The sequence below is a fragment of the Nuphar pumila genome, chromosome 17 (genome assembly GCF_984573655.1).
Source record: "Nuphar pumila chromosome 17, dmNupPumi1.hap1.1, whole genome shotgun sequence".
Taxonomy (NCBI): domain Eukaryota; kingdom Viridiplantae; phylum Streptophyta; class Magnoliopsida; order Nymphaeales; family Nymphaeaceae; genus Nuphar; species Nuphar pumila.
In genome coordinates, this window is record NC_143265.1 from 73,983,325 (window position 1) to 74,055,413 (window position 72,089).

Genomic DNA, 72,089 nt, shown 5'->3' on the forward strand with positions numbered 1-72,089 from the left:
TATATATATATATATATATATATATATATATATATATATATATATATATATATATATATATATATATATATATATATATATATATATATATTGAAAAGTCATATATGTTCAAATAGTCTATGCTAAATATTGTCGGTTAGATTAAGAAAACTGACGATAAATATTGTTGCTAGTAACTAAGATAAAGCCAATGATAAATATAGTCAACAAAAGTCTCTTTTTTTAAAATATATATATTTTATTAGCATAAATTTTGCATAAAATAATATGAATTTTTATAGAACTTTTGCATAGTTTGATGAAAATTCCCTCAATTAGAAGTACAATTGCATGAAATTGTGCAAATATACATAAAACTTCTGTATAGTCTGATGAAAATTTGTTTAATTAAAAGGAAAATTGCAAAGAATCATGCAAATTTGCAAAGAATTTTTGTATAGTTTGATGAAAATTCATTCAACTAAAAGGAAATGTGCATGGAATCATGCAAATTTTCATAGAACTTCTGCATAGTATGATGAAAATTTGCAAAATTCTTGAGTAAAACCATGCAAATTTTTTTGTTCTTACAGAAACTGCTCTTCGATTATTACAGAACACTTCAATTATTATATAACACTTAAATTATTACAGAAAAATATAACACTTCAAACTCTGCTATTATAGAATGCTTCAAACACAATTCAAACTTCAATTCAAATTTTAGATTTTCCTGTTATTATAAAAACTCCTCTTCAATTCAAATCACTAGGCATATACAATTGAAAACAATCTATAACATCAATAATTTTAATAATGCACAATAAGTAGTTTCATCCATAATCGGTATGTATGTTTTGTTTTTATATTCCGGTTATCATTTTGATGAACTCCAACATCTTCTCCCTTCATTTTTTTCCAAGGAAAAGAGGGTTAGAAAATGGTTATAATTTCTTTGTTAACTAGTTCAACTCTCACTCTCTATTTGAATGAGTGAGAACAGAACTCATTGTGCTATTATTTTTGTCTAATAGAAATTCTTTTGTATTTACCTATTAAAAATTATTCATAGACTTTTGCAAAATTCTAGTGTTCAGAAAATGGGATGTCACTGGATCACATTTAGATGTGAATATTTTTTTTATCTTAGATAGCTAATCAGATCTTGGTTTGGTAAGCATTTTTCATATCCAACTCCAATTAGGCCCGATAAGGTTCTTAGGAAGCGGTGGGGAACTCGTTCATATGAGAAATGAAGTCTAAAGCCAAGCAGAAATGATTAACTAGACTGAGCTGCCAGCTTGGCAACTTTCATTGCCACGTGCAAACTTTTGAGAAATTTTCATTTTGGGACCTTTCTTTTGATATAATTCTAAAAGAATGTCGTTTTTTTTTAATTTTCGGATACATGGCCAAGTTTTCACAACAACTATCAAATAAAGAGATTATATAGACAACAACCTCTTGAACATGGTGTTTACCTTAGTTCAGATGTATTGGTGTTGATAAGAATAATAACCAGATGACTGGTGATCTTGCCTGCATGACCTTTTTGACAGAGGACCATATTTTGAAGGATAAACCTAGGGATGTCAATAGGTCAGGGTTGGTTTGGACCTAGGGTACTAGACTTGGACCCAATTTTTGGGTATGGTATCAGGTCTGGACCATGGTCTAATTGATCCACTATAAGAAAATCATACCTGGACCAGATAAGAACTACATGAACCAAACCCGGTAAAATCATAAAAAAAAAATTTATCATTTTTACATTGAAGAATTATGAGTCTTAATCAAAACTCATCTGGGTCTGGTATAAAATTTCACAAACTATACCTAGGTCCATATATTAATCAGACCTTTAGGTTGGGAGACAGGTCTTATTATTTATCACCATACCTGGACCCTATAGGGTTTGGTTTGGGTCCGGATAAACCTGACCCATTGACACTCCTAGATAAACCCCAAGACTGGGTCCCACTTTTGAATCATCTGTAATCCCTTATATATATTTTGTTGTAATCTCTGGTCGGGATCTGCCTAACCCCAGCTTGTCAATAAAAAAAATGGACTAGATTTATCCTATCATTACCTTTAACCAGTGAACCACAATTAAACTTTCTAAATCAATGAAAATGCCCTTAACCCCTTCTTTTTCAACTGTCCTCATGTTATTTTGTACAAAAAAAATGGACTGTTTTTACACAAGCAAGCTTGTGTTTGATTATATGTCATAATCATATAATCCAAAACCCATTTGCTACTAAATAAACAATATAAATCACATCTATAGGTCCAATCACTAAAAAATTTTAAAAACTTGTAACAAAAAGTTTTTGTCATCCGCTATTAGGAATGAGAAAAGTTTTTGTCATCCGCTATGGGACGATAAAAGTATTTGTCGTTCATTACCCCGAATATAGGGATAGGCCCTAGGTCTTATCCTGATCCTCATCTTAATTTCTTATGCATATTTTGAGCACAAATCTCTCAAAAGGATACCTCTATCTCTTCTTTGTGGATGATCATGAGTCCATTTGGTTTAAATTTGAATCCAAAAATTCCTATATTCCATATCCCATCTTTGACATCTTTAAATATGGGCTGACCCCTTGAACCTAACTCATCTAAGAGCTCATTGTTTGAGTGCTGGCCCTAGAAAGAACGAACACTCCAATGTTGCCCTCACTATGTCTCTTTGTCGTCTCGATCTCAGATCCTTGTGCAGAGGTGCGGCTAGATCTTTTTCCTAAACTATCATACGTACATGGAGGTGTTGTTGGACCGAGATGGAGATGCTCTTGGATTGTCATACATGCTTCAGGAGAGAGCTTTGGCTAAAAAATTCTGTCAGTTGGTGCCTAAAAGACTAACAAACCTAGAGTCCAAAAAAAGTAGTTTTTGAATTCATTCAATTGTTTATTCTTTTATTTTAGGTTTATATTTATTTTTTATTATTTCTTGCATAAGTATTTATACATTCTCTTGGACTAAATTTCATATATCGTTTCATTGGGAGATTGGACTCCGAATCCAGATTTTTTTAATAGCAGATTTTGAGCTACAAAAGTTTGAACATGCTTCTGCTTCACATTCTCATAGAGATGGATGATCGAGACTTGAAATTGACATCCTACATCTTCTAAGTAGTTTCGAAAATGGATTTTGTGAAATCAAGGTGGGTGCATTTCATTTGTCATAAAACTTTTGTTAACAATTTTTAGCGATCACAGTGGGACACTGTATTTTTTATACTTAATAGAAGTTCATTGACAGGAGGTTTTGGATTCTAACGATCCCAACATCTCGTATATAGTTTTAGAGATTCAAACAATTTTGGTTTGGACGATAATGTTTTTTACTGTCTGCTCCATTTTTTCCTTCTGCAGACTTTGTCGTTTGTAAACCCCCCATTTGCAGACTTTTACATACCTTGAACTCTCTCTCTTGTCTGTAGACTTTGCCGTTTGTAGACATTGTATCTACCGACTTTTCCATATGCAGAATTTATCATTTGCAGACTTTGTCGTTTGTAGACATTTGCCATCTGTAGGCTTTTTCACCTGCAGGCTTTTTTCCGTCCACCGTGAAATAATAAAAAACTTATTTTTTAAAACCTCACGTTACTTGTTTGGGTCTCTATTTGAACCATTGTTTGGGATATCATGAATAACCGATGTCAAACCTAAAAATCTAAATTCTAATTCATTCCTAATTAAAGGGTAACCTTTAGAAAATCTCACCTATGGGATGTCATCTCACATGGTGCTTAACCTCCTCTTCGATGAAGAACCCAAAGATAGGACCCATACTGATATCCTTGATGAACCTAAGAATATTCACAGAGAAGGAAAAACACAAGTAGTCTTGAAATCTAGCTCACATAAGCACTCTTGTCATGCTTACAGGGATTCACCCATAGAATATGAGACAGACAGTTCAAGAACTAAAGGATCTGCAAGGAGACGAGTCCCTCAGACCCAACCTGTCAAAACTCCATCCAAAGAAAGAGATCTATTGGCAAAAATGAAACAGCGTCTGAAAGAGGTAGATGATAGGATAAGGGAACTTCAAAGGAAGGATGAATATAAACGAGTTCATGCAGTAGAGACAAAAAGAAAGGCCAAACGAGACTAGGAACAAGAATATAAGGGAGAGTAAAACCCATAAAAGGTATCTCAAATGTTTGAGTAGGAAAGAAAAGTTCATAGATCCTTATTGACCCATCCAATGCAAACTACATTATTAGAATAAGATAAAAAAATAGTTCCTGAAGGACATGGTCTAAAACCTCAATACCAGAATGAGATATATGGATATGAACAAGAGAAAATACTTCATAGAGAACCTTTTATCTAAAGGATGGGAGCATGATGCAAAAGATACCCCTCCCAAAATTCTCAAGTTTGGTGGAAAGGGAGACCCAAAAAGTCATATGGTTCTTTTCTTGGGAAGTGCAATCAAATATCACAAAAATGATAGGAGGTTGAACAATTAGTTTCTCAAAAATTTGGAGAGAGATACATTAAAATGATTAGCTACTATAAACATTCAACAGGTCAAAAAGTTCAAGTAGATTATCAACCTTTTCATGAACCAGTTTCAGTTCAATCTTGAAGCCATGCCCAACATAAGTTGGTTATATAACTTAAAACAAAAGAAAGATGAGAGTTCTCATGAGGTCATCAGTAAATGGTAGTCCATGACCAATAGAATAAAGGAGTCAATTTCATACCCTCATGCCATGACCATCATTATAGACAATTTTTTGTCAACCTTTAAGGAGTGTAATAGGATAGCTTAGGTTGAAACCTATGTTAAGCTCTTAAAAAAAGTTATTTCCTTTAAGGTTGATATCAACATAGGTGTATAATGGGTTCATATAAAATAACAAAGGCAACAATATCTATAAGAAATCAAACTTATCCAAAGGTCAAGTAAATGTAGTTCAAGCCTTGAGATAGAGCTATCATAAGTAGAGTAACCAAGTCCAGAAGGTAGGTAACTAGATAGACGCTCCCAATAAATCAAACTCAAATGAAAATGGGTATGGCAGAAACCCAAGAAGGATCAAGGACTGAAGGTTTACAAGGTTCAAGCAAGTTCGATCACAAGTCCTGGATCTATTGGTGCAAGGCAGTCTGGCAAAGTTGCTTAAAGTATCAGATCCACCACAGATGAAGAGTAAAGACCAGTCTAAATATTATAGATATCATAGAGTTGTGGACTACGATATAGAAGTGCATTGTTCTCAAGTACATCATACAAGATAACCTTGATAGTGGCAAACAACTTGTTGATGAAGAACAACAAAGTCAAGGTAATAAAAACACGGTCATCTTTAAAGACCTCATTGGATGAATGGGGCGGCAGCCCCATGGCATTTCCGTTATTTTTACGAGGATTTTTGAATCCTCCAAGGTGTATGGTGGAGCTGGGCGGCAGTGGGAATTCGTGACCCACTCCCAGCCCCACATCCTGGAAGGTGAATCTCCACCCTCCATCTTAACCCAACCCTCTTTATGACCCTCTTTGAAAAATTGAGAACCCCAAAGAGGGGGCGATTTTTCAAGGCTCATTCTCACTCTCTCATTCTCTCTCTCTCTCCCATACTCTCTCTTCTCCTTCCTTTTCCTCCCAACCGTGGAGTGCATCTCCACCATTTTTTTTGTTGTTGGAGGACGCCATTGTAGCTGTGCTCACCTTCTTCATCCGAGCTCCGAAGGTGAAGGTTCAACACGCTTTATACATTGTTTCAGTACATCGTGAAACCGAAGAGCCAATGCATCCATGCATGCATGCTCCATCGGTGGATTAGTTTGAATAAGCTTTTCTTTTTAACATTGATTCACCATCGTTTTGCATATGTTTGTTAGCTGCATTCAAATATATTCTGTTTTTTTTTTATTAAAAGCATTCTCTTTTTTTTTTTTTAAGCTTCGTTCTTGTTGATGCCTTTCGCTCTCGTTGCTGGGCATTTTAGCGGGTCCATGAGCTTGGTGGCCTTGATGGGTATGCTCTGGACCGAGTTGGGCTCGTCCAGATGCACCCAACCCTTTTCGACATAGCTTTTGTCAACATCTAGATTAACTTTGTCCGATTCAAGTTTCTCAAGTGAATGGAGTCTTTAATGATCCAGCTGTTTCCAAGCGGATGTTCTGGTTGGAGAGACATCCAGGATCGAGCTTCTGCAAATTTTGGTTGTTCGGACTAGATCCAACTCCCCAGTGTATTTAGCTGTTCTGGATCCAAACTATTGCAACCCTGAGTCCAAGTATGGAATCAGGCTGACCTGATAATTGATCTTCAAGTTTTAACATTGGGAAATGTTGACATGATCTTGGATGTGCATGGCTTCCATGATCTTTGTAATTGATGATCCGAATTTGTGGAAAGATATACAAAGGACGTTCCATTGTCTGTTGAAATGTCGTGGCTGGATGTTTTTTTTTTGTCAGAGATAGATGGGGTTAGTCCGACCCCTACCAGTTATACAACCATACCATGGGATTCGAACTTGCAACATCCCAACACAAGGTGACGTGCACTAACTGCTCCTGCTCCTGCTCCTGCTCCTGCCAGACAAGCGTCGCCCCCGATGGTGTTTGGGCTAGATGTTAGTATGAAGCATTGATTCCAAAAATCTGAATGATGGGACTCATCTGACCATGTATGGGTCTGTTGCCCCAGCCATTCTCTAGAAGAGTTCTTTTTTTTTAGAACTCAAACAGTGAATATTTCCATTAAAATGTTTAAAGCCCAACCAATAAATTTTCATGCAATTATATTTCTAGTGCTAGATGTTTGTATGCTGATACTGAATGAAAGCTCTGGGGTCGGGTGGAGGTCTCAAATTGTTTTTAGTTTGAAACTCTATTATTACATATAAAGAATCATAGGTCCATAGGTAACTGCTTCGAACAGACCCCATAAAAATAGGAAACACCCAATGGCATAACGTGGGTCTATCCCCATCTTCTTTTGCTTTCCACATACACTTCTTAAAACTGCTCCCACATATCCTAAAACCGCTCTCCCTTTTTTTCCATGACAGAGCTGATGGAGAAGGCCCCTCCTTACAAGAGCAACTCTAATCAACCCAGTCTGGGGGACGACCCACCTTAACAAACACTGGAATAACAGAGAGCAGACATACAGGCACGGACGGAGCACTATCCAGAATGACAAACTGATGTACCTTCATGCGAGTCTTCGTCAGGTGAGAATTTAACCTCCTGTCGTCCTTCAGAAGCACCCTTCATCAAAGATTTCCAAACGGAATTGCTACTCGAAATGGAGACCAACTGATCCGCCGGATCAATATAATCTAGAATTCCTTCACAAAGAGAGTCGGTCCCACTCATCTGAGCGCCAGCAAACAACACAAAATTTGACCCGTTTTCATGAATTAATTGCATAGGAGATCTTCCAATCCGAAGAAGAACGTGAAGAAGAAATCTGGATATGAAAGGGACAGACACCAGCTAGAACAGATGATACCAAACTTGAACCAAGGCGTGACTCCCCATGTCTGAACACTCAAGTTTACGAAAGTTGACGCAGCATAAGCTCCAGAATTCCCTCTTCATTTGACCAATGGACACTGAAGCGTTGCGATAATACCAAATGAAAAACTTGACGCCAACATGCATGTAACCACCTTAATTTGAAGGATTTGGAAAGCCACCACCACCGAATTTCCTGCTGCAAAGTGCCACTTTGCAATGAAACTTGCTGGCGATGAAAGAGCAAATAGAATTGCAGTAACAGAGCAGGACACAAACAAGTGGTGACACGTCTCCTCCTCCTCGCGATCACAGAGAGAACACTTGATTTACCCAAGGGATTCCCATATGCGGAAGTCGATCTTGGGTTGGTAGTCGGTTTAGGAATACAGTCCAACACGCACGAGGAATTTGATGCTCATCCCGCAAGAAACAATGAACCTTTTAAACGAACCTGGTTCCATAAGGACCAACGAGATAAAACCAAGGATGGCTGGTTGTGTAGGATTTTGAACAGCAAAAGCTTACCTGAGTCCATGTCAATTGATCACAACCTTGAATGTTGTCGATGATAATCCACACAGCACCATCAATAAATCCCTCAAGTAGTTTTTGAGAGCTCAGACGAACTAAGACTCCTCCAATTATATATAGGGTCTACTCATCAAGACTCTATTGAAAAATCTAACTCCTACCTAAATTGAATTACTCATCAAGACTCTATTGGAAAATCTAACTCCTACCTAAATTGAATTATAAATATTATATAAATTGATGGGCTACTATAAAAATAAATAATTTCAAGTTTTTATTTTATTTAGGCCACCTTACGGAAAATTCTAACATTCTCCCACTTGGCCTAATACAAAATAACAATAAGTGTACATACAAAATATATGAACCTTGAATTATAATTGAAAACCAAGTTGAGTGCACTCTGTTTTAAAAATAGATGCCCACTTAAGTAAGTTCCTTATGGTGGAGCATACAAATAGTCTCACTTTAATGTCATTCAGACAAATTCTTCCATTTCATGCACAAATATTAACAAATAAAATAGAAAAAAATAGTCAATCAAGATCTCAAATGTATCAATTGCATCATCAATTATCTTATGAAATAACACTCATACTCATTACATGTCCTAAGAAAATTTTGGGTGCTAAGGCTTTAGTCATGGGGTCAGCAATCATGTCAGAGGGACAAAACTAATTGATACAAGATGATTATTAATCTTTTCTTGCACAGAAAGGTACTTGATGTCAATGCGCTTGTTAGCACTAGTCGACTTATTATAATTGGAGAAAATACTGCAGAGGAATTGTTACAATGTAATGTTAATGGTCTCGAGATAAAATCCACAACTTTAAGTGCGGTGATCAATTTTCTTGACCATAATACATGTGAGGATGCTTCACGACAACCAATGAACTCGGTTTCCATAGTAGAAGTAGCCACAATATGTTGTTTAGCACTTTTTCATGAATTTGCCCCACCTGCAAGCAAGAAAACATATCCTGATGTAGACTTCCTACTATCCAAACAACATGCAAAGTTTGCATATGTATAACCAATCACTTTCAAGTGATCAGTTTTGCCATATGTGAGCTTGAAATCTTTAGTTCCTTGAAGATATCTCATTATTTTCTTCACTACTTTTCAATGTTTCATTCCTGAATTGCTTTAATATCACGAAAGTAATCCCATAGGAAAACTAATATCAGGACGAGTGCAAACTTGAGCATACATTATGCTCTCAAGGGCAGCAACATATGAAATAGTCTTCATTTTCTGCTTCTCAATATCATTCAGTGGACACTGATGAGAACTATATTTATGACCTTTAAAGATTGACACTTTACATGATGAGCAGTTCAACGTATTAAACCTTTTTAAGATTTTAGTAATATAAGCTTTTTGGGATAAACCAAGCAATCTTTTAGTTCTATCACGATGGATTTCAATACCAATAACACATAATATATTACCCATATCTTTCATATCAAAATGATTGGAAAGAAAAAATTTTCTCACTTAAAAGACTCAAATCATTAGCAACAAGCAATATATCATCCACGTATAAAATCAAAAATATAAATTTGCTCTCACTGACCTTTAGGTGTATATATTGATCAGTAATGTTCTCAATAAACCCAAAAAGACATAATAATTTTATTAAATTTTAAGTACCACTGACGGGAAGCTTGTTTAAGTTCATATATGGATTTCTTTAATTTACATACTAGATTTTCATTTCCTTTTATTTCAAAACTTTCAGGCTGCATCATGTATACCTCTTCATCTAGAGCTCGATTCAAGAAGACTGTTTTTACATCCATCTGATGGTCATGCAACTTTTGCCCACAGCTGTATTTCATGTTCATACAACAACTCTCAATCAACTAGAGATTTATCTGGTGATATTTGTCACCATTGGGGGAGGGGAGCATGAAACCCTCTCTTATTGGAAGTGGGGTGCTAAAGTGGCATCCAGTGATATAGGTGTTGCCCGACCACTGGATCTGCTCACGGATGGGTGATGATTTGCCAGATCACCGCATCTGTTTGTTTCCATTCAACCTCGTGCCAAAGAAAACAGGTCTCATCTCTATCGATCTTTATACCTCTCATTGGGATTTCAGTGATGATCAAATAGACTCTACAAATGTGATCTATATCATTAATTTAAATCACTAAAATCCGACTTGTGTGGAGGATTTTTGGCTATTCAAAAATCAAACGGTTGACAAAACACTAAATTTTGTTATTTAAAAAAATAAATTTTTTTATTAAAAAGTTACTATTCAACAGTTGATTCTTACTAAATTGACCATGCTGAATCCAACTATATATAGAGATCAAAACAACTTGCATCATAAAATTTAAGGGTAAAAGATGGGGGATATTGACATAAGGGATGAGTGAAACTGAATCAAAATGCAAAACTATACCAAAGTGCTGCCTTTGCAAGCTAAAATTTGAGGGATAAAGTACAAATTTTAATTGGTATTGTTGTATCAGCGACAAAGAAGAAACAGGGAATAAAGCATCTATAATTAAAAAAAAAAAAACTCTAACTCCAACACAAACTAAATTCGGATACGTGAACTGATGCAGTTGGCGCACTCAAAGATCAATGACACGGGACAGCTTTTGAATACGGTTCAATAAGAAATCCCCTTGCTTTATAGTTGCCTGATACAGAGCATTTTTTGCATCTGGCCTGTTGGTTTCAAGTACTCCAGCAACTTTGTCAATCTTGCAGTGAAGCTTCCCTGCTGCAATAAAGTGAGAAAGTTCCCTGAAAACAGCCAAATGAACATGTTAAGCACTACAGGCTTTAACACCAGCAAATAAACACCAAAACACTAATTAGCAGAAGGAAAAAAATGAAAATCCTGATCCCACTCAACACCAACAAAGAGGACAGAGGTCAGTACTTACATGTCGATGAAATCAACATTTACTCCAAAAGCTCTTGCCATGGCTTCCATGGTAACACTCTTATAGGACTCCAAAAACTGTGAATAAACCACTGTTCGGACCTCTCTCATATAATATCTGAAGTGACGATGCAAATATCTGTCCAGCTTAATTTGATCTGCCAAACCAGCTGCAAAAATCCAAGGCATTGAAATAAATTGTCAAAAGATCGAACACACATGTAAGTTTGGCTGACACATCACACAGTAAAACAACAGCAGAAGCACCATAAACTTTGCGACACAACCCCCAAAATATGGGTTATGCAACACAGGCTAGACAGCATGGTTTCTTAATGCTATACTTTTCAAAATAATTTACCAACCAGTCTGATAATGGCAATCAGACACATCTCCCTTACACGGACATAATTAGTTAATGCATATCTTCCGTCTATTTCAGTTTTTAATAAAAAAATCCAACTAACCAACATCACAAGCTACAATGAGTTGCAACTAAGCCAAAATTCATGAACTTAACTGAATCAACCACAACAGGGTTTCCAAACCTTATTTTCAAAACATGCCCCTTCGAGCTAATAACAACTTAATAAGGGGATCTTGTCTAATTGAATCTACAATGACACATCAGATTTGCAGTTACAGGACAGTATGCTATTTCTCATCAAGATAGAGTTTGTTAAACCAAATATATCAGAGATCCCCAAGCGATGCATGATGATGGCAGTAGGCATCAATCCTGTCGGCCGGTTGCAAGGGCTGTCAAATTTTCCCAGTTGCCAAGCAAGTTGAAAAAAGAAAAAGAAAAACTTTCAAATGCATGTCCATATTTCCAAAAAATATGTCCAACCAATAAGGATTTTTCAGGTGCCCCATAGTTTCAAGTTGGCTAACCCAGCATAAAATGCACTCTCACAAGGACATGGTTATTTTCTCCTATATAATGTTGACACAAATGGACAAGCACAGGACACTATCGTACAGAGGAAAATGGTCATGGTATTGAAATAAACTCATAAAAGGTATTGTTAACAAATCATCAATATGATGATGATGACACCAACAAACATAATAGAAACAAATAACAGCAGGCCACATACCAAATGCAGAAAAGAATGATTTGTACTGGCATCCATAGAGTGAGTTTAGGAACTCTGAAAGATGTGGTATTTTGCCAATAACCGTCAGGATTTCCGGTGCATCCACCACCTGTCACGTTCTACAATAAGAAATCTAAACTACTGCAAAGAATGTGAATAAAATTTCATGTATACCTTCTGCTTCAAAGAAACTCTATCCAAGGATATAACACTGGTTAGGACAGTGTAAAAGATGAATGTATCATAAGGGAAGAGCTCATATGTTGTGAAAGTTGATATTGAATCAAGAAAAAGACTTGTGGCTTTTTTGAAATTTCTGGTTGACAGGCAGTATAAGCCTTCATAGACCTTCAAACGATTTTTCCTTTCCCAGTCACCTCCCTCTTCAAAAAGGCTACATCAAAAAGGAAGAATAAGACCCTCAATTATTCATCATAATCATATACGTGAAACAAGTGTGACTAAGGAGAAGAGCAGCAAATCATGATCTTACTTCTTTGCCTTGTCAATACTTTTGGAGATCAGATCAAAATCCATATAGAAAAATCCCAGCTGTAGTGTGTAAAATACTAAATCCATCTTTTGACCTACAGCAACAGTTTTTCCTTCGGTTACTTTCAGCTGCTCTAGCGCCTTTTCCTGCAGCACATACCAAGTTAGATAAATTTTAAAAATAAAAGAATGACATCGAATACGAAGGAAGCAAGTACTTCACCCAAGTTTGATGGTACCTGGTCACCAGTTTTGATGTAAAACAAAGATTTTGCTAAATGAGCTTCTCGCACTTCACTTTCACCCAAGTTTTCTTCAGCATCTGCTATTCTGAATTGTTGAGAGCAAAAACCAAGTAGATAAATAGTTAATGAAAGCTAAAAAATAAATGTACACCGACTGCCACATGTATAACCCTATTGGGATGTACTATGAACCAAAATGGGAGTTACCCACATAGAACCATGGGAGAGCAGTTTATAAGTGTCTCCATAGTGGACTTGATTTTAACAAGGATGGTGAGAATGCAAACTCTTAAATGGATTCTACACTTGTACAATTCTCATCCAAAATAGAAAGATATATGCAACAAAAGGTTATCTAGAGCATCTAATATGTAAAATGAGGACTACATTCTCACTTCATCTAAGGAAAGAACAGGTTTTTTTGAGGTACTCAAACCTATGTCACAAAGTCATGAGAACTAAGACCATATTCAACTAATCAGATGTTGGCTAAACTCTAGGTTGAGTCCTTAATAGTGCTTATACAACAAAGATGAAATCACTCAATGGCATCAACCAAACAATGCATCTAAGATTTTCATTTCTACTCTCTTCACATGTTCAACTCCCATATTGTAAAACCCGTGAATTTTCGATATTTTTGTGAATAAAGGCGAAATTAGTGTCAAAATATTATTGAAACTAAGATGATATTTAATTGCAATTCAAGCTTCAATTTGGATCCAGAATAAATTTCAGCCAGAAGAATTTATTCTGAATTAGGGTTTTGATTTTTAATCAGATTTAATATGAATTTAAGTTGAACTTAATTGGGAGTTAATTTAAGTATCAATATTAGTCATGATTCGAATTAAGTGTGCATGTTTGTGTTCGTGAGAATCCAACATTGCACGAACATCACACTTTTTATGATGAAGATTTCTTGTTCCTTCTCCTGACTATCCATTAGACCTGGAAATGAAACCATGAAGTTTGGAACCAATCGAGAACATGGGAAAGAGGACAGTTAGCTGCAATAGGGAAAACAAAGTTGACTACAAGCTCTGGTCCCAATAAAGAATTTTGCTCCTCAAATTCCTCTCAACCCTCTCTTTTTGGATACAAAAGAAAAAGAAGGGCATGAACAAGAGAGCAGCCCACTAATGGGCCGCCAATTCAGGACAATCCTGTTTTAACCAAGGATTGGGCTTGAATCGGCTAACTTGGTGAGACATTGATTCAGTCCTGAATCATTCGATTTGGTCCTGATTCGCCGAGTCGAATCGAGTTTCGTACTGGTTCATTTCATTATGAACCGATTTTAACCTTTTAAAAGATTTTTTTTCGAGTCAACCCTTCTCAAACCGTAAGCGACTGTCAACGACCATCGTCTGCTCTCAGCAACAAAGTTCTCTCTCTCTCTCTCTCTCTCTCTCTCTCTCTCTCTCTCTCTCTCTCTCTCTCTCTCTCTCTCTCTCTCTCTCTCTCTCCGGGGCGAGCTGAGGAGGCCCTCTCTCTGCCTTGTCTATGTTGTAGCCTTGGGGGACCCCTTATTTCTTTTTTTTTTGTCCAACTGATGGGGGTTTCCACTTTCCTTATATCGCAAAGTATAATTAAAAAACACAAAAAAATAGGTCCTAACTCGTTCGAGTTACCGAGTCGACCCATTGACCCGCGAGTTAAGGGTCCGACAATCCGAGTTTGAGTCACGGGTTTGTCAACTATGACGTTAGATTGGTTGTCATGTCATTAAGAATAAATAACACAAAAATTGTATTAGTATTCTAGTACTTTCACCAGAATACCCTTCCTAAGGATACAATATATCAAGAGAGACATAAGTTAGAAATTACATACACCCTCACTTTGAAAAGGGTTGAGTGGTGAGAGCGATAGAGGGGTATTGGATGAATGGGTTTAAGAAGAAACAAATATTTTGAATGAAGAGAGCATTCAGTGGATCAACGTGGAAGGAGCATAGGAGGTAGATGATGAAGAGCCCACGTATATTGGAGACGATGTGTGTTAAAATGTAAATTGTAATACATATATATTATTCAATATTATTATTATATTTTCCCTTTTATTATTTTTTTAATATTTTTCTTTATTTTCTTTTTTAGCATCTAGTTCAATAGGAACTAGATATTTAATCTAGTCAAGTTCCTGTTGGAACTTGATTGTGCAAATAGTTGTTGGACTGCAGTCAAACAACTATAATAAGAGTCGTTGGACTAGAGTCCAACGTCTCTTTTGGAGAGCTCATTGAGTCCAACGTCTCTTTTGGAGAGCTCAAAATGAGCTCTCCTATCTCTTCCACTTTTTTGTATATATAGGGGTGAACCCCGTCAATGTAAATCACAATGCTTCTTAAGCATTTTGTGCATGAATAAAGTATTATTTATTTTTCACGTGTTCTTCCTTTTATACCCTTTCAAGGGTCATGCTTGTAGTGTCTCCAATAGACACTTGTTTGTGAGTTATTCGTGCATTTGTTGAAGACCACAATTTCATTTCATGGTATCAAAGCTACAGAATCCTTAGATCTTGAAGTGCTTTTGCCTCGACTTTCGTGCCACATTTACAAAAGGTGTTTCATCACCTTGTTTTTAGCTTAAGAAGATTTGTTTGAAGAAAAGTGGACTTGTGCTACAAAAAAATTGATTTTGTATCCTCTCTCTTATTCCCTTGTCTACTCTTTTTTTTATTTTCTTTTTTTTTTCTCCTCCTATCTATTCCTCTCTTACCCTTGTAAAAGATGGATGACAATGATAAGATCACCATCATTCCTATGAAGCTAAATGATACTAACTATGTAATGTGGGCTTCGATTATGAAGCACCACATTTGGGGAAAAGGTTTATGGGGGTATAGTGGATGGTTCTGATTCGAAACCTAAACTATCTCTTACCAAGAAAGAGGGTGATAAAGATTTTCCTCTAACGGAGGAAGAGAAGAGTAAGGCGTTAGCCACTTATGAAAAAAAATGGAAAGAGTGAAGGATAGGGCATGCAAAATTTATCATGGCTCATCAATAGCGTAGACATTAAAAAATGTTTTAGTTTAGCTAAGTTTGAGCATGCTGATAAGGCTTGAGAATACCTCAAAAAACATGTATTCCCTTAAAGATATTGCACATGTGTGTAATTTACAAGACAAAGTTCGGACAATGATTCAAAAAGATAAAACTATTCGAGAATAATCCAATGAGTTGTCCAAACTTTAGAAAGAGTTGGCTCTTCTTGAGCCCAAATGGCATTGTGCATAAGATATCGAGTTTCGTCAAAAGCAACTCGATATGGAACATTTCTATCAATTTGTGAATGGTCTAAGACCGGAGTTTGAATCCACCAAATCGGTCTTTTTACATCGTGGAAAAATTTCTTCTATTGTTGATACTATAGAAGAGCTCACTATGGAGGAAAATAGATTTAGAAAAAGTACTCCAAAAGTTGATGATGACTCAATTTTAGCTATGTCTAGACCGATGAATCATACTCGTACTTACAAGTCACCTCATTTTGCAAGGCAAAACGGTGACTTTGATAAAAGAAAAGTCATTTGTCATCATTGTCATGAACCGGGGCACTATAGGCCTCAATGTCCAAAGTTAAAAAGAAGAGAAGAAAAAAGAGTTGCATATGTTGAATCCGAGTCAAAAGATCAAGATACACATGTATATATGGCTCAACTGATGAAAATCCTTCAACCTCTTCTCAAAGGGGTATCCTCCTCAACTGAAGCCTCAACTGGAGCGACAATTGCATTTTTCTCCGATCCAGGTAACTTTCCTTGGCTTTTAGATTCTGATGCTTCTTTTCACATGACCCAAAATGTTAATAGTCTATCCGAATGTCGTAAAAATAACTCAAGTGTGTCAAAGGTTTTTACAGCCGATAGCACTATCTCTTGTAGTAAAAGGAATAGGATGTTTTAAAAATCTTCAAAAATCCAAAAAAAAATTATCTCAAAAGTTAGATATATCTCTAAACTTAATTTGAATCTCTTATCTGTCTCGCAAATATCTGACTATGGATGTAATATCTCATTCTCTTCTCATGGTTGTTGGGTACAAGATCGCCAGTCAGGGAAGCTGATTGGGGAAGACCATAGAAAATGAGGATTCTATTACATGGACTTTTTGAAATTACCCAAGAATGCATTTTGTTATAATGTTCAGAAATCAGAATTGGATTTATGGCACAAAAGACTTGGTCATCCTCATATGTCTAAAATTCAATATTTTTCAAGTTTAGGAAAATTTTGTAATTCTGCAAATTTTTCTTGTGAAGACTACATTCTTGGCAAAATGAAAAGGTTATCATTTCTTAGTAGAACTTTTGTTTCTTCACGACCACTTGAGTTAATACATTCGGATGTTTGGGGCCCCGCACCAATTATTTTCAAAGGTGGTTATACATATTATGTCATTTTTGTTGATGACTTTTCTAGACATACTTGGATTTATTTTCTTAAACATAAATCCGAAGTCTTTGCTAACTTCCAAATATTTCATAAAATGGTTAAAAATAAGTGTTAAAATGATATTTCTGTTTTTCGCACTGATTCAGGGAGAGAGTTTGGAGAGTTTATGTCCAAAGAATTCAAAGACTATCTCAATTTACATGGTATTACGTATCAAAGATCATGCCCACACACTCCACAGCAGAATGACCTAGCCGAATGCAAACATCGGCACATTATGGAAACTACTAGGACCTTGCTTATTGCAAATCAGGTTCCAAAAAGTTTTTGGGCTGAAACGGTCCTAACTACCACCTACCTCATCAATAAGATGCCATCTTCCTCATTAAAGAATACAACTCCAATAGAAAAACTTGTTAATTTAACTCCAGATTATTCTAGATTAAGAGTCTTTGGATGCAAATGTTTTGTTTTCACCAACAAAAACGACAAACTCTCTCCTCGTGCAATCTCATGTACCTTTTTAGGATATGTTGATAATAAAAAAAGGCTACAGGTGTTTCGATTTTCAAAATGACAAATTATATGTGTCAAGAAATGTATCCTTTTTGGAAAAAGAAAGCTTCTTTGAATTTGAAAAATCCAAGGATGTCGTTGAATACTCGTTTTTAATTAATCCAACTTCAAAATCCAATGAATGTGATTTTGGATGTGACATTGACAATGATGAAAGTCCTATTGATGTTGAAAATGATGATAATGAAGAGCAAGTCCATAGGGATGTTAATCTACAATATTCAAGACGTAGAGAGCAAAATCTTCCATGTGCATTACAAAAATACTCTGAAGTTTCACCCAGAAGAACGTCTAGAATCTCTAGACCTCCTAAAAATTTTGTGTCTTAGGAATCTTTTTCACCCACATATAGGGCAGCCATTACATTAATACAATCATATGTTGAACCATCATCCTATTCTCAAACCAAAAATCATATAGAATGGATAGAAGCCATGAAAATAGAATTTAATGCACTAGAAAAGGCTAACACTTGGACGATCCAAGATATCCCTCCAGGTAAGAAACTTATAGGCTACAGGTGGGTATACAAAGTCAAAACCAAAAGTGATAGGACCCCGAAAAGGTATAAGGCTCGTTTAGTGGCAAAAGAATATGTCTAAGAGTATGACATCGATTATGAAGAAACATTTGCTCATGTGGCCCGTATAACTACTGTTAGAACTTTAATAGCCTTGGCCTCCATTAGAACATGACCTATCTTTCAATTAGATGTCAAAAATGCTTTCCTGAATGGGAATCTCGTTGAAGAAGTATTCAGGCTCCAAAAACCTGGTATGACCGATTCAGTCATGCTATGCTTGATATTGGTTTTCAATCTTGTTTAACTGACACTACTTTGATTGTTAAGAAATCTAATGCAGGCATCATTATTCTTCTTCTCTATGTAGATGATATGATTATCACCAAAGGCGACAAACAGGGATTGCAAATATCAAATCTCTTCTTAAAACTTACTTTGAAATGATTGACTTAGGTTTATCAAGATATTTTTTGATGCAGTCCACGTTGGAGGAGGAGAGAAAATAATGGCCCACCGTGAATCGGTGTGGCTGAACTTCTTTATTAAACTCAAAAATATTCAATAAGCAATAGGAAAATGCAATAAACAGGGAAAAATGTAAAGGAAAACAGCAAGCAAGTAAAAGAATAGGAAAACTGCAAGAAAGAAAGACGGCTGGAGCTTTTCAATAATCTCTCCTTCACGCAACCCTAGGCAGGGCCTTTTAAAGGTTGTTTACTGGACCGGGTCGTGGGTCCAGATTTGGATCCGACCCACGATCCGGGTCAGTCTCTCTTTGCAGCTGGTTCTGGGGCGTGCGAGCTCCACCACGCCTGACGTAGGTGCGCAGGGGTACCTCCCTGCGTCGTGGCTCCGTCCCTGCAAGTGAGTCATATGCGCGGGGTCCTTCATCTGCCCTTTGTGGCGGATCGGGTGGCACGATGGACCCAATCGGGTCCTGCCCTGCATCATTTTTTAAGCATTGAAGTCGCTTATTCCTCAGGGGTATTTGATATCTCAATCGAAATTTGCTCTTGATATTGTTTTCAGGTCTGGAACTACAGATGATAAGAAAGAGAACACTCCAGAAGTTGTCAATGTTAAAATAAAAATTGATGATGAAAAACTTCTTGATGATCCAATTTCTTACAGATAGCTTATTGGAGCTCTTTCTTATCTTTTCATTACTAGGTCAGATATAGCTCATGTGGTTTATGCAGCCAGTCAGTTTCAGCATGCTCCCACCTCTGTGCATATGGGAACAGTTTTGCGTATTATTAGATACTTAAATTCTTCTCTTTCACGAGGACTTTTCTTGCATGCTTCATCTTCATTACATTTAATTGCATATACTGATGTTGACTGGGGAGGTGCTCCTAATAATAGGCACTTAACTACCGGTTTTTTTGTGTTTCTAGGTGAAGCCTTAATTTCGTGGAGGTGCAAGAAGCAACAGAAGGTCTCTCTTTCCTCCACCGAAGTTGAATACATAACCATGACAACCAACAGAAGTACCAGATCGGTTCCCTCCTCAAGAGCCATACCGCTGATGAAGGTGGAACGCCCGCTCTGATACCACTTTGATGCAGTCCACGTTGGAGGAGGAGAGAAAATAATGGCCCATCGTGAATCGGTGTGGCTGAACTTCTTTATTAAACTCAAAAATATTCAATAAGCAATAGGAAAATGCAATAAACAGGGAAAAATGTAAAGGAAAACAGCAAGCAAGTAAAAGAATAGGAAAACTGTAGGAAAGAAAGACGGCTGGAGCTTTTCAATAATCTCTCCTTCACGCAACCCTAGGCAGGGCCTTTTAAAGGCTGTTTACTGGACCGGGTCGTGGGTCCAGATTTGGATCCGACCCATGATCCGGGTCAGTCTCTCTTTGCAGCTGGTTCTGGGGCGTGCGAGCTCCACCACGCCTGACGTAGGTGCGCAGGGGTACCTCCCTGCGTCGTGGCTCCGTCCCTGCAAGTGAGTCATATTCACGGGGTCCTTCATCTGCCCTGTGTGGTGGATCGAGTGGCACGATGGGCCCAATTGGGTCCTGCCCTGCATCATTCTCCCCTAGTTGGGAAAAAGTCGGCTCTATCGACTTGTTGTTGCCACAGTAAGCATATAGATCAGCCACGTTGAAAATAGGGGAAATATGTCAATCATCGGGCAGCTCAAGGAGGTAAGCATTCGAACCCAATCGCTGAAGGATCCTAAAAGGGCCATACTTCTTAGGACTTAATTTGCTATAGGTGCCTACAGGAAAACGCTCTGGACGCAGATACACCCAGACAAGTTGACCGACCTCGAAATGGACATCACGACGACCCTGATCTACGAAAGCTTTGTAGGTCTCATAGCTTTCAACAAGTTTGGCCCGGACTTGTCTGTGAACGTCACGCATATATTCAACGGCATCAAAGGCATCCGGAGCTGGAGCTGAGAGATCTGACACAGGGGCTAGGTCAACGACATGGGTGGGAGACCGACCATACACTAGTTGGAACGAAGATTTACCAGTAGAACGGTTAATGGAGTTGTTATAGGCGAACTCGGCTTGGGGCAATACGAGATCCCAAGTTTTGACATTTTCGCCCACTAGGCTCCGTAACAAATTTCCTAAGGTGCGGTTCACAACTTTGGTTTGGCCACCAGTCTGGGGGTGATACGCACTATTGAACTGAAGCTTAGTTTTGAACAGGGCCCATAACGATTTCCAAAAGTGGCTCATAAAACGCGTGTCGCGATCGGAAGTGATTGTGTGAGGTAGACCGTGGAAACAGGCAACATCCTTGAAATAATATGAGGCGACTAAAGAGGCATCGGTGGTGCGCTTGCACGGAACAAAGATAGCCATTTTGGAGAACCGGTCAACAACTACTAAAATTGAATCAAAACGACGTGGTGTGCGGGGAAGGCCTACGATAAAATCCATGGATACATGCTCCCACGGCCGTTCAGGAATGGGTAACGGGGTGTACAGACCACTATTCTGACGATGACTCTTGGACACTTGACACACATGACAGCCTTGGATAAACTTGACAACATCTTTGCGCATTTTGGGCCAAAAGTATCGTTCATCTAAGAGAGCGAACGTCTTATCATGCCCGAAATGCCCTGCTAACCCTCCTTCATGTAATTCAGAAATTAACTAAAGTCTAAGGGAGAAATTGGGCACACATAATTGGTTACCACGGAAGAGGTAACCATTATGAATACAAAAACGGGGGTCGAGGTTGCGATCTGAAGAGGTGCACCCTTCCCAGACTTTGTGAAAATCAGGGTCCGTAGGGTATAACTCTTTGCATTGCTCAAAACCAATGACCTGCACTGACATAGTCATCAGAAGGTTGTTCTTCCTACTAAGAGCGTTCCTACTAAGAGCGTCAGCCACCTTGTTCAGGGTACCCAATTGATGCCTAAGCGAAAAGGTGTACTCTTGCAAGAAGCTGACCCACTTGGCATGATGAGCACTCAACTTCTTTTGACTGTTCAGATACTTCAATGCCTCATGGTCCGTGTACAAGACAAATTCCTTATAAATGAGATAATGTCTCCAATAACGAAAGGCTTGTACAACGGCATAGAACACAACATCGTAAGTGGAGTATTGGCACCTGGCCTGAGTCAGCTTCTCGCTAAAGAAGGCAACGGGCCTACGATTCTGACTCAAGACGGCACCAATCCCCACTTTAGAGGCATCACATTCAACCTCAAAGACTGCACTAAAATCTGGGAGGGCTAAGACAGGAGCACTGGTCATTTTGTCCTTGATGATCGTAAAGGCTTTGCTAGCCGCTGGCGTCCAATGAAAACTAGTACCTTTTAGGCACTCCGTGATGGGGGCCATAAGGGTACTAAAATTTCTCACGAAACGTCGGTAAAAAGTGGCTAACCCGTGGAAACTACGGATCTCTCCTATAGTCTTTGGGGTAGGCCAATCGACAATCGCGCGGACTTTTGCGGGGTCGGCCTTGACGCCATCAGATGACACAATAAACCCTAAGAACACGACACTGGATGTCATAAACTCACACTTCTTGGCATTGGCATACAATTTTTCCTTTCTCAAAATATCTAAGACTTGACGCAGGTGACTCAAATGCTCGGACAATGAGGAACTATAGATCAAAATGTCGTCAAAGTAGACAACAACAAACTTCCCAATACACGGACGCAAGACCTGGGTCATCATGTTCATAAAGGTACTTGGGGCATTAGATAACCCAAACGGCATGACTAACCATTCGTACAATCCATCACGCGTCTTGAATATTGTTTTCCACTCGTCGCCTTCGCGTATACGAATCTGGTGATACCCGTTTTTTAGATCTATTTTAGAGAAAATGGAGGCACCAGATAGCATATCAAACATAGCGTCCAAACGAGGAATGGGAAAACGGTATTTGACTGTGATGCGATTGATCGCACGACTATCGACACACATGCGCATGGACCCATCTTTCTTAGGAGTAAGTAAGGCGGGAACGGCACAAGGACTAACACTCTCGCGAATGAAACCCTTTTGCAGCAATTGCTGAACCTGTCTCAATAACTCAGTATGCTCAGTGGGGTTCATGCGATATGCGGGAAGGTTGGGTAGACTCGACCCTGGCACAAAGTCAATGGCATGCTGAACTACCCTTGCCGAAGGTAATCCATCAGGTAGTTCATCCGGCATAATGTCGCAGAACTCCTCTAGAAGAGGGGCAACGTCCGCGGGAATGGACACGGACGAACTCATCACTGGCTTTGCCACTAGGGCATAACAATAGCCATCTTCCAGACAGTGGTCCAGGAAGAGCCGGTACGAGAGGCCTGCGATTCGGGGAACTCGCTCAGGTTTGTCTACAGTGGGGAAACCAGTCTCCTTGATAGGTAGAAGGACTATTCTATGGCCATTAAAGACAAAGGAGTATGTGTTCTTGCGGCCATCGTGAGTTGTCTGGCGATCGAACTGCCAGGGACGTCCCAAGAGAATGTGACACGCGTGCATAGGGGCTACATCACACCACACCTCATCGTGGTAGTGTTTCCCCATGGAAAACCGGACTAGGCATCGCTGAGTGATGGGAACCTCATTTCCTTTCTTGAACCAGGCTATCTTATAGGGTTGGGACAACTTTTCGGTGTTAAGTTTCAAGGTAGACACCACACTCTAGCTCCGGTATCAATGATGACATCACAAGCGTGCCCCTCACAGTTGCACCGGGTCCTAAAAATGTTATTCCTTAGTCATTTCGATGGGGCCGATTCTCGGGGTGTGGTCAACACATGACGGATAGACAACAAACTTTCGACGTTGCCGTCGAACTCTATAACTCCCCTCTCATCCTCAACCTCAACTAAGGAATTGTCATCACTATCACTTTCACTTGCGGACTCGACAATTCCTTCAACAAGATGGGTGTTCCTGCTCACGGTGGAACACTTGGACGCGACATGTCCTAACTCTTGACACCTAAAACAACGAAGGGTCGACTCACTAGGTTTGGCTTTGGACCGGGTGTGGAAAGCTGGGCCTGACTGGTCAGGTTTGCTAAGGTCTGTTCTAGGTTTTGAATCACTAGGGGAGCTTGCTCCCCTGGTTGGGAAACTCGGCTTGGGTCAGCTGGTGGGCTCACTACGGGTCGTCCGATATTCCTGCCGCCGCTTCAGCTTGTCCTCGATGTTCATGGCATAACTGCTGGCTTGATCTAATGTCTCCACTGTGACACAACTAAAATCATCAGAGATAGCAGGGCGGAGACCCGAAATGTACCTCGTGACCTGCTGACGAGCTGTTTCCTCGATCTGCACAAGCAGGGAAAGATGATGGAACTCCGCGGTGTACTCTGCTACAGTTCGGGAACCTTGGCACAGGGTCAGGTATTCCTTGTAGGCTCGCTCGACGTGATCCGAAGGCACGAACTTTGACTGCATCAGTCTTTGCATTTCCTCCCACGACTGTACGCGCTCTAATCCCTGCCGCTCCCTTGATCGTTGTAGCTCCACCCACCATGTCTGTGCTAGGCCTCTCAATCGCGTAGAAGCTAACGAGACACGACGATGTTCAGCAACTGTGTGATAATCGAAGAAGAACTGCACTGCATAAGACCAGTCGAAAAACTGCTCCGCGTCGAATCGTCTCGCAAACTCCGGAAGATCCAGTTTCACGCCATAAGTGGAGGAGTGGTCTGGTGCTCTCTGTTGTCGCGGCTCCACCATTCCGGCAGGATGCTCTTTCCAGAAAAGGTCGTCGTCCCATGCTGCCTCATTGTCCGTAGGGCGGTATTGCTCGCCGGGATGTTGGTGCTGTCGAACTCTCCCTATGGGGGGTCGACGGTCAGGGCGCGCCGGTTCCTGCTGACATTGCCTCGGTCTGGTTTGCCCGGGGGCGGGCACCATCTGCGGTCGGTATTGTGGTACTGGAATGACGGGAAGGCCAATGTATGGGAGAGGGTTCGGGTGAGTTTCTGGTTCCTGGCGGGTAGAATTGGTATAATATGGTTGTGGGTTAGGAGTATGGTGTTGGGTTGGAGGTTGAGTTGGGTTCTGGGTCAGGGTTGGGTAAACAGGTGGGTTTGGGTTTGGGTATGGGTATGGGTATGGGGCCTGGTAGTTATATGGATGGGTTGATTCGCCCGATGGGATATGGATCGGGCCCGCTCCTACACTACTCGTCGGACCCAGATATGAGTGGGTTGGATCGAGGTTCGAGTTGTGGGGATAAGAAGCTTGGTTTGAACTCGATTCCCGATCCATAGCATTATGGGTCTGGTTTTGACCCGGCTCAAATCCAAACTGGAGCACCGTCCGGGTCCGATATGGGTTAGGGTCGGTCTGGGGTATATGTTGAGGGTCGGAACTAATGGGTTGGTTCTGGCTCGGAACTACCCGCGAACCGGAACCAACTAGGTAGGCTGGGTAAGGGGTGTCTAGACCCAAACCCGTTCCCTGAGACCCAATGGTTGGTCCCAGCGAAACAGGCCTGGGTCCCGTTGCATTACAAACTGGATTGGGTCCTCTTGGATCTGGCCCAATCAACAAAGGTTCGCCAACTCCAGCTCGCAGGAATGCAGCTACAGAGCCTCCCCGTGTGGGGTCGGGGAAGAAATGTACGTCTCTCCCAAGCTGGGCTGATAGGACCGGGCCAGCAGCAGGGTCCAGCGTGACGCTGGGCCCCTGCCGACTCAGCTCACTCTGTAACACAGCCCGAGTGAGGCCCTGCCACGATCCCGGGCCCGCAGGTGGACCCAGCGCAACACTGGGGCCCTGCAAGCTCGGGCTGACCCTCAACGCACTTGTTGTTGCGCCTGGCCACGCACCCTGGCCTGCAGGTGGACCCAGCGTACCGCTGGGGCCCTGCAGGATCGGGTCCACCTGTGAAACAGGCGCAGTCACCCGTTGTCGGGAGTGGGGTGCTCTTACCAGGGCATTGTTGTTCGCCGGGATCCCCTGGTACTGTCGAGAGACGTCCGGACCATACATGGATGCTGGAACTGCTGGGAAGGCCGGTCCTCGTTGTAGGGGTATCGGCTGGGATGATCCAGCCCCTTGGGGGTTCAGATTTGTAGACACGCCATCAGCGAAGTCTGCATCTGGTACTGCGCACGGCCCCTTGCGCGACTCGAGTGCTGTCAAACGATTATCCATCCCATCCAGCCTTTTCGATAGGCCTGCAACATCCCGGGTCACGCGCAACACATTCTCCTGTATCTTCGTCAACACCTCCATGACACGCAGCATTGGATCTTCGTTGCTCGCCTCCTCACGCACTTCGCCTTGTACCAGATCGGTTCCCTCCTCAAGAGCCATACCGCTGATGAAGGTGGAACGCCCGCTCTGATACCACTTTGATGCAGTCCACGTTGGAGGAGGAGAGAAAATAATGGCCCACCGTGAATCGGTGTGGCTGAACTTCTTTATTAAACTCAAAAATATTCAATAAGCAATAGGAAAATGCGATAAACAGGGAAAAATGTAAAGGAAAACAGCAAGCAAGTAAAAGAATAGGAAAACTGTAGGAAAGAAAGACGGCTGGAGCTTTTCAATAATCTCTCCTTCACGCAACCCTAGGCAGGGCCTTTTAAAGGCTGTTTACTGGACCGGGTCGTGGGTCCAGATTTGGATCCGACCCATGATCCGGGTCAGTCTCTCTTTGCAGCTGGTTCTGGGGCGTGCGAGCTCCACCACGCCTGACGTAGGTGCGCAGGGGTACCTCCCTGCGTCGTGGCTCCGTCCCTGCAAGTGAGTCATATGCGCGGGGTCCTTCATCTGCCCTTTGTGGCGGATCGGGTGGCACGATGGACCCAATCGGGTCCTGCCCTGCATCATTTTTTAAGCATTGAAGTCGCTTATTCCTCAGGGGTATTTGATATCTCAATCGAAATTTGCTCTTGATATTGTTTTCAGGTCTGGAACTACAGATGATAAGAAAGAGAACACTCCAGAAGTTGTCAATGTTAAAATAAAAATTGATGATGAAAAACTTCTTGATGATCCAATTTCTTACAGATAGCTTATTGGAGCTCTTTCTTATCTTTTCATTACTAGGTCAGATATAGCTCATATGGTTTATACAGCCAGTCAGTTTCAGCATGCTCCCACCTCTGTGCATATGGGAACAGTTTTGCGTATTATTAGATACTTAAATTCTTCTCTTTCACGAGGACTTTTCTTGCATGCTTCATCTTCATTACATTTAATTGCATATACTGATGTTGACTGGGGAGGTGCTCCTAATAATAGGCACTTAACTACCGGTTTTTTTGTGTTTCTAGGTGAAGCCTTAATTTCGTGGAGGTGCAAGAAGCAACAGAAGGTCTCTCTTTCCTCCACCGAAGTTGAATACATAACCATGACAACCACCACTATGGAGGTTGTTTGGCTTGGACGATTGCTAGCGGATATGGGAGCTGAAGCAACGCAAGCTTCAAAGATGTGTTGTGACAACAAAAGTGCGATCTACATTTCAAGCAATCGGACATTCCATGAACGTACTAAACAAGTGAGATGGAATGTCACTATTAGGGGTGGCAATTTCTGACCCGACCCGCCAACCCGCCTCTTAGGCGGGTTCGGGTTGGGCTTAAGCCAACCCGTTTAATAAACGGGTCGACCCGCGTAACCCGTTTATTAAACAGGTCGGGTTCGGGTTGGGGGTATGCCAACCCGCCAACCCGACCTGCCAACCCGCCAACCCGTCTGCCCGAGCCGTCAACCCGTCAACCCGACCTGCCTACCTGCCAACCCGATCCGTCGACCCGCCAACCTGACCCGCGAACCTGAAAACCCGTTTACCCAACCCAACCCATTTATTAAATGGGTTGGCGGGTCGTGTCGGGTTACCCGTTTATTAAACGGGTCGGATTCGTGTTTGCCACAGTCGACCCGTTTAATAAACGGGTCGGGTTCGGGTTGAGGTATGCTGACACGCCAACCCGCCAACCCGACCCGATTGCCACCCCTAGTCACTATGTCAGAAAGGAATACTTACATGGAACCATTGATCTGCCATATGTTACATCAGAATATCAATTACTAGACTTCTTCACCAAGCCTCTCGCAGCTCCCAGATTTCACTTCCTCTTAGACAAACTTTCGTTCATTGTACCATAAGTTTGAGGGGGAGTGTTAAAATGTAAATTGTAATACATATATATTATTTAATATTATTATTATATTTTTCCTTTTATTATTTTCTTTTTCTATTTTTCTTTATTTTCTTTTTTAGCATCTAGTTCAATAGAAACTAGATATTTAATAACTTGACTGTGCAAATAGTTGTTAGACTAAACTAGATATTTAATCTGTGCAAATCGTTGTTCCAACCGCTATTATAAGAGTTGCTGGACTCTAGTCCATCAGCTATAATAAGAGTCGTTGGACTAGAGTCCAACGACTCTTTTGGAGAGCTCAAAATGAGCTCTCCTCTCTCTTCCACTTTTTTGTATATACAGGGGTGAACCCCTTCAATGTAAATCACAATGCTTCTTAAGCATTTTGTGCATGAATAAAGTATTATTTATTTTTCAAGTGTTCTTCCTTTTATACCCTTTCAAAGGTCATGCTTGTAGTGTCTTCTTGTTTGAGTTATTCGTGCATTTGTTGAAGACCACCATTTCATTTAAATGTGAATGTCGAAAAAGGAGAAGAAGAAGATAATGATAATGTTGATGATTAAGGTTATATTTAAAAATAATAATTGGTTCTTTAATAACACTCAATGTTGTGAATAGCATTGAGGCGTAGCGAGGCGTAAGACCTGCTCATGAGGCAAGGCGTAAAGCGTAAGCTTCACAAAAATATTAAAAAATCAATCAAATAGAAAAAACAAAAATAAAGATGCAACATTTATGTATCATTAATGAATAACTGGATAATGTGAAGAATCTACACTAAATCATAGTTGACTTTTCTTTACACAAATTGAAGAAGAAGCAAACTATTGCAATATGTAAACTATATCAGGGAAGTACATCATGATTAAGATGAAATTATATTCAATCCTGCACATTGTCAGAAGAATGTTTCCCCATCTATCAAATCCAACATCAATGTGTCATAAACAATGCATACAAACAAAGCACACACACACACACCGCATGTTCACCTATACACATCTTAAAGCACACATACATGTATATGCATGGAATTCATTAAACATAGTGACAAAAAATAGGAAGAAGAAAGATAGATGACAGGAACAGAGAAGAAGAAAAAGAAGAAAGAAAGATTAAAAATGAAAAGAAAAGAAAAAAGAAAACGAAAAAGGGAAAAAAAGAAAAGAAGAAAGAAATAAAAGATGAAAAAAACAGAAAAAGAAAAATGAAATAAAGAAAAGAAGAGCAGAAGACACTTAAGTATTCATAAACTTAGTTATTTTGTTTATGTAATATGAAAGTATGAGTCTTGTGGCATGTTCTTAATTGCAAGATATTTAATATTTTGCATTGTTCTTGTGAGATAGTTGATGTTTGTTGATGTCTTATGCAACTCATAGAGACATAAATGCTTCATATGCGATTTTAAGGTTGTATTTTATGCAAATCATCATTGTTTCATGTGTTATAATTTTTTTTAAATACTTGTTAATTTTCCTGATTTTTTTTTAAATTTTTTTATTAGAAAAGTATAATTGTTTATGATATGATATGATACTTATCTTATTTTGGGCCTTGCTGATCTTCCAAAAAAGTGTGAAACGAATATACTACATCAACTCTTTGACTAAGGAGGCATTCAACCCATCATGTAAACCACAATGACAAATATCTGCAATATTTTCAAAATATAGCAAAAAATGTGATATTTTGGTTGTTGTTTTAAACAACCAAAATATCGTGATAATAATTTTTTAATGCAAATATCATAGTTTTATTATGTTATTTATGTTTTTAACTACTATTTTGTGAGAAAAAAACATTCTCTTGCTTTTTGCATATATTTATTTCTAATCTTTAAATTTATTATTTTTGTCAACATTTTGCTGACAAAATGGGGGATAATAAAATTTTCAATTTCTCATGAGATTTTCATTATTGTGATTTTCCGATTTTAAGTTTTTGCCATACAACTAATACAATGATAGGAGGTAGCCTCCAACATGGAAGGCTTCATGAGGATGAGGATGGAGTCTCACATGACTGTGTCGCTCGCCACTAGTGCTCTTTTTTTATGAGAAATGAATTATTCAAGTTTCTTAATTTAGAAAATAAAACAATCCATCCATCTTGCAAAAAAGTACTCAGAGGAATTGGAAAAATCTCTTTTTCATTTCCGTGATTCATATCTTTGTTAGTACAAAAGCATTAGTCGAAAAGTCCATCCTGCGCTGGATGTTCAAAATTAGATGTTTCACATAGACAACATTAGATGGGCAATCTTGCCCAACAACCAAGAGTCCAAACAGTTACATCTGCCCAGATTCAGTATCATAAGCAGTGTTGTTAAAAGCGTACCTCGAGCCGCAAAAGGTGTGCCTCGATGCGAGATGTTGCCTTTGGTGCCTCGAAGTGCACTAAAAAAACACATGCTATGAGGTGCACGCTTCATGGTGCCTCATTGAGTTTGGGTCAAATGAGGGTCAAAGACCCCATTTGACCCAAATTAGGGGAGACCCCGACTGATTAGGGTCTCTCTCTCTCTCTCTCTCTCTCTCTCTCTCTCTCTCTCTCTCTCTCTGCCTCTCCCTCTCAGTGTCTCTCTCTTTCTCTCTGCTGAAAGGATGAAAAAGAAGGTATTCCCGTCTCTCTCTCTCTCTCACTATGTTCTTGAACAATCGGGCATGTTAATCAAAAAATTACTTTGTTCTTGTTAATTAATTATATATATTGATTTAGTAATTCATTGATATGTTGCTTATCTATACTTTATACAAGCAGTATGCTATTTGTATTATGTAATTGTATTTACTATGTATAACTATATGTGGTGTATAACTTTTATTGGAGTTTTTGGTTTTTTAGTTTTGTTTCTCATATGGATATTGAATGTATATCACCAGTAACTTAAACCTTGTGAATTTTGTTGCACTTTTAATTTGTAAAAATACACTAGTTATTATGTTTAATAACTCTAGTTGTTGATATCTTATTAGTTTTTACTTCACAATTCACATATTTATTTCTTTATATTGTATTTATATTAATTGTCTCTTGTTCCTTGGTTAAATAATTACATCTTTGTTGAATCAGCTAAATTATAAAGTTGTAATCATTGCTTGGAATTCGTTTTATAATTTAGTTTAGATTCTTCACTTAATATCCAATTATTCATTAATAGTACATCATCGCTAGGAAGACTTGGATGGAGATGATAGGAAAGGATATGAATGCTTTGAACCTCACCGAGGACATGGCGTTGGATAGAAATGATTGGAGGAAAAGGATTCATGTGGAAGACCCAAAATGAATTTCTTTTTGGTTCATATCGCTGACCCCAATTGTTTTGGGATGAAGGCGTAGTTGTTGTTGTTGTTGTTGTTGTTGGTCAATTTTTTAATATTTTTTGTGAAGCTTACGCCATACGCCTCACTTCATGAGCGGGTCTTACGCTTTGCGCAATTCACAACATTGATCATAAGTCATTGTATCAATTTTTGGGAGAACCAAACTTCGGGTAGAAACATGGTTTATGCCATGAATAATATAGGTGTTCCTAGATCTCCTCTTTGGGCTCATCTATCTATAGTCATGGTGATTCTGAGTATGTGTTCTTATTAACAATGTAAATAAATCTAGTGTTTGTTCTCATAATTGGATCTATTGATAAATCATTACAAATGTCAAACTAAAGAACAAAAATTTGGAGGTGGAAGAAAATAGATTAGATGAAAAATTTGAGATGGAAGAAAATAGTAGATGAATATCTAGCAAAAGCATTGGGGATAGGTGGTGAAAAAAGATTTCCTACATGCATATATAAAAGAAACATGCTAGGCAATAAATGTTTTCTTTTTTTTAATTTCCTTTTGACGTTGAATCTAAGAATAACACCATATTTTACAGGTTTTTTTGTCCTTCCACAAAAATCATGGACAGGATTTTCCAAAAAAATGCCATTATACTCTTCAATCACTATTTCCAGTTAAGATAGAATTGTTTAACAGCAGTAGTTACAGCACTTGAAGAACATTCCTTCCAAAGGTTTTTTTTTTCAGGACATTATTTGGAAAAAAAAAGAACCATTAGAAAAGGTAATAGTGTGACAAATAGTGACACAACAGAACTAATAAAGATACAACAATTTCCCATAATTTAATGCAGCAAAAAGCCTGTCATTGCTTATATGAGTTCCACAATCAACCAATGGGTCTATGCCAACAGATGAATTTCATTTTGCACACATCCATAAAGAGGAAAAAAGTAACCTGATGTACAACAAAAGTACTTGGTTCTCTACTCTGGACTGCAACCATGTGTTTCAAGTGAACCAAGGTCTTAACTTCAAACAATACTAGACTAACATACCAGGTCCTTTTGGGCACATGGCACCTTGGGGCCGCAACCCACTACCAGGATCAATATGTTCATAACCTTATGGTGCAAAACCATGAGCATAATTCGTGAGATCTGAGACCAATTTTTGAGCTCTGGCACTTTTCAAATAGTCACCATTTCTTCCATTGCCTCAGCCACCAAAGATTGATGGAGGATATACCCTTTTAAGAAATTCAAAGAAAATCTTGCTTTCTCCAACTTCTATTTTTCTGTTTATGAAGCTGTCGACTTGGTCCAAATATGAAAGGAATAAGAAAGCACTACAATAAGAATTAAAGACTGGTAAGAAGAATCTAATTCAATTCACCCTACAAGTCTCAAATGTACACAGAGATCACTTCAATGAGAACAGATTGCGAATCCCGTTCCTTGGTAAAAATTGTGAAAACCATGGGAAATCTCCAGGTAACAAAGTTTCAGCGAGCAGATATGGCAAGTGGATCCAGGACTGAATGGCATTGTACTACTAAGCTGAAATTCAAAGAATGACGGCCAGACCAGATGGGGAACTTACTTCTCGTCAAGTTTCTTCACTTCCTCCTCAATTTTAACACGCATAGCATCGACAAGCCCTTGGTCTACCTCCCACCCTAGCTCCGCTGCGGTAGACTCATACACTGCAACCATGTCTGAAAACCAGAAATTTCAACAGCAATGAGACTCCAATTTTTGAAAACCAAAGACATAAAAAACAACGAAGAGAATCAGAAGAGAAGGGGACTATCTATACCGTTATCCTTGATCGAGGCAAACACGTCTTCTTTCAGGCGGACCTTTTCGATATCGGGCACATCGGGATGCCGAAGGAGGAACAACTTGTTAGCAAGGATGAGATGAGGCATCTGCGTTCCCTCTTGCCCCTCCATGCCTCCTACGAAGAAAAGAGGGGGGAAATAGCTCGCATTTCAGAAGGTTAAAATAAACGTGATCACCAAGAAAGGAAAAAAGAAAAAGAAATGTCCGTCTCTATGCTACAAAATCACACAAAAACTCACAAAAAAAAAAAAAGAAACATCACAATTTTCCAGAAAATACAAGGAATTTGAGAAATCACAGCTCCGAACGAGAAAGATTGCGGCGAAAACGCAAACACTAATCCCAGTTCACAACACCACCAAGGTTGCAATACGAATAAAGAAGGGTTAGATGCTTCGACAGCTCGAAACCCTAACCCTAGAAAGAATTAACACCACGCACCCAATAGCATCAATCAGACAAAGCGAACGTACACGGTCAGACAGACCGAAAGAGAAGCACTCAACCCATTTCCACCAACACCCAAAACCAAAATCCGAACGAAACGAGGAGCGATTCAGAAGAAAAACGGAAGGGAAAAACCTTAGATTCAGAAACAACGAAACTATTTGGGAACTTTCGAGATCCAGCAGAAGACCAAAAAGCAGAAACACTACAAAATATCGATATTGTTCGTGAAGAGAACACTAAAAAATCCTTACTTCGACTTTTCTGGAGCTACAGAAATCCGGGAAAATCTCGATTTTGGAGAGAGGAGGGTTGTCGTCGGGAAGAAGTAAGGTGGGGAAAGGCTCTGGTTTTGTTGGGAAGGGAAGTAACTAAAGGGAGAAAGGGGAACATATCCGAGTTAGCCCTCTCTTTTCTATAATTTCTGAATCTCTCGCGATAAATACAAAATTGTTTTTCTCGGATAAATATTGTCATACTTAATTTTTAAAGTTATAAAAGAAAAATCAGATTTAAAATATATCAAGTACAAATTGTAAGTATCGTGAGTTTATAGATAATGTAGTTGAGGTCCGTAGGAAGGGTGATAGGATTTTACTTATTAAATTAGTATTAGGTATGGATATTATTAATATTATTAGTGTTTATGCACTTCAAGTAGGTTTAGAAGGTTCCATTAAGTGTCAATTTTGGTAAGATTTAGATGGAGTAGTACAAGGGATATCTTATGGAGAAAGGCTTTTCATTGACGGTGACCTTAATGGGCATGTAGGCATTAGTAGGGATGGATTTGAGAGTATCCATAGACTATGGTATGGGAGAAAGAAACAAAAGTGGAAAAAGGATTTTAGATTTTGGTTTGTCTTATGATATGATCTTATCAAACACTTGGTTTAAGAAGAGGGAGTCTCACCTAGTAACATTTAAAAGTGGGGTTAATACGAGTCATATAGATTTTTTCCTACTTAGAAAGAGAGATAGGGGTTGTTGCATCGATTGTAAGGTTATACCGGGAGAAAGTGTAGCTACACAAAATAGAGTCTTAATTTTAGATCTTAGAATTAGACAATGTCGCAAAAGGGATAGACATAGGATAGATCCTAGAATTAAATGGTGGGCATTGAAAGGAGCTAAACAAGGAATGTTTGTAAAGCAGGTAGGTAAGGAAGTTGATTGGTGTCTCGAGGAGGATTCAGAATCAATGTGGAATAAGATAGCAGGTGGCATGAGAAAGGTGGCTAAGGAGGTATTGGGTGAGTCTAAAAGCGGTGCATTGTTAGGTAAGGATACATCATGGTGGAACGAGGATGTCAAATTAGCTATTAAGGTTAAAAGAGAGTGTTATAGAAATCTAAATAAGAGTCGTGATAATGAGAATTTGGAGAAGTATATGATAGCAAAGAAGGAAGCTAAAAAAGTAGTTCAGAACGCGAGGGATAAGGTATATAAAGAGGTTTATGACAAGTTGGATACCAAAGAGGGCGAGAAGGATATTTATAGGCTTGCAAAGATGAGAGATAGGAAATCGAGGGATTTAGGTATGGTTAGATGTATTAAAGATGAAACGCAAAAGGTTTTAGTCAAAGATGACGAGATTAAGGAGAGATGAAAAGATTATTTTGATAAGCTATTTAATGAAAGTCATACTCAGGATCTTGGAGACTTCTTCATTCATTTTCATGAGATGAATCGTGACATCATGCGCAAGATTCAAAAGAAAGAAATTACAAAGGCTTTGAAGAAAATGAAATCAAGAAGGGCGGTTGGCCCAGATGGTATACCTATCGAGGCTTGGAAGTGCTTGGGAGAGAAAGGTTTAGAATGGTTGACAAATCTTTTTTACAAGATTTGGCAGACAAATAAGATGCCTAATGAGTGGAGGAAGAGTACTTTGGTGCCTCTATATAAGAATAATGGTGATATACAAGATTGCACAAACTATCGTAGTATAAAACTCATGAGTCATACTATGAAGCTTTGGGAGAGGGTGATTGAGTCTAGGTTGAAGAAGATTGGCATGATATCGGAGAATCAATTTGGTTTTATGCCTGGAAGATCAACTATGGAAGCTATACATCTTCTTAGACAACTTATTGAGAGAAATAGAGAGAGGAACAAAGATTTGCATATGGTTTTTATTGATTTGGAGAAGGCATACGATAGAGTACCTAGGGACGTTCTCTGGTGGACAATGATGAAGAAAGGTATTTCTCTCAAGTACATTAGTATAATTAAAGATATGTATGAAGGAGTAGTAACCAATGTCAGCACTTGTGGAGGGGTGATAACCAATTTTCCTATAACGGTTGGGTTACATCAAGGATCTGCTTTAAGCCCTTTCCTATTTGCTATAGTGATGGATGAGCTTGCGAGATCAATTCAAGAAAATGTGTCATGGTGTATGTTGTTTGCTGATGATATTGTTTTGATTGATGAGTCTAGAGTTAGGGTTAATGCTAAGTTAGAATTATGGAGACAGACATTGGAAGCAAGAGGTTTTAAGTTGAGTAAGAGCAAGACAGAATATATGGAATGTTGGTTTAGTAAGCAACGAAGTTGTGATGGGAGTGTAGTGAAGTTTGGTGAGCAAGAAATACCGATGCATGATTGTTTCAAATATTTGGGATCTATCATTCAAAAATATGGAGAAATTGATAGAGATGTAAATCATAGGATAAAGGTTTGATAGATGAAATAGAAAAGTGCAACTGGAGTGTTGTGCGATCGTAGAATGCCATTGCGGTTGAAGGGAAAGTTTTATAGGATGACTATTAGGCCCGCTTTACTATATGGTACAGAATGTTGGGCTGCCAAGAGACATCATATTAAAAAAATGAGTGTAGCTGAGATGCGTATGCCGAGATGGATGTGTGGAAATACAATAAAAGATAAGATTCAAAACGAGGAGATACGAAAGAAGGTAGGCGTTGCACCCATTGAAAATAAGATGAGAGAGAATCGTTTACGGTGGTTTGGACATATTCGATGAAGGCCTAATGATGCTCCAGTTAGAAGGATGGAGAAATGGGAAAATATATTAGTTAAAAGAGGTCAGGGTAGGCCTAGGAAGACATGGATGGAGGTGATAGGAAAGGATATGAATGTTTTGAACCTCACCGAGGACATGACATTGGATAGAAATGATTGGAAAAGAAGGATTCATGTGGGAGACCCAGAATGATTTTCTTTTTTGGTTTATATCGCCGACCCCAATTGTTTTGGGATGAAAGCGTTGTTGTTGTATAAAAATTCTAAGTCATTGATTGTCAACCCTTAAAAAATCCTTCTTATACAATATATAATCCAAGAGTATGTTTCTATAAAACCAAGTGTTTAGATAACATCCATACGGTGAAATTTTTGAAAAAAGTTAAAACAACCTATGAAAATCTTGGCTCATACAAGTAAATATATTTGGTTGATAAACATATTTTAGTTACCATATATATGAGAACTATTGTGTGAACTGCAGATTTCATGGATTTTTTGTTTTTTTCTCTTGAATGTAACAGTAGATGTGAATTACATGCTTGGTTTTATAAGGACCAGTTCTTGAATCATCCCATCATAATTCATAAATGAGATGTTTTAAGACTTTAAAAACAATGGCTCATCATCTTCATAAATATTCAAGCATCCAAAAAACACATTTTTTATAAAAAATACATGATCCAACAGCTGATTTCTAGCAAATTCATCATGCGGAACACCTCTACATTGTTGGATTTCCAAAAAAGCTGTTGAAAATGCTCAGTTCACATGGCAGTTCTTATATTTTCAGTTTTCATATTCTAATTACTCTCTTTCTCTCTCTATATATATATAGACATATAGAGTGCTTGGTAGCTGTTCACTCGTTAGGTGCCAAATGAACATGATAAATGAGTTTTTTAGCTTTTTATTTATTTTATTTTTAAATTCTAATAGAATAGATGTGATTTATTGTACTTGATTTTATAAGAATCAACTCTTGAAGGGTTCTATTCCCACATAGTGGCTTTTTATAAGTATCAAAATCTTTGTAAATTTTCTAAGTTCCAATTAAAAGGGCATTTGATTGTACAGACAACAGCGTCTCTCTCTCTCTCTCTCTCTCTCTCTTTGTAGGACCTTGGATTTTTTTCTGGTTTCGTGTTGTGTAGATCTGACTGACAAGGATCGGGTGGGACTTGTGAGCTTGCTCAAGGTAAGGGAGTTTTTGGATTTCTGACTGTTTTTTTAAAGGGTTTTCTTCGTCTTGTTGGATTCTTGTGTGGTTAGATGAGTAAACGTTTTAATTTTCCCCTGATTGGTGCTTGTCGAGTCTGAGTTTCTTTATTGGATGCTGAATTTATTTATGGACTCTGTGTTTGCAAAAAATGCTTCGATTAGATCAATTACGGACTAGGGTTTAGGGTTTATGGACACTATACGCTTAGCGGCTGTCATGTTATGCTATTCTTGCACTTCATCGTTTTGTTTTACTCATCCATTGTGGATAGGTCATCCACCGTCTTATGGTTTTTGTACATTCGCATTGATGTATATCCTGCCTTTTGAATTCTGAGAATGGATACACTTGCGTTTCTTTTGATCAAATGGTAAGCTAGTATTGTTCTTGGACATGGTTTCTGGCTGAAGCTTCATGTATGTAGCCTTGGATGAGCTTTCACTTCTCTCTGAAATTCTACAACTAATACCCTTTGTAGGTTTTCCAAGTTTTGATGGTTCAAAGTGGGGAGCTTATCCAAATGACGTGAATAATCTGCTTGTGAATTTGATCTAAGAACGCATGCATGTGTAGTCAAGACAAGACATTTCCTTTGGTAGAGTTTCCGCAAGTTTGTTACCTTTTCCCCACCAGGCTTGCATAAGAAAATATATCTGAATTGAGAAATTTTGGTTAGGTTTTTCAATGCCTGCATGTTGGTGTCCATATCTCGTGTTTCCCTCCAGTGTTGAATCAAACAAGGTTTTCATCTGTATTTTGCACATATACACAAGAGAAGTATTAAATGGATCTTGGTCAAGCTCCATGTCTCGACCTCTTTGACAGCATTAGGAGAAGCAGAAACGCTTGATTTGAACATCGGTTCTCTGGGAGGCACACTGAGCTACAATGGCCATGTGTTCTAAGAATCCTTTCAAGTTCATTCAGACTTCCATCAATGTTTTTGATCTTGCACCTGGTTGCCTTGCCAATGCATAGCAGCATGCATGGCATCTCAGAGATTGGCCAAAGGCCTGTGTGGCTCCAAACACTGTTGGTGCTGTGACAAGACTGGCAGAAAGCATAAATAAACGAAATCCCAAAGACAATGAACTAAAAGAGCTAACTCAGTCAAATTGCAGACCATTCAATTGATGTGGTGTTTAGAATCTTAGATACGGATTTTGGAAAGTTTGGAAACTTACCAAATTGAGTATTAAAAAAAAAGGAAAGTCTATCATAAAAGCTTGTGGACTCATTGTTCTGAACCAAGCCTTCAGAATAGGGTATGTGCAGCGCGGAGCTCTACTCAGTAGAAAATGCATCAAGTGTAGGAACGTACAGTATGCATTGGCTTGATCGGTGACGTGCGGTGATAGCACGGCACACGGTAAGCAACAATATCATTGTTAGAGCATCATTATATGACGACACAGACATGGAGCATTGTTATGTTAAACAGTGCCAATGGATCAGAAGATGTTGATTTTGGAGATTTGGTTAAAGACCTCTTAGCTTGCAAGAGTTTTTTACACATAGCATTTGGACGCACGTGTGTGTGGGTTAGTGCTAATTCTTTCAGGGATCATCTTAGGTGATTTCAACCGAGTATGGTGACTCGGGGTTATAAGGTGAGTGAGGCATCGATGAATGAGTCTGGGTGGTGCTCTTCGCTATATTGTTCAATCATCAACTGATCTTCAGACTGGGAGCTGCAAGGTCTTGTTTCTTTAGTGGTGAGGTTTTGTTGTAGCATGCACATGGAGTCGTAATACGTTTCATGACATGTAAAGCTAAGACAAGTTTGTGCTATTTTTGGAAGTGATAACTGGTATATGACAATTATGCACCAAGTGACATAGACTAGATGGAATACGCATTTGAAGATGAGCTTGATCAGCTTTCGCTGGGTAGCTGCACACAAAGTGGTGCGCAGGGCCAATGAAATAATTCAGCACATGAAAAATTATTGGTGCACGACCTTTGGTCGTTAGGCTGACCAGACTGGGCAGTTTGGCGCATTGCTGGTTTGCGAAAAATTCTATGCCTGTGATAAATTGGCATCGAAGCAAGAAGATTCACAGAGACCTTATTGTTCATTAAGTGCGACACTAAAGAGGACAGTGATGGTTTATCCTAGTTATGCAAATTTGTGCAACTGAAGTGTTGTTGACCAAGCATTGAAGCAAGATGTTAACATGGTGGTATGAGTCATATTATCGATGGTAAACAGAAGTGTAAGGTTGTTGTTCAGTTGGCTAAGAGAACGTGGATAAGCCAAAGATTCCTACCAATTGTGTGTTAGGCTTGTAGGTGGGGCATGACGTTTGCCTTGTTCATGTAGAGAATGCACGTTGGATTTGGTTGGATGGATTTTCACCTATGGTATGAGAGACTCAACTAAACTTCTATATTCTCTCTCAAGATTGTGGTTTAGCGGAGTGTCCATCTTGGGCAAAATGCTTATTATTTTGGTCCCTTGAGTTGAAAGTTTCTCTGTGAATTGTGTGTGCAAAAAAAGTTGTTGTTCGTGACTCATCGGTTTGGTTCCTGTGGAAACATTTTGCTGGCTCCGGATGAGAGTTGCAGCGTGCTGGCTCTGGATGAGAGTTGTAGTGTTGGGCCATGTTACCCCTTGTGTGGACGAGTTCTTAGAAAGATGCTTTGAAGGACCACTTTGGAGTGATACGCAAGTAGGCGTTCCTCACTTGATGACTAGTTTGGACTGTTGAAAAATCGTAGGTTGGTGCTTTAAGAGAGTTGATATCCCTGCAACACGTGTTAGTTGTCGTCCTTCTCTGCAAGGACTACGAAAAACTTAGAATTGCCCTTGCTGCAGTCAGAAGACACCCAGCTATGAACATGAAGATGATAAGTTTGTCATGCGGGCGAGGATGACTCGCTTGTTTATGGGGCTGCACTGGAGTCCCATGAGCAAAACATGTTTGATGTTGATGGAGCAGAAGACCACTGTCTAAGTGATTGGAGGCACATTAAAGAATGTGACTTGGTGTGTTAAAGGTTGCGACGATGGTAGATGAAAACTAGAATAAGTTGAGTAGGGTGAAAAAAAAAAAGTAAACTAAATATAAGTACAAAGAAAAACTGACATATCAGTTAAGACCGTGTTTTTACCTACACTGACACTGTCGAGGACGACAATGGTTTAGGTGGGAGAGAATATCCTGGATCGAGCCTTCAAAATGAGGCAGGTGCAGTGCGAAGCTCTATCGAGTGGAAAATGCATCGAGTGTAGGAACATGCAGTATGCATTGGCTTGATCGGTGATGTGTGGTGATAGCACGACATGCGATAGGCAATAATATCGTTGTCAGTGCATCACTGCATGACAACACATATGTGGAGTGTTATTTGGCTAAGCGGTGCCAGCAGATCAAAGGATATTGCCTTTAGAGATTTGGTTAAGGACCTCTTGGCTTGCAGGAGTTTCCCACGCATAGCATTTGGACACATGGGGTGCATGTGGGTTATGGTTAATTCTCCCAATGATCACCTTAGATGATTTCAATCGAGTATGGTGACTCGGGGCTAGGTAAGAGAATGCCTAGGCGTCGGTAAATGAGTCTGGGTGATGCTCTTCGCTGTGATGTTCAATCATCAACTGGTCTTCAGACCGGGGGCCACAAGGTCTTGTTCCTTCAGTGGCAAGATTTTGTTGTAGCATGCATATAGAGTCGTAATACGCTTCATGACATACAAGGCTAAAACAAGTTTGTGCCCTTTTTGAAAGTGATAATTGGTATGGGACAACTATGCACTAAGTGGCATGGACTAGATAGAATACGCATTTAAAGATGCACTTAACCAACTTCCACTAGGCAGCTACACACGAGGTGGTGCACAGGGACAATGAAATGATACAACATATGGAAAAGTGTTGGTGTGCGGCCTTTGGTCGTTAGGTTGGTCAAACTGAGCAATTTGACGCATTGTAGGTTTGCAAAAAATTCTATGCTCGTAACACTGATAGTGTAATACAAAATAAGCACTCATGAACAAGGATATCAATCCACAGACAAAAAACCATAATCAAATGGAACATCCAACCTAAATACAGGGCCCTTCGTCACCACCGTTGTTGCTATCGTTACAATTACTATCAAAGACTAAAAAAAAAGGAACTAGAACAGTGGGTTATCATTAGAGCTAGCGAGGAGCAATTTCACATGCATGACACAAAGAAACTGGATGACATAAGGCCAAAAAGTAAACTACAAAATCAACAAATACACCATTAAATCACTCAACCAAATCATTCTGGTTCCAATCCAAATTCATAACCACTAATGCAGTCTGCTGCAAGACTTAAAAGTTGAAAAACATGTACAAACACTAAAATTTGGTGCAAACATGGAAAACTAAAAGGATAGACTATAAACAACCAAATCTCAGGTAATATGAAATGATTAACGGTAATTTGAATTGATTAGGCAATCCCATTGTAATTGACGGTAACAAATAATACTAAATTTGTAACACCTTCATCCAAGACCTCTAGAGTCCAGGTTCGGTTGGTATTACTTCCTAGAGGAAAAACATATAGAATTCATAAAGAGAAAACATGGCTATTTTTTTAATAGATTAAAATTCCTTACCAAGGTTCATCATTCATAACATAAAGAAATAAATATTACATTAATGTTCAATGACAATGAATAAGACTAATAAATATCTCTGCAGTATGATCGAAGTAGCTAGTCACATCTTGTCTTTGCTAGTGTACCTGAAATCTATAATTGTAATTATTTAAGAGGTGAGTCTACAACTCAGTAAAAAATATTTATAAGCAATAAAAGACTTTGACTTACAACTGTAGTAAACTCTAAGCCTCTAGTCTGAGTTTAGTTTTTGATACACTATATAAGGATTGTATATTTTAAATTCTTCCTTTTAACTCTCGCAATCTAACACTCACTCATGGTACTAAGTCGGCTATACTGTCCATAGCCATCTCTGGGCGTAGCAACCCGCGCAGAACACCTCAATTTTACATTATTGGCCAAACTAAGAACCATACACTCCCAGTGATCTCTGAATCATCAGGCACTATAGTAAAACAATAAGGGAGACCCTACCAAAAGCTAGCCGGGAGGTCAGGCTCAAACTTGACATGGTTCATGCTACATTCTAGCCATAAATAACTTTCAACCATCTATGATTGTCTAGAGTCTCAAATATTGTGTGATTATAAAACCTCATATCATATCTTAAGTTCATTACCTTGAACCTTACTCTCAAGCTTGTGTTTTACTCATTCTCTCACGAGTGTCATTATGTATTAATCACGATGAATCTCATTGTCAATCTTAGAATATTTCTATGGTTCACACTTTATATCATACTAAGTATGCAACGAGGTAGTGTCTCTATATCATTAAATTATCGATGGCTCATTCTCCATGGTGACTGCATTCTGAATGCGAACCAGGTAGCCTTCTTCATAGGTCGTCACTTCCAAAATTTAAGGGGTTAAGCATGTTAATCTCAATTTAAATTCAGAGCACATGACTAAACCTAAGAGACTCAATGTTAATCATAATTCTCATCACAATTCATGTTATTCAAAGAGTATAACATATATATGTTGTCAAAAGATTATTTCTTTCTAGCATGCTTGGCATATCACAATCGGCATATGCATACATTCATCTCATTGCAATTAACTCATGCATGATCATTTTATGCACATCATGTTCATACTCAAGAAATACATTTCTAAACATGCAACACATCATGATTTATTCACAACTAATGTTACTTATAATATCCCTTACCTAATGGTAGAGAATACCTTCTCTCAACAATTTAATCTCTCGTAGGGTCACTTGGATCTATAATTCAAACTACCTCTACTGAATTAATTCAACTCTAAATATAAAATTACTAAATTACCCCCATAGTGGTTGGTCAACGGGAAGGAAGACGGTTTCCCTACAACCCATATTTCTTTTTTTATGTTTTTTTTTAAGTTCGCTTTACCGTCGGGTGGGTTTTACAAAATTACAGGTGAATTCTCAAAATAGCCCAGCTTATCCAAAATCAACCTAAGTCTATTTTCTTGTAGTAGCGGGCCAGACAGTGAATATGCTCTCAACCAAAATATACATCAAACAAGACTATCAAAACCTGAAAAAATAAGACCAATATCCCAAAAAAAAAGGAACAATAACCAAAGGATCAGAAAGAGGCGTCTACAATATGCAAGAACTGTCATTTCTATTAGAAGCTACAAATCGTAGCTAGAGTCTAGGCATGTTTGGGTTTACTGACTCATTTTTAAAAACAACAATGACACCAATAACTGCATCAAATGAAGTGCATGAAAATCCTATCATACATAGTTGAAAAAGTAAACTCATGCTTCGAGTAAATTACATTAGATTCCAAATTCTGTCAATTAGAATTTAAAACACAAACCCTTCCTCCTAGGACACCCACACAAGCAGGGCATGGATGCATGAACGTTATTGGACCATGTAGGACCTCATCTACAAAATAGACTTTTAGTCACAAAAATTTTTGTCACTAAAGGCCCCAAGATCTCACTAAAAACATAAGAGTCGTCACTAGATATCTTGTCACTAAATGTTTTAGTGAAGGTCAAGCTGTCACTGATAAAATCTTTAGTGACAGTTACTTCTGAGAGTACCTACAGCAGCGACTTCAGCCGTATAAGTCTTTGCTGTAAAAAACAACACTTAATCAATAGTGATGGTTTCAGTCGTCACTATAGGACTTTGCTTTGGAAAACAACACTTTACCAATAATGACGGTTCAACCGTCACTAATAATCTTTTTTGCAAAAAAATAAAAATTCAATTTTATTTATATATTTTATATTTATGTGTTAATATATTTATATTTTTGTATTTATATAAATAGATAAATATATTTACATAAATAGCACACATGTCCACTCACTCAGACACACCAGGACTTTCGTCTTAAAAGAAAATGAATTGTTCAGTTAGTGTTACAAACACAGACACACGCATGTATGCACGCGCGCATGCATGAATTCATCGGTCAAGTGACTCAGACCTTTGCTTTGGTGCACTCTATGACCATGCCTTAGCTTTGGAAGACTCTGTGTTGGCCATGTAATTGGGGAAGGAGCTGTAGTCATTGAAAATAGACTCTGCATATTCAATTCTAGAACCTTTAAATCAACATTTGCTCGAATAAGGCATGTACATTGTTGAGAAGTACTGTCATGTAATGCCTACCAAGTGGGATTAAACCCACCTGGTTCAGTTACGAAAATGGAGGGGCAAGACCCCTCTCACTCCGATTAAATGGATAATGGGGGAGAGGAAGAGGCCCCTGCCTCCTTTTAAGTAAAGAGCGTAACCCCTTTCTCCCACGAATGGGTAGTGGGGTCTTAAAGAGGAGTGGTTATGGGAGAGGGATCACCCATGGCTTATAAAAGTCATGGGCCCTCTCACTCTAAGTCTCATTTTTGTTGAGAAAGTGAGAGGGATTGAAAGAAAGGAAGAGGCAGGAGAGGAGAAGAAGAAGTGGCGGCAAGCAAGGTGTTATCGTCGACAGGAGGTAAGTCGGTTCTTTCCTTTTTCTTTAGAAAAAAAAATCAATAACCACCATGGTTGCCAACAACGATGGTGGGACATTGTCAGGGAGGAGAGAGGGGAAGGGACAGGGAGTCACCTTTGTCGCCCTCATTCAAGAGGTGCAGAGGGGGCGTTCCCTCTGTCCTCACCACCGACAACCAGTAGGTTGCCGGTGGATGGAAATCAAAACTGGCAACCACGAGGGTTGCCGACTCAGTAAAAAGAAAAGAGAGGGTTGGGGACAAGGATCAATCTTGTCCCTCCCGCCCTCAATGGAGAGGCACAAAGAGGATCGACCCTCACCGTCGGCAACACAGTTGCCTGTAGCCTACTGTTGCAGAAAAAAAACACATAGGGAGAGGGGGGCGGACTGCCACTGACAACTGTTGGAAGGAGGCAGGGGGTTGCCCTACCTTAGCCACCGGCAACCACACGGTTGCCAAAGGCTACCATACCAGAGAGAGAAGGGGGCGACAAAGAGTTTGTACGCCCTATCTCAACCCCAAAATATTAGATCGTCTCGGCCCGAACACGTTGGACCGAGTTGGGTCTAAAGCAGTGCAAGACAGAGCGTGGAACTCTTTGTCCTGTCTTAGATGCCATACCCAGCCCAGTCTGGGTAACTAAACCAAGTTGTGTCTGAGAAAAAAAAGGGAGACTGCATGGGTCTCAGGTTCTTATGGGACCGACTCGGTCTACATCGCGTGTCAGATTGAGTCGGTTAGATCGCTCGGTTTGGGTGCATCCCAGACCGAGCTAGGTCAGTATTAATCCAAACTGACTCGTTCTGTGCGTGCCCAAGACCAAGTCAGAGTGGGTCGGTCGGCCAACTCGGTTTGGATGTGGTCCAAACAGAGTCGGGTAGAAAAAATAAATAAATAAATAAATAAATAAATAAATAAATAAACATATCAAATTGACTTGGTCTGGATGTACTCCAGATCGTGTCGGGTCTGTTTGTTTTTAGGAGATCGACGCAGTCCAAACTGAGTCGGGTCTGCTAATTGACAGACCGAGTCGGTCATATTTTTAGAAATAAAAATAATAATAATAATAGAATATATATATGATCCAAACTCAGATTGGATCTTGTCTATTTAAAGTAGATTCAAAACAAACTTGGATCCAATTTGGTTTAATTCAAACCCAAGCTCATTTCATTGTTGACACCACACTTTTACCAAACCTATTATGAAAAAGGCTTGAATCAATCATCTCAGATCCAGGATTCAGTCGAGTTTATGTTTAAAAAATTCACTGATTCACATTAGAGTAAAATTAGATCTAGATCCGAAACTCAACCAATAGTACCAGTTGAACTAAATCTGGAACAAAATGAATGTGAATTAGGTGTGGTGTAAAGACAAGATGGGACTCAGCACAAAATGAATTTGGGATGAAGTTCCATGAGCCCAGTGATGGTTGAAGAATAAAAAGACCATTTTGCCTTTGTTATGCTCGATTAGTAGATTATGTATAACTTTTCATTTCGATATCAGATTCAAGTAATTTTTGGATCCTTGGATTCTCCTTTTCGAGTAGGATCCATTAGCAGGGAACATGATGACAAACTCTGAGAAAATATAGTCAAAGTTAAGCATAAAAGCTTAGAGGTATTTTCATAATTTTTTACAAGACATGACACTAAATGATGATATGAGATTTTTGCCTATTTCAGATCAGAATTTGCAAGAAGACTAAGGTTATTCTTTAGAATTAGAATTTAAGCATTATAGGTAAGTAAATATTTGCAAATTTCTCCTTAGTTAAATAAAATATATGTTGGTTAGTTGAGACATCTTGCAAAGTGATTCTATGTGTTATAAGTATGCTAGTGTCATCTCATTTTGAATAGAACAACTGAGTAGCATGCTTAGGAATCCATAATTTTGATGTTCAGTATGATGCTAAAAAATGTTGACATATATTGCATATTTTTTAACTTATGACATGATTTCAATTATGAATGTATCTTGTATGGAAAAAATCATGACATCGATGCATGTAAAATGTTGGTAAATGTGAATGTTTGACTTTGAAAAATGAAAGTAGAGTTTCAAAGTTTCAAGATATGACTTGTCTTGAGAATGTCATACTTATGCCTTAGGAGTGACATTGTAAGTGTCATGCCAAAATGAGCTAACTCTATGCTGAGTTGTTATCTTTAAAAATATGACATGTCTACATGTTAAAAGTAGTTAGTAAACATACATTGGTTATTGTATAATGCACTAACATGAAGAAGTAAAAATTGAAAGAATAATGTGCATAGGATAACAATACAAAGCATGATAATGAACTCTACTAAGTGAAACATGGTCTAAAGCATTATTTGGGGTATGTGTACCCCGTTCGTACCTCAGAATTTGCTCAAAAAATCCTGATGCAATAACATGATGTGGACTCGGTATGCACCGATCACCTGGTCTGAAAAATGTATAACCTCACAAGGAATTTTGCCCTAGATGATATACTTGGTCTTGGACCATACACTTCCTCACAGAAGTTCCTCGTCTTTGCGGCTACCTGTTCGTGGATAGTGTACATCCTCACAAAGAATCTATCACTATAACCGGTTACCTGGTCTTGATCATACATGCCTTCACAGATGATCCTTTGGAGATCAGGTCCTCAACATATACCACACTCAATGACACATGCATCAATACAATCGACTGCTCTGAACAATTGACCACTCTTGGGGTCAGTAACTACAATATGGGCACAATCATGTATATCAACAATATGCATCGTATCGCTTCACATGGTAAAACAAAACACAAGATCACCCATTCCTCCAATAAGGTTCCATGAACCATGAACATATTATCGCATACTTCCAACATTTCTTATCACGTGACATATCAATCACATCACACATAAACATATAATACTACGCATCGTGTTATTGCCACAAGAAACATTGCAATCCTCAAATAGAACCTCAAAGCATGCGTAAACGATACTTGAGAACATGCAGATATGGAAATCCAACTGATTCTATAGGCGAAGAGTAACTAACTCTATCTGATAGCCAAACAAAATAGCTGAATAAGACACATACTCATAACAATGCTCGCGATACATGCAATTACCATCAAATGGCTCAGTCCATCAACAAGTAATTAAATTAATCGTAAGGCATAAACTATTGCATCACAAGCCATTCATAAGCTATACATGATAAGCAATCATACGACAACAGTTATATCACAATATGTAAGCAGCTTATAAGACAAGCGGCCACATCAATCCTAGTTGCCACCAGTTCATAGATTATGAGTTGTATGCAATCACATCAATCATAAGAGATGCAAGCCAACAAGTGCTACGTTGCAACAAGCACCAAGCAGTTCAACCAAGGGGTAAAGCAAGCCATATGCTAATACGTAGCAACTGGCATAATGCTATTATTATAAGCATTTCACTAGTATGAGAAATTACTTATTACTCAGCAAAGAACTGCGTAAGCAGTTTAACCAACTGAAGTAACACCTTGACAGGCGTGCATAGCTCAACGAGTGGCATACTGAACTACCGAGCAAGCAAGCAATCAACCACTGTGAACAAACTTTATGTTTCGATATTACTGGACTGCGGGTATGTACAGGAAAAATGTAGAAACAACTGAGACTAGTTCGGGCGTCTGTTATTCTATGTATTTTCAATAACCTAAATAGCTAGTTGAGTTCGCTCCTAAATGGATGACTTTAGCCGAGAGAGGATTCCTCAAAGGTAGGTAAGCAGTGCCACAGATGCATCCAACTTCTGCAGAAGTGTTGAGCTAACTATTATAGCCCATTTCCTCTAAATCCAATGACTAGGGAGGCCGGATCATTGTGTGTGGGGTGGTTGTTAACAACCTGTCCATTGGAGTTTTGTACCGCTCTGTTATCTCCCTTGACAGACAACAAGAAGCGAATGGGTGTGTTAGGGGTTGCTTAACTAACGACCCATTCTATGTTGTGATCTTTAAACCATTCGAGCATCTTGCCTGTGAAGGTGAATGTGAGGTCATTTTATATGATTACAACATTGTGCATTTAGCACTGTTCGAGGTTGCACGGCCGTCTCATCCGATCATCGCAGTACTAACGTGTAGTGCACGACTACAAGTACTCTAGAATGAAAGGGGGTATAGCTTCTAAATAAGAGCCTTATCAGAAGTGTTTCACAAAGATGTAATGCTTCTCAAACTATACTTTGACATTCTTTATCTTTTGAAACAGCCAACAGCTTGCGCCAACATTTGGCATGTGATTATCTCGAATCTCATCCGCTATCGGGGTATCTGCAAGACTCGATACCGGCCTTGATGGAGGGGATACAGGTTTCTCAACAGAACCAATCAATCACCTCCCTCCAAATACTTCGATTTGGGCAGTCTTTGATGCTTTTGCGAAACTCCCTAAAATCTCAAGTCGACTATGCAGTACTGCGTACACGAAGAGACAGGATCCTTGCGAGGTATCCCTCTTCTTAGACGAGGATGTATTGCTCCCTCCCGACTGAACTCTTGTCGCAAGAGGGAGAGTGATAGATGTCTCTTGCATCCTCCACAAGGATGCCTCAAAGGCGTATGCAATGAGCAAGAACCTGAGCGTCATCTGCAATAGCAAGGCAGTAACAACACATATGCAAAAGCAAGAGCCTGGGCGCAAAGCGCGATGACAAAGTAAAGACTATGAGCAAGAGTGCAACGCAAAACCTTTATGCAATGCACAACGACAAAGTAAAGACTGTAAGGAGTGCAATGCAAAACCTTTGCGCGATATGCGTTGACAAAGTAAAGACTGTAAGAAGGAGTGCAACGCGAAACCTTTGCGCAATGCGCGATGGTAAAGTAAAGATTGTAAGCAGGAGTGCAACGCAAAACCTTTGTGCGATGCGCGATGACAAAGTAAAGACTGACAGAAAGTAAAGGACAAAGATCACAAAATTGCATCCTCGAGTTAAGTGCATACTCGTATAAATATATATTTGTATATATATATATATATATATATATTTAATTATCTTTTTTAGTTAATTAAACTTAATTCAATGTCCAAGTCTTCCGTGCAATCTTCCCCTACCTTGGGGAGTTGCAAGCTTGTTGGCGTCTACGGGTGTAAACGACTGACGGCTCGGGTTGCAGAGCACGAGCGGGATCCATCGCATGAGCTGCAAAAGTGACGTTCTTAGTAAGCTAACACCAAAAATAGAAGGTCAGGGGCACTGTCGTCGTCCTGACGTAAAGAAAGCAGAGGCAGGGGCATCGTGCCCTTGCACACTTGCTATAAGCGCAAGAAGCAGGGGCAGGGGCCTACTGTCAGCGAGAAACAGGGAGGCAGGTGGCTGCACCCCTGCCTGAAGAAGACAACGAGAGAGGCTTCACCCTACTTGCCAAGAGAGCAAAGAGGCGAGGCCCTTCCCTGCAAGCCACTAAGGGGGAGGCAGGGGACTTTGCCTCTGCCTGCCGAATATGCAAAGAGGGCTAGGGGGTCGGTCCTCTGCCATCTCTGTAAAAGGGTAGCGACGATGACCCTATTCCGTCCTGCAAAAAGAAACAAAGACAGGGGACGAGCCCCTGTTTGCCAAGCAAAAACAAAACACAGGGAGGGCTCGACCCTCCCCTACCTAGCAAGCATTGGGCGACGAGAAGGGACCCAATCCTCCCACCGTGCCCACCGGTCGAAGGAAATATACGGGCAGGGGGCTCTGCCCCACCCTGCCTGACGTGAAAGAACAACGATAGGGGGCTCTGCTCCCTTGTCGATCGAACCAAAGAGGGAGACAGGGGGGAAGTCCCCCTGCCGACAAGAGGCGACGACAGGGGGCTCCCCCCTGTCGGTTGACTGAACACGAAGAAGAAGACGAGGGTGCAGGGAGGGGCTCGACCCCCTCCCCTACCGCAATTGTGAGAAGGGAGGGGCTCGGGCCCCTCCCCTGCCGTTACAGGGAGTAGGGAGGGGCTCGACCCCTCCCCTGCTAAAAGTGGGTACATGATGGGGGTTCGACCCCTCCCGTGACCTTTGTCTTTGATTTTACACCGCAAAGTTTGAGTTTCATACCTAAGGTCACAAATTTCATTTTCAAGGTTATACTTGCTATGACTCCTATAGCCTGTTTACCCAGACATGGCGCATGGATCCTAATTTTTTTTGACCTCCCACAACACCAAAAATCGTGTCTGATTAAGAAATTCGGTAACCCTCAGTCTGATACTAAAAATGATGCAATAACATGATGTGGACTCGGTACACACCGATCCACAATCTAAACGAATCTTCACACGCGCAGAAGCTTATACGACAAAGAGTACAAATAGGACTCTGGGAAAATAGAATTTTGGGACTCGAACACTCTGCTTTGACAGATATAGTCCAAATAAAAGATGTGTGTGACTCGCACAACTTTCTAACGAATCTAAAATCATGGGATTTGGCTCAGCGATTCTCATTCTACGAACTCGAATATGGGACTGACAAACAAGGTTATGACAGACTTTCAAATTCTGCAGATAGTCTGTTTGACAGGATTTTTGACCCTACAAATTATGGAGTTTACCAAAACTTCCAAATGACAAATCGAAGGTCGGATTTAGACCTTTTTAAAGAACTAAAATTCAGAATTTTCTGAGTTTTCTATAAGACTACGAATTTTTGTATTGTGGAAATGGTATGAGTTATTGATAAAAGGACTAATTTTTTCACTATTCAACAACATCAAAGATTGATATTTTTGAGGTACTTAAATGAAGATTCAATTAAAACTCAAAACATGAAATTATAAATCTAGGTTCTAGCTTTCTACAGAATCCAACAAAATGAATTTTCATGCAAGAAATCTCCAGATAACGAAAAAATATCGAACACCACCAGGAGTGTTCTGAACCAAACTGGTGACATTGGATTCCTGTCAGTTCGAGACTTTGACACCACTTTTCAGGGACTCAAATGGTCGATTCACAAAATGGCCTCAAGTACAAAGTTGTAGGAAAATGTTTTAGCTTTCCGGGAAGTTAAAGAATGCAAGAATCCCACCAGTATCGAGGCCGATACATGCGATTCTTCAGAGTCGTTCGAGACAACTCGGGATTCGAGAATCCGATTTTGACAGGAAACTGAGTTATGTAATATCAAAGATAAAACAAGATATTTCTTGTGAGCAACAATACCACTTCTATTGCAACTCACAAGCAATATACTTTGATAGAAACAATAAAAAAACACAAATGATAAAATTACGACAATGTAAGAACAAATAAACCCGGGAATATGATATTCGGATGAAGAAGACAATGGATGTCGCTGGAAAGCAGCCGACACCGGAATGACGATTCACGATCAGCCACTTGAATCAGGCACCAACTTGAACCATGAACATTTGCATCAACTCGTAAGGTCGATCTTGACAAGATCACCTTCATACAAAAAAAAATGACTTTCGGTTCCACCTTCACCAAAAAAGTGTTTTATTCACAAAACCAACCATCAAAACAAAATTTTCCCTCACTCTAAAACTAGCTACACACTAAAAACAAAAATGAAGAAGCTCCCCTCCCCCTTGGTCGACCTCCTCTCATAAAGGCTCTGGAGCATGGGTCAGAGTCACATTAAAGAGGCAAATAGCCTTCCCAAGCCATGCTCCAAAAATGATATTGACTTGGGCTATTTTTGGCCATGGGTTTTGAAATGATCAACAACCATATTTGACTTGGACCAGTCAAGGCTGGATTTTGAATGAGGACCAAGATGGTCTATTGCCAAATGGCACCAACTAGGACCCCTTTGGAAATGGATCTTGATCTATATCCAAAATATGAAGCAAACTGAATACTGCACAAAACGCATTAGAAAAATGCAAATGCAAAAAAAATAAAAAACTACCTGCGTTCCCCATACATCTTATAGTGCTACAAAAGGATCCTACAGGGCACCAGAACTATCCGGATTCGTAGAATTTGACTCCTAAAAAAAACAAAAAAAAAACAAAGTTAACGTGATTCCGTAACATGACAAAATAGAATCGAATAATAAAAATACAATCTCTAAGAAAGCTGCAAAATATCTCAGATATTGTAACACGATAATAAAAATGAATCTGGGTTGACAGAGATCCAATTGGACCCTGATAGTCCTACACGATTGGATCTGCCCTAGATCGCATCCTGGATTGGATCTTGAGAATTAGATTTAGATCTAATTCATCTTCAAAGATCAGATCTTCATGATGCTCTGCATTATTCCTTTCTGAGTCGAAAGGCTTCATCCTCGAAGCCTGTTTCTGCTCAAATGCCACTCCATAATCCCTGCACATATTCAAAATGTAATCAGCGCATAATCTATTCAAGGCAAATAAAAGAGAACTAAATAAACCAAAAAATTCTATATAAGAATGACAAGAATATTTAATGCAATGTAATGCAATATGCTCTATAAAATGCAATTCAGATAAATTCAAAGCAGAACAATGAAATTGAATCTTAAAAGCATCTAAGACATTATATTTAATAATCTTACCTTGCATCAACATGCTGCAAATAATAACAAAATTTGGTTCAACAATGGATACCAATTGACTATTTATCATGCAATTCAAAATGTCAAATTTTGTACTAAGATTTTGATAATCATAAGATAAGTCACAAGCAATACAATGTTACAATAAACCAAATTTACTATCGAGATTTGTCAAAGAGACAAAATCAACATTATATACTAAACCCTGATGGTCATAAACAAGATTTGAGTCTTCAATGCCAACTAGACCTATTCCATCATGACTAAAATGAGAGTCTAAATTCAACTTTGTAGAAGGAGTTTCAACATCTAAGCGCTCTTTGACACACACATCTTGTTGATTCTCATCAATAAAATCTACCTTTTTGACAGTTGACTCGACAATGGATATACTAATGAGACTTGTCAGAACAATATCGACAATCATGTGAGACACAATGTGGGGGTAAACCGTAACATCCATGGGTTCACTATGAGAGTATTAAAAAATGCTGGGTTCATTGACAAGGATGTCCACAGACTCACTAAGGCTTGGATTGAGCCTTTCAATTTTGACATTAGCCTCGAAAATGGGATTATTAATGACAAGTGTAAAGTCATTGATGACATCCTCACACGCAAACGCTTCTTTATCTTTGATGTCTTTATCAACATCGTCATAGAGCAAATTATCAAAGATGAAGTTGTCTTCGAACCAGCTTGGACAACATTCAGAATTCTACATGAATAAAGGGTTGTCAGAAATGATGTGCGACAACTCTTCATGATCTTCTATGTCAGAAAGTGAAGACAGATCAGACAACTCATCGGTCTCTCTAACGAGGGTAGGTTTTGCATTCATCTCTTCAAAGACTGGATAAAAAATGAACATACTCATAGGAACATCCTTAAGTTCAAGTAAGGTTTCCTTCTCGGTTTCCTCATCGAATATTGGTCCACCAACCATTTCACGAAAAGGCTCCTCAGGAGGATCCTTTGTGATAATAATAAGAGTGCGATTAATTTTTTCACATTGGAACTCTTCTTTGTAATCTCAATCCTTGTTTTTCATTATGAGTTCTTCGAATTGTTGAGATCCTAAATCAGAAGAATCAGAACTTTCTTCATCCTCGCAACTCACACACGAGATTTCCTTAAACCTAACCCTAGAATTATCGATTTTAAATGAGGTGGGGTTGGGTCGGGGCCTAAAAAAAGAGACAAGCGTACAAGGGCTCTGTATCAATTCTCTCTATGAAAAATTCACATAATGGACCTTCAAATTTAAAGTACTAGACTCTCGACTGGATCTTCTAGGTGGATTCATCTTTCTACTCGCATACGGGGACTGATGTGGGTTAGACCCACGAATGAAGTCAGACCACCCATACACCCTCAAGGATCAAAGTAAATCTGATCTATGACGAAGCTCTTTCTCTAATTTTAGTTCACAAAGCTTTGATATTATCCCAGCAATTCGTATTTGCTCAGCGCGAAGTTGACTTTATAGATTCTGAGCTTTTTTATCTCGTTCTGACTTAAATTCTTCATCATAGTCATAATAATATGTCTTACATGTTCTTCGAGAACTGTACTTACTTTGCTCGGATGCTCGCTCTCGCTCCCTGGTAAAATCTTTCATCCTACGATTTAGATCTTTGATTTTACGTCGCAGAGTTTGAGTTCCATACCTAAGGTCACATATTTCATTTTCAGGGTTATACTCGCTATGACTCCTATAGCCTGTTCGCCCAGACATGGAGCATGGATCCTAATTTTTTTTACCTCCTACAACACCGAAAATCATGTCAGATTGAGAAATCTGACAACCTTTGCTCTGATACAAAAAATGATGCAATAACATGATGTGGACTCGGTATGCACCGATCCACGATCCAAGATCCAAACGAATCTTGACACGCATGGAAGCTTATACGATAATAAGTCCAAATAGGACTCTGAGAAAATAGAATTTTAGGACCCGAAAACTCTGCTTCGACAGATGCAGTCCAAATAAAAGTTGTGCATGACTCGCACAACTTTCCAACGAATCTGAAGTCACTGGATTCGACTCAACGGTGTCTGTTCCACGGACTCGAATCTGGGACTGACAAACAAGGTTATGACAAACTTTTGGATTCTGCGGACAGTCTGTTCAACAGGGTTTTTGACTTTGCAAACAGTAAAGTTTGCGAAAACTCCCAACTGACAAATCGAAGGACGAATCCAAACCTTTCCAACGAACTAAATTTCAGATTTTTTTGAGTTTTCTACAATGCTTTATGAATTTTTGAATTCTGGTAAATGGTATGAGTTATTGATAAAAGAACTAAATTTTCTACTATTCGACAACAGAAAAGATTGATATTTTTGAGGTACTTAAACGAAGATTCAATTAAAATTCAAAATATGAAAATATAGATCTAGGTTCTAGCTTTCCACATAATCAAACAAAATGAATTTTCATACAGAAAATCTCCAGATAACGAAAAAATGCCGAACACCACTAGGAGTGTTCTGAACCAAACTGGTCACAGTGGATTTCTGTCAGTTTGAGACTTTGACAACACTTTTCAGGGACTCAAACGGCCGATTCACGAAATGGTCTCAACTACAAAGTTGTAGGAAAATATTTTAGCTTTCCGAGAAGCTAAAGAATTCAAGAATCCGACTAGTATCGAGGCTGATACATGTGATTCTTCAGAGTTATTTTAGACAACTCGGGATTCGGGAATCCGGTTTTGACAGGAAACCGAGTTATGTAATATCAAAGATAAAATGGGATATTTCTTGTGAGCAGCAACACCACTTCATAATATGAAAGACTTCTATTCATTCAACCAAAAAAATTACACATAACCTATTGTAACTCACAAGCAATATACTTTGATAGAAACAATAAAAAAATATAAATGATAAAATAACAACAATGTAAGAACAAATGAACCCGGGAATATGATATCCGGATAAAGAAGACAATGGATGTCGTTGGGAAGCAACCGACACCGAAATAACGATTCACGAACAATCACTTGAATCAGCCACCAACTCGAACCACGAACATTTGCATCAACTCGCAAGGTCGATCTTGACAAAATCACCTTCACAAAAAAAATGACTTTCGGTTCCACTTTCACCAAAGGAGTCTTTTTTTCTCAAAACCAGCCATCAAAACAGAATTTTTTCTCACTCTAGAATCAGCCACACACCAAAAACAAAAATGAAGAAGCTCCCCTCCCTCTTGGTTGACCTCCTCTCATAAAGGCTCTGGAGCATGCGGAAGAGCAACATTAAAGAGACAAATGGTCTTCTCAAGCCATACTCCAAAAACAATATTGACTTGGGCTATTTTTGGCCATGGGTATTAAAAGGATCAACAACCATATTTGACTTGGACCAGTCAAGGCTAGATTTTGAATGAGGACCAAGATGATCAATTCCCAAATGGCACCAACTAGGACCTCCTTTGGAAATGAATCTTGATCCAGATCCAAAACATATAACAAACTGGATCTTGTACAAGCACATTAGAAAAATATAAATGTCAAAAAAATAAAAAACTACTCGCGTTCCCCATACACCCTCTAGTGCCACAAAAAGGATCCTACAGGGCACCAGAACTATCTGGATCCGTAGAATCTAGCTCTTAAAAAAAATAAATAAAAATAAAAACAAAGTTAATGTAATTTTGTAACATGACAAAATGAAATCGAATAATAAAAATGCAATCTCTGAGAAAGCTGCAAAATATCTCAGATATTGTAGCACGATAATCAAAATAGATCTGGGTTGACAGAAATCCAATTAGACCCTGATAGTCTTGCATGATTGGATTTGCCCTGGATCGCATCTTAGATTGGATCTTGGGAATTGGATTTGGATCCAATTCGTCTTCAAAGTTTGGATCTTCAGGATGCTCTGCATCAATTTGTAGGTAACTCTTATGGATTAAAAACATTGCCTAATAGACACATGTAGAATGTAGCATGAACCACAAACCTTGAGGTCATGTATAACTCTTTGGACATCTTGAGGGTAGGTATAATTCTTTGGACATCTTGGGGGTAGGTATAGCCTTTCGGGTTCTTCAGCTAACTACCGATGAGCATTTTGAGGCTCCCAGCGAGCAAGTTGCAGTGATTGTGAGTCCATAGTGAAGGTCGATTTGGATTATATTATTACGAGTGGTTCATATGTCTGGCCAACATTATAGACTCTGAATTATCTACATGGGTTGCTACGCCTAGAGAGGCTATTTCTGAAATAGTCGGTTAGTGTAGAATGTTAATATCATGTTTGAGAATGATGATAGAGAGACATTAAAGGATGATAAAATTCATAAACAACATATGTGTTTAATTAACAAACTAAATTAAGATTAGGATCTTAGAGCTCACTACAGTTGTAACGGTCATGTCTTATTTATAAATGTGAACTTATTGAATTATAGATTCTCCCCCACCTGGTTACAGCTAATTGCTGTTGATCGAAGGACTTGACCTTGGATTCAGATTCGGCTACTATCAAACATCAAAGTACTCAGAGTATTTTATTTCATTTTTGCATTTTCTTTTCATTCAGAATATGTAATTTGAATACTTTTTACTATGATGGTAATCATTGCAAATGATGGATGAATGGACCTTACTATTATTGCCATTATAAAAAAAAAATCTGACATGATTTTGAGGTTGTTTTGGTAATTTTTCTTTAAGAACTAACGTTCATAAACCCAGGCTCTAGAGGCCCCAGTTTTGGTCATTACATGTCGTCGTCTGCTCCGTGTACTTTTGTGAATGAGAACTCAAAATGTAGGCTGAGATTGATGAATGAAGTTGATGGTGCAGGGGATTGTGTGCAGTCCAGCTTGGGAAGAGGCAGTAAGGACCTTTGGTGTGTCGAGAACATCTGCTCAGATTTTTCAAGATATGCACCTGAAGAGATTATCTGCTCTTTGGGATTCCCTTGCTTTCGCCTAAATCCATCCCAACGATTTTTATATTCTCATCTGGGCTTCTATTCATGTCCTGAATGAACAAAGTTGAAATTGCAGCTCAATTAACCGTTCCATATTTTAACTGAAAATTGATCTCCCCATAAAACACTGAACTACAATATTGTTTCACGAGGAAAGGAGACTGAAAAGGCCACTAACCTGTTAAATTACACCTACAACATGGTTTCATGAGGTCTGCAACTAAGCATGCCAACGTGTCAACTCGAAGTATGTAATATACAGGTGCAGAGACACTGCCAACCGAATATATGTGTGTGTGTGTGTGTGTAATGGAAACATTTATTGGAAACAGATTAACTCACCATTTCCTGTGAAGTTCAAACTAATGTTGGATTTAACCAACCCTTCCTTTTTAAGAACATGTATCCTTATCCCCACATGGATAATCCCAACTGTTTTAGTTATTTTCACAATTAAATTTTTTCTTGGTGATCAAGAAAAATCTCCACAACCTTAGCTCAACAATTTCACAGGGTAAAAGTAAGGAAATTGCAGAAAATACAGTGGTGATAAAGATAAGTTACCGCTTCAAGTGTTCAAGCTTTATTTGTAACTGGCGAACAGACCGAAGACCAGGCCAGCTATCTGCCCTCTCTTTCCAATTTGGTGGTGTAAGCAATACTCCAAGTTCTCTCTGGAGATATTAAGTCCAATGGCAAACCAATATTCATGTAAGAACGTAAAAGAAACAATTTCATATTTCATCCTCACTAAAAGAAATTCATGAAGAAGCTATCAAACAAAAGAACATCAGGGCGTTCACACAGACATGCACAAAAGTGCCAAGGTTGCAAATTGAACAAAAGTGATTAAGAATTCCAAAATTTTAGAAAAGTTACTTTGATCTATCAAATTTATACTTTTGGTTTCCTTAAAAAAAAGTTTTTTATCAAGTAAGCGAAGGTGAAAACCAAAAGGTGACTAAGCATTTCAAAATTTGGGAAAAAGTATTTATTTTACCTCATGGTGTAGTCCGGAAAGTTAAACTCTGTTCTATTAATTTAATTCTCTTGGTTTCCTTACAAGAAAACCACAGTAGAAAAATACAAAAACATATGAAAAAGAGAAGAAAATAAGTTGACAAACAAGAAAGTTTTCGTCACTTTTTCAAGTTCTTACACATATGAGAAAATTTCTACCAGATTAATCCCACTACGACGTTAACGAGTGACATTTTCCTGCTGGTGGCTTGTCGGAAAGTGGCCGGATATCCTAAAAAAAGCTAAACATTTGATACTACTATTAGTGAACTTCATAACGAGTTCCCCGTACTAGCATTTGGTACTGGTGTTCTTGATACACAGTATATTAGGGTGTATCGAGTACCAATGCAACTGTACCTGGACTCTCGAGATTGTTGTCATACCCACTAAGAGGCTGTATCTAAAATGAAATTAAGCAAAAAAAAGGATGCGTGTGAGGTTGACTCTGTTCATCTCATGATGCAATCTTTCTGCTACTTTTAACCTACTAGACATATATCCTAGATATTTCTATAGCATCCATTGGGTTTTGTCATTGTTTGATGCTTTAGATGCAAACCTTTCTCATTACAAAAACCATATATTAGGATGATGAGTAATGGGTCTGTGCTAAATGAAACATGCTAAATAGGTTTTTCGGCTTTTCGGGTGCTTTTTACACAGTTTTGACCCTATAAATGTACTGGGCATGGTCGATTTTCTAAGAATCCACACCTGGATCATGTGTTTTCGTTAAAAAAAAAATGATATTTGCAGCCTCGAAAATTTACAAATATTTTGGACAGTTGATTTTTCAAACCTTATAAAAACCCACCCATTTGATGGAATCGCTTTAAGAGCTGATTCCTATACAACCAAATACATAGATCACATCTGTACAGTCATAATTTAAAAATAAAACAAAAAACCCTGAAAAACCCATTTATCATGATTCATTTAACATATTTCATTTAGCACCGACCCATTACTCTTAAGATGAAGCATATCTTCGGTGATGCTATTGGGATTTTTTTTATAGTAGTTTAGAACCATAAGATATGATTACTGTGTTCCTTCAAATAATTATTCCTGCAAGAAACTGACTTCCCTTGTTGGTGGATGCAGACAGTTAGGTGTGATGATGATGAAGCAAAATTGTTCGGCGTCGTGATATACAGAATGGCATGCTTTTGTTCCAAGCCAAATGCCTTATTGTGGGACCTAGCACATAACATGGTGGAAGATATTTGCAAGAAGGGAGTTGGAGTCATCCAACTTCATCCAAAAATACAAATTCACTTAGTGTCATGTAGCATGCAGCTCTATTGATAACATTCAAAACCGAACAAATTAAGAGGTTAAACCATAGTTACTAAAGTTTTTAAAAACCTCCGAAGCTCGCTTCCCAAGAAAATCACTTCGCAACCACCCCTGGGGTTGTGAAGGTATTGAATTGAAGACCCCGGATCAAACCCTGCTGGTGCAAGTGTGTGCCTGTAGCTTTCAGAGGTGAGCCACGGAAGGCAAGATGGTCGTGGGGCCCCACCCAGGGTTTTTCCTCACTTCACCGAGGTCTTTTTCAGTTTAGTAAAAAATGATCAATTATATATGTTTGAATAACAATTTGATTTATCACTTTGGTATGATAGAATTGCTATGCTTAGTGTCTTTGTGAGTAGAGAACCCTCTTTTTTTAAATAAGAGATAAAACTAATATGTCCTTTTCATGTTAGAAGTGTATTCTTTCAAAAACTATGTTTTCATTTACAAAGCATGCACAAATTATGAGTGTTTTTTGGTGAAAAAACACTTGAAAGATGAATTTAAGTAGTGCACATCTTATTTATTTCTTTATGTTGCCCTCTATTCTTGTTTCTCTTTATGCTTCAGAAAAATCTCCAAAGTTACACATTTCCTAGATGCTTCTCTTCTCGTACCCTCTTCTTATGTTGGTAACCAGGGATGCAAATGGGTCAGATCTAGGTTGGGATTTTTGCAATGTTTGGCTGTTCCGGATCTGATTTCGATCTGAATCTTCATATATTTAGCTGTTCTGGATCAGAACTGTTTGCATCCTGGTAACACTATGGTTTTAACTCTCTTGGGCGAATCCAAAGCTACTCGCAACTCCATTCCTGAGGCTTGATGAGTCCAAATTGCCCTGTTTTGTCATGTGGGTGTGCTTGCATCTCTCTCTCTCTCTCTCTCTGACATATTTTCAATGTAATCTGGACCCGCATTGCATAAAATAGTTTACAAGAAAAGTTTATGACAAGTGGACACAGGCATTTGGCTCTAATCTTGTCCCCACATGACAGCCCAAATTCTTGTATGCAAATTGAGTGTACTAGAGCCAAAAGATTCCAACTTGGAAGCAAACAGGTGAAGTGCTCATCTGAATTTTTTTTTATGGTCGTTATCTTTGTGTGCGATATTTTAGCAAAAATTGGATAATGACTAACCATTTCCTGCTCTTGTAGCTATCTATCGTATACATCTAAAAACGTACCCCTTTTCATTCTTGGAATTAGAACAAGCAGATGTGGACACATTTAAATATTTTGCCTTTTTGCTTGACCTGCTTCTTTATCATAAATGTCTCAGTAACAACCAACAAAATTATCATTTTACTTGACCACAGAACATGATAGGAAAACAAAATGTAATAAGATGATACCAATCAATCTAATCTCAGTTTACATTAATAGCCAACAAAGGCCTTTCTTCAAACCTAAGAAGCCAGGGGATCCACTTTCTCCCATTCCTTTTTATTTTAGCAATGAAAGTTTTTAGCTATCTCTTGAAGCAAGTCAGTATGAGTGGTATGTATAAGGAGGTGAACTTAATTACCCGTTATGGTTCAATTCTCACATATTTTTTTTTGTGAATGATGTCCTAGATTTTGGTAAAGCGAGTGAAGAAAATATGAAATGTTTGCAACTCATTCTTAACATCTTTAATGAAATCTTTGATTTGTGAGTGAGCCATGTCAAAAGTAGCTTTGTATTATTTAATGATGACAATGAGAGCTTAGAACCTACAATTAAAAGGTCACTGAAAGACAGGATAAGAAGCAAGGCTGATGCATGAAAAGCCAAAGTGCTCTCGATATCAAGTAGGTACACCTTGGTTAAACATGCCCTTGCCAAGGTTACACAACATTTATGGCAATATTTTCTATCTCAAAGGCAGTTTTAAAGAAGATAAACACGATTCTTAACAACTTTCTTTGGTGGTGGGAAAGTGTGTGTGTGTGTGTGTGTGTTTTGAGGATTAAGTACCTAAGGCATTTTAATAATGTATTATTATTAAAGTGGTGGTGATCGATAGCCAACGAGGAGGGCGGAGTAAGGATGGTTTTCAGGGAAAAGTATGGCTTTGAGGGGTGGCCATAGAATTAGGTGGAGAATACCAAGTGAAATAACAGGTCTGGCTTTTGAAAGGGGATCTTAAAGGTGTTTGACTTTTTTTATCAAGTGTTAAGGTGGTGATAGGCAATGGGGAAAAAAACATCTCTCTGGAGAGATGTTAAGGCAGCAAAAGAACCACTGTGATTTTAGATATTCAGACTTTTTTTGTATCAGTAGAGGCACGAGAACGAGGGTAAAGCACAGTTGGTCTGTTGAGGGTCAATGGCAGATCAATGTAGCTCGACAACACAGTTTAGTTGCCTCTCACCAAATGCATGCCTTATGAGATCATTGGCAGGAGTGAGGATTATGAACATGAAGGACAAAATAAGGTAGGAACACAAGAAGAATGGATAGTATTGTATGACCTCATGTTACCGAGTGAATGGCACCCTCATTGGCAGGGGTTGATCTACCTCCAAGGGCAAGTTTATTTGGATGACTCGTATTCCAAGGCAGGGCAAGAATGGACGACAATCTTTAAATGTTGGGGTTTCGCCTAGCTAGTCGGTGTTGTATTTGTGAGTGTGTTGCAGAATCCAACGGTTTAGGAAGCTGCAAAAAATTTTCTAGAACGAGGTTAGCTTAAACAATCCGCGAGATGTGTTCCTCTCCTATTGGCAACAAAGTGGGTTGGATAGAGGAGACTACAAATGGAAGAGTTGAGTTTTGATCTCATGGAGGAGGCTGATATGGTTACACAGGAATGAGATTGTCTTTTATGGTGCAGCTCTAAGTACTCTTTAAGTATGAAGTTATTACACGTCAAAATCTTCCAAGAGTGGAGAGAATGAAAGAAGCTGAAGATAAAAAAACAGGGAAAGTGTCATGCTTCTGGATGTGATGGTTCAACATGCTCATGCTTAGTTCTTATAGGAATTTCGAATGACAACTTGTCATTCCGATCCAGTTGTCTCAAACACAGCATTGTGATAAATGTATGTATATGTTGTAATTTTTTTTATAAAAATGAGAACATTTGCCTTTCTTTTTAAAAAAATAAATCTAATCTTATGGGTGATGATTACTCCTGCATAAACTGGAATTTTCAAGTTTTTTTTAATCTGCTTCATTTCTCTGGATCGGCTACTGGATCGTCCAATTCTGACAAGTGGTAGGTTTTTTTAGAGTTTGAAAATCAACAGTGAAAATGTTTTCATAAATATTTAGGGCTCAAAATTCATATTTTCTGGAAAAACACGATTCAGGTGTTGATTCTTAGCAAATCGGTCACACCCAACACATCTGTAGGGTTGGATTTGAGAAAAAAGGTTGGAAATATATAATTCATACGGTTGTTTGCATATTTGTGATTCTCATATATACCCATCCACCCCTAATCTTATCATAGATTTATTACTAGACATGCAGCTGGGATGAATGCATTTAAACAAATGTGGGGCTTTTCAAGCATGACAAATTAAATAATGTCATATATTTCACTGATGCTCAATAATTCAATGAAATAAAATCGCATCCAAACCTGAAATGAATGGACCATGGCAATTGCATATAAACTGATTAATTAACAGTAGGTCTACTAGATTGTTTAAAGTTTGGATTTAACCTGCAAATCCAGATCAGACCTATAGGGTGCGATCTTCATGAACACTTTACTGGTAAATACCATAATCTTACTGCTTAAACAGAGATTGCGTCCGCAGAATGTGGTTTTATTATGTACTTAAAATCCAACAAGATTCAGAATGATTTCTCTGACGCCAATATAGACTTTTAGGTAATAATAAGAACAGACAAACAAAATCATACCAATGCAGATATTAGATGCCCTGATTGCCAGATCAAAAGAATCCAGACTGGTATAGCCTATAAACATCACATTTTATGTGTCCCATCCACATCTTAAATAACAAAAGGAAGTATTTACTAAATTGTATAAAATGTCATATTCATAGGCTATATATCATTCTAGATGCTTCCGGGCAATCAGGACATGTAACACACACATATGAGTAGAGCGTAGCTGCCTATCGGCCTTCATCTGGCAAACAAGGTAACCGATGCACGTACGCACTGTCAATTGTGTGCACAAAGCATGAAAAAACAACTTTTAGTGGTAGTTCTGACCGTTGCTAAATGTTAATTACCGGCTATTCCACCCGCTGTTAAAGTTTTTTTTTTTCAAAAATCTTTTTGCAAGTGTCCGCCCCGGCCAGAGAGCCGAAAGTAATTCAACATTACCACTCATGAAGATTAACAAAATGTTGAACCCATGAACTGAACAAGAACAAAAGCCAAAACAAATAAAGAAAGCACAAGAGAAAAGAACATTAGACAGATAAAATGGGCTCACGCCCGAGCCGCTTGCCCGCCCCCACCCCCGCCAGAGAGAGAGAGAGAGAGAGAGAGAGACTCCTCTCTAAGGATACATACAGATTACAGATGTCATTCACGCATTGTGCCATCATCATTGTGGGGCACCCCTGAATAATGTAGTTCACGGGATGCATCCTTGAAAAATGCTATTGTGCCTCCATATATACGTGATTAGGACCTTATCCCAAGCCCCCAAAAATAAAAAGAACCATCCTTTCAACCATTATCTTTTCCATATATGCAGCAACCATGTTCCAAGTGGGTGGTGGATACAAACCTATGAAATTAGGCATAGTGTAGTTTTCAGCTCCTGTCCTATCACTGATATGCGTTCCAAAAGTCAAGAGCAAGTTAAAAAGAGTGGGACAGGGCGAGGTAAGAGAGAAAGAGAGATAAACATGAGAGAGAGAGAGAGAGAGAGAGCCGAAAGTAATTCAACATTACCACTCATGAAGATCAACAAAATGTTGAACCCATGAACTGAACAAGAACAAAATCCAAAACAAATAAAGAAAGCACAAGAGAAAAGAACATTAGACAGATAAAATGGGCTCACGCCATAGCCGCGTGCCCAGATTGTGACAAAGGATAGGTAGCATCAGCAGGAGGGAGTGGAAGATCACTAAGATGCATACGCAAGATCGCATAAACATCTACCAAAATTTTATGCACCAGGTTTTGAATGTTAACTCGAATATGACGAAAATGAGCATCGTTACGCGCCATCCAAACAAAAGAGAGAGAGAGAGAGAGAGAGAGAGAGAGAGAGAGAGAGAGAGATGCATTTGTTTCATTAGGACATCTTGCAATTGTCATATGGTAATCACAAGAGCCATGAGCCTTATCTGACCACAGGTTGCCTTTCGCGAGATAAGAAAACACATTCAATAATGGAGGAATGACCATAGTTAATCCGTGCCCTTTATGTTGTGAAACATAGGAATCTAACTCGCATGTTTATTGGGGGTGCTCATTTCTTCAGTTCATTTTACTGATAAAGATACTGAGATTGGCTGTGAATTAGAAAATATGATAAAATCTGGTCAATTGATTTTTTTACAGTGTTGCTTTTTAATCGCATGAAAAATTAAGTGATTTGATCAAGCCACTTGTCTAAGTTGTCACCTGAAAAAATCAGGCGCCTTGTGGTGTTCTCGTCGCTTAAAAAAAACAGGCATCATGTATGTTATCGCCTTAAAAAATCTAATGTCATGATTATTTTTTAGAAGAAAGGCAAAAGGCCAAAGAAAAGAGCAAAACTATCAAGAAAAAGTAAATTAGTCATGTTTGTCATATTTTTCATGGTAATTAATTATGATATTGTACCAAAAATTAGTGCCATCCTATGCCATTGTCCTTTCATTTCAAAGTTAGGGTGGCATCATTTGGGCTTGTTTTCATGCATGATGCAGATTGAGCATGGGATGCCTTTTGTGTATAGGATCTGTTAAGTTCCAAGGCAATATTGAATCAAACACTAGCTTTAGTTTCTATTTTATATATGACATAAGTTATGAATTAAGAACTCAAACAACAAAATCGGTCTACTTGACATGGATTAGGCACAAATAATATTTACCTTTTATAGCTATGAGAGGTTTTGGGCAAAAAGATCCTACTTGTCCAAACCAATTTCTCATTGTCAAGTGTAATCTATATATGACCCATATTTAGAATTAGCATAAAGTTTATCCTATTTTGAAAATTTATCAAAGAAAGTTTAAGTTTTTGGGATTAGAAACTGTTATTTATACATACATCCGAGACATAGGAGTTGAGGGTGGAGATTACGATACAATTTCTAGTCTTTATCATTTCTTGTTATTTCTTTACTTGTTTACTTGTTTATGTAATAAAGTTTTCAGTTATTTTAGTTTTTTTATTCAATTTCAGTTATTTTTAGTTAGTTTTTAGGGAAGTCGTTTTTGGCAGAATCAAAAGATCGCAAAAACAAATTATATGCTAGATATTATCGTGTTGAATGGTAGTTTTTTAAACATGGTAATGTGTGAGAGAGAAACCCTAGATTATATGGGCACCACCCGTAGAATGCCGTATCCATACCGTAAAACTACCAAAGATTGAGGTGGTCGTCCTGTTGCAGGGGACAAGACATAACGAATTTGACATGGTTGTACTTACTCTTCGTTTCACATATTGGTTTGATTTGTGATCGGTGATTTCTCATCACCTTTTTATAGGGCTGTCAACGGGTCCACTTTGTACCATGTGCCCGACCTGATCCGAACCCCATTTTCCAGGTATGGGCAAGGAAAGTGCTGACCTGAATAATATTTGGGTCGACCCGAACCCAATCTGAGAATATATGGGCCGGGTTTGGGTAATGATTTTTTGCCGGGTACCCACCTCAGTATTATATATATATATATGTGTATTTTTAATGAAAATAAAATTTTAAAATATGTGGGTCCGGATATGGCATTCTATTTTCATGACCCAATAGAACCCAAACCCGGTTAATACTTATATGGGTAGGTCCTGATCAACCCTAACCCGACCTGCAGTTGACAGCCCTATCTTTTTACTCCATTAATATCATACTAGAGCATCCGTCCATGTGTGCCCCACAAGAAAACTTAAATGACAAAAAAATCGCCATCAAATACTATTTATCAAGATTTAGACATTAAGATTCTCACCGTTTCTTAGTGTGTGTGAGAGAGAGAGGGGTTCTCAGTTCAAAAATTATAATATGCCGTGGAAGTGTCATTTTTTTTTCAAACTACATAGAAATGGGGCAAACTATTTTTTAATTACACAGTCAAAATACACGAAGAAGAATACCATTTTTAAAAACATAATGAAGCATTTAATTTTTTGCACCAAACACTACAAGAAAAATCCTAATTAGCGATGACAATTTGCAACAGATTTTTTCCGTCACAAATTAGTGACGGATTAGCGAGAGAAAACTATTTGTCGCTAACATTCGAAATATTTACGAAATTAGCGACATAAATATTTCTCACGCTAAATCCGTCGCTAATTAGCGATGGATTAACGACAACATTTTTTGTTGCCAAAACACTACAAAAAAATTCTAATTAGTGAGGGAATTTTTCCGTCCCTAATCCGTCGCTAATTAGGGATGGATTAGGGATGAAAAAATTCTCTCGCTACTTCCGTCGCTAATTTTCGATTTAAACCGTCCCACCTGAGGAGCAAAATTTTTTCTTCTCCCGTTCAAAATTTTTTCTCCCTCTGTTTTTCCCTCCCCCCGTTCGAACTCTGAATTGCGGTCTACTTATCAGGAAGGAAGCATAGGTGCATTGGTTCTCCAATCGCTAATTTAACTAAATTTCGAGATTTTTTTGGAACTCTGGCCGTGAAGTTTTTGACGGGAAAGGAAAGGAAGAGAGAAGAAACCAATGGCGTCCCAAAACTGCTCAAGCCTCGACACGTGGGCCTTCCGACCTTCGTTGACCGTCGATTTCTGGTTCTCGAAGGCATTCATGAGCCGTGAGACCGACACCTTCACTCGGGCGCTCCAGCTTGAAATATGCAACTTCGACTCCCTCGCCTCCCTTCCCAAGCCGAACGCCCTCACCACCACGAGTGCCACCAGCTCCGAGACGGACGACCCCCTCCTCCCTCCCGCCCGTCGGACCACCGTCGCCCCTCTGCCCATCGGACGAATCTCCAAGAGGAAGTACCGAGCGTCGAAGAAGACGCCGACGATGTTCATCAACGCCGACCGCGCCAATTTTCGCCAGATGGTCCTCTGGTCGTCGACATAGAGCTTGTCGGTCTCCTTCTAGGGGGAGTCGTTCTCCCTCCCGATCGGCCAACGGGAGAGGCCGCTTGCGGCTGCCAGCGTTCCTTCTCCCGCCATGACTGGCTCGCTGCGGAAGAGCGTCCCGACACCGGAACGCGCCAGTTTTGTGCAAAAAAAATTGCTTCCTGCCGGAGAACGCACCGACAGAGAGAAAAATTTTTAATTTTTTTTTTAAATTTAACGACGGATATTATCCATTGCTAATTTAAAATAGCGAAGGACTCGTGATGGATCATGTTCGTTGCTAATCCGTCGCAAATTAGCGACAAAAGTAACGGCGGATAAGTTCTGGCACTACTTAGCGTCGAAAAATTCACGATGAAAGTTATCCGTTACTAATCCGACGTTAAACTGTTTAGCGACATATTAGCATCAGATTAGCGACGAATTTAGGTTGTCGCTAATCCACAGGTTTCTTGTAGTGAAATTCCCTCATTCCTACTTTTATAATATTTAGGATTAGGATATGATTCTTTCTTTGAAAAAAACAAGTATTATACACTACATTATTTGAATTTGAACTTCATGGGGACCTACTTTTTTAACCCTATTCAGTTAACCTCCATAAGTGCAGGCTGATGACCCTCCAAATTTCACTTGTAGACAATGAGGAATCAGTGTTAGTGAGTTTTGTTATTCCCTTTTGAGTAGAGGACAAAGGAGATGAGAGAACAAAATGACATGCATCATGCTAGTGACAACAGTGGATTTGGCTCCCCAACAACCAACTAATGCCTAAAACACCCCACATTGCCCTCAATCAAAGCGTTTGTGTCACGTCAATATGCTTTGGACAAATCTCATTTGGGCCCTCCCAAACCAATGAAAGGATAGCCTCGTTCATTGTATATATTCTCTTCTTTGTTTACTGTAATGGGTGCTTTACATCTCACTTCCTCTAAAGATCCAACACACCAACATTTTAGATGGCTTTGTATAATTGAAAAAAAGGGTTGTCCACTATCCTTTTTTTTTATCCTTTCAAATGGCCATGTATGTGTGTCTCATTCTCCTCACAGTTTCATAAATGAGAAGGGCAAAATATTGTTTGAGTACCTACAGCTAGGGGCGTCAACGGGTCAGGTTAACCCAAACCCGACCTATACTAAACCCAATAGTCTGGACTCGAAGGTCTGATTAATACATGGATATAGGTATAGTTTGTAAATTTTTATACCCGACCCGAGTTCTGATTAAAACCCACAAATTTTCAATGTAAAAATGATAAAAAATATTATTTTATCAGCTATGGCCGGAGTATGGTTCATGTAGTTCTTGTCGGGTTCGAGTATAGTTTCTCTTATGGTGAGTCCGATTAGACCGAGTCTGAAACCCGATACCATACCCGAAAATTGGGGTCAAGTCTGGTTTCACCCAATGTTCGAACCAAACCCGAGCGTTTGACACCCCTACCTACAGGTCTGCTTTTGGCTGGTAGATGAAGAGCACTATGCTGGCTGCAGAGTTGGTCTACTCCCACCTAAGCGCACCAAATTCGTGCATGCATGCGCACGTGGATGTGCGTCTCCATGTGCATGTGCATGTACAGTACTGGACAATATAATACCTTGCACCATCCGTCTTTATGCTGGACAGGGACCTGCACCTTAATTGAGTCAGGAACACTAAGGCAAATTCCTAGACCAATTACCATATCAGTACAAGCATGACAGCCAGCATGATGTGGGTCCCGTTTGGAGGGAGCATGCATGTGAAGGGCCATTCCCATTGGCCCAGGAACAATTTTTTTGGGTGATTTTTTTTATGTAGATCCCCCATTTCACTTGAAATTCCATATCAGGTACCACCTTTTCTGAAATTCTTGGCATAGTCCTAAGTTTTCTGCCAATAGTCAACTAAGGGCCTTCAGTTAGCCTCCCTCACACACAAGGGTGGAAAACATTTTAGAGTGTTGTAAAATTTCTCATTTTTTTACTCTTATATTAACTAAAATTACATTTATTGTGGCTTGCAACAATGTTGTCAGTATCGGTGCGCACATATGAGTATGGATAGGGTGCAATATGATTGCACAAAAATTGTGCATTAAGCACCTGATAGCCCTCCATCAGATCTTGGGCCTCGCACCTGACAGGCCCTGTCCCTAAGATGAAGGGTGATCAAGTGCTTAATGCACAAATATTTGTGCAATCATGTTGCACCTAATTTTTTTCACTTTTTCATCATTTTCATCATATGAAAAAGTGAAAAAATATGGTGGTTTGAGATACAACATTCAATTGCCATAAAACATGCATAAATTCACGTGCAAGAAATGATGTTGAAAATTGTTTTTTAATCACTTTGATTCACACGTTGAACCCTTGGTTTTTCATTGCCAATACAACAACAACTACGCCTTCATACCAAAACAATTGGGGTCAGCGATATAAACCAAAAAAGAAAATCATTTCGGGTCTTCCACATGAATCCTTCTCCTCCAATCATTTCTATCCAATGTCATGTCCTCGGTGAGGTTCAAAGCATTCATATCATTTCCTATCACCTCCATCCATGTCTTCCTAGGCCTACCCCGACATCTTTTAACTAATATATTTTCTCATTTCTCCATCCTTCTAACTGGAGCATCATTAGATCTTCGCCGAATATGTCCAAACCACCGTAAACGATTCTCTCTTATCTTATTTTCAATGGGTGCAACGCCTACCTTCTTACGTATCTCCTCGTTCCGAATCTTATCTTTTATTGTATTTCCACACATCCATCTCAGCATACGCATTTCAGCTACACTCATTTTTTGAATATGATATCTCTTGGCAGCCCAACATTCCGTACCATATAGTAAAGCGGGCCTAATCGTCGTCCTATAAAACTTTTTCTTCAACCGCAATGGCATTCTACGATCGCACAACACTTC

General features: G+C 39.0%; 2 protein-coding genes across 2 annotated transcripts; one reads left to right on the plus strand and one right to left on the minus strand.

Annotated features, from left to right (window-relative positions):
* Positions 1-10,431: 10,431 nt before the first annotated feature.
* Positions 10,432-33,830, minus strand: LOC149812229 (26S proteasome non-ATPase regulatory subunit 6 homolog). The gene is made up of 9 exons (XM_089992585.1): positions 33,683-33,830; positions 32,956-33,096; positions 32,740-32,854; positions 12,759-12,849; positions 12,521-12,666; positions 12,202-12,421; positions 12,028-12,136; positions 10,929-11,097; positions 10,432-10,785 (listed from the first exon to the last, which is right to left on the minus strand). The coding sequence occupies exons 2-9, from the start codon at positions 33,089-33,091 to the stop codon at positions 10,611-10,613; spliced, it is 1,161 nt and encodes a 386-aa protein (XP_089848711.1). The 5' UTR covers positions 33,092-33,096; positions 33,683-33,830; the 3' UTR covers positions 10,432-10,610.
* Positions 33,831-68,804: 34,974 nt separating this feature from the next.
* Positions 68,805-69,173, plus strand: LOC149812230 (calmodulin-binding protein 25-like). The gene has a single exon (XM_089993010.1). The coding sequence runs from the start codon at positions 68,805-68,807 to the stop codon at positions 69,171-69,173; it is 369 nt and encodes a 122-aa protein (XP_089849136.1).
* Positions 69,174-72,089: the final 2,916 nt, after the last annotated feature.

What these genes read in the sequence shown, in the direction of transcription:
- LOC149812229 (XM_089992585.1), bottom strand. Translation starts at nt 33,091, where the DNA reads ATGGAGGGGCAAGAGGGAACGCAGATGCCTCATCTCATCCTTGCTAAC. An exon ending in GTGAAGAAACTTGACGAGAA is followed by an intron (nt 12,850 to 32,739) that starts GTAAGTTCCCCA and finishes TCAACAATTCAG; the next exon opens with AATAGCAGATGCTGAAGAAA. An exon ending in AATGTTGATTTCATCGACAT is followed by an intron (nt 10,786 to 10,928) that starts GTAAGTACTGAC and finishes GGCTGTTTTCAG; the next exon opens with GGAACTTTCTCACTTTATTG.
- LOC149812230 (XM_089993010.1), top strand. Translation starts at nt 68,805, where the DNA reads ATGGCGTCCCAAAACTGCTCAAGCCTCGACACGTGGGCCTTCCGACCT.